Source organism: Malania oleifera, chromosome 7 (genome assembly GCF_029873635.1).
Source record: "Malania oleifera isolate guangnan ecotype guangnan chromosome 7, ASM2987363v1, whole genome shotgun sequence".
In the NCBI taxonomy this organism is placed as follows: Eukaryota; Viridiplantae; Streptophyta; class Magnoliopsida; order Santalales; family Ximeniaceae; genus Malania; species Malania oleifera.
In genome coordinates this window covers 12,994,538-13,056,742 of record NC_080423.1, presented here as the reverse complement: position 1 = coordinate 13,056,742, position 62,205 = coordinate 12,994,538, and the positions used below count along the sequence as shown (strand labels likewise).

Sequence of the window (62,205 nt, the reverse complement as noted above, 5' to 3'; positions counted from 1 at the left end):
GAGTTCTTTTGTACACAGCTCAATTATAGCCAACTTCTTTGTATTTTTGACAGATTCAAGGATTTTGTTTTGGGATCGTTGTACGCCAAGTTTGAGGATTGGTTTCGCTTGGGAGAGGTGTCCTTCTTACCTAAAAGGGGGTAATTTTGGTAAAGCCTTGGCTCTTGCCCGATAAAATAACCATACTTTAGTGGAATCCTTTGGTGGAATTGAACCTAAGGCCGAGGACGAGACTGGGGATAAACAAACCGTTCATAATAAATCATCTCATCTCGGGTGTTCATCTTCTTCATATTACTTTCTCTTTTAACCTTTTCCACATTATATACCCCTGTGTGGATTCAAGTGCAGGTTTCAGAGGGCTATACCTCATATTCAACAGGAAATCTCTTGATTTAGAACGTTACGTTTTAAGGTTCAAAAAACCGTTTGGCGGAACCCCAAAGGGAGTACGTTGGTTAATTTGCAAAAATCTTGGGTTTAAAGAAGATAAGCAATGCAAATTCATATCATTCAATTCAAAACAGGTTTGCCCAAAACAGCTGCAAGACCTCCTATTAAAGGGAAATTATTCTTGAATGATTAGTTGAATGATTGGGTTTTAAATTTTAATATATGATTGGAATTGTATTCCTTAGTTTTGTTGTGTATTTGATAGTTTTTTTTTTTTGTCCTTTTTGTGCTTAAATTTAAACAATTAAAATTTAAAATATAATATTAAAAATCTAACTTTTCCAATTTCACCCCCTTCTTGGGTACGTATTCTAATTTCAATTGTATCAGAGCCTAATTATAGTAACTCTTAACAAGAAACTATAAAAGATCAATGGCTAATATAAAAGGAGGTAGCACCCGCTTCGGTTTGAGGGCCAATCCTCAGACCCGCCACCAACTTCTGTGGTACACAATTACAACTTTTTTTTGGAAAAAGAGAATGCAATTTATCTTCCAACCATGATGGAAAGCATGGGAAGTAGTTTATGTATTGAAAACCTTATTCCACAACCAAGATCGTTGATGGAAAACATATTCCAAAGAGAAAAAGATAATGACTGATTCATAACTATAAGAAATACTTCAAATCAACTCACGTGCTATAAATGCCTCTATAATTGTGCTTTTAGATGCTAAACGAATTTAATAGGGTTTATGGCCTGCAAAATGGCCAAAAAATTTAGGACAAACAAGCCAAACTAGAAAGTAACATCTTGAAGGAACAATTTCATGGGTTAAACAATAGAATATATTGTTGACAAACAGCGAATATTGAAGCATTCAGATGAATTCTGATGAAAACCATTATTAATTATGTACAACCAATTTTACCCACATAATAACATTCATGAAGTGCTTTAGGAAAACTTAGCTACCCCAAAAAAAAAACACAACAAAAATACAAAATGACTGAAAATTCTAAGAGGCCTTCCCTCCATTTTGGGGAACCAAAAAGCTACAACTATCCACTGAGGTAGAACCTTAAGAAGACCAACCCCCTTTAGATGAAACGATCATAGGGTTCACATCAGGTTTCACTCCCTTACCTATGAATGGCCCTTACAAAAGAATCTGAATTCCAAGCATAAAAGATTTCCATTTCACTCAAGCATCTAGTCCATAAGCTCTAGTGAAGAAGAAGTGAAACAAGTGACTTAGATAAAGATGAATTAGCATTCATCACTAAAAGACTAGGTAAATTTTATAGAAGAAAATAAAAGATTTCCTAAAAAGTTCAATAAAAAGAAACCTGAAAAAGAGGAGAGACAAGTAGAAAAGAAAATAAAAGTAAGAGATGAATCTCCAATATGCTATCATTGCAAGAAACCAGGGCATATCAAACCGATTGTCCATTGCTCAGAAAGAAAATAAGAAAAAGAAGGAAGCTTGGAGGCTACTTGGGATGATTCAAGCCCAAGCAAAATAGAAACAAATCAGACGGACAAGAGATGACAAATATATGCTTCATAGTGAATGAAAGAAGAGGTAAAACTCCTACTTACTCCTCTACAGAATCTTACAATGAGTCGGTGATGAGTCATGTGACAGCATGTCATCCTTTAAGAAATTGCAAGCTGAGTTGTTTTCTTTGCATAAGAGATTCATAAAAAATTTCCAAAAAAAATATAACTTTGAAAAATCAAAATAAAGAAATATTAAACAACTTGAATCATTCAAAATCATTGAAAAAGAAAAAGACACTTGTATTTATGAAGTTAGAAGAAGAAGTAAATAAGTAAATCAAGAATTAAGCAAAATCATAAAGATAGTTTAAATAAAAGGATTTAGAAGTAAATAAACTCAAAAAAATCAGTAGAAGATAAGGAGAAAATTATATATAAACTTTACCAAAGGTAAAGAAAATTTTGAAAAGATGGTTGGAGAGCGAAAGGCTTCATGGAATAAAGAAGAAAATAGGATATAATGTCAAAACAAATAAAAAGTAATAAGAAATTATACATGGGATACTTCATCAAGGAGCCAAGTACTATGCTAGCACCTCGTCAAACAACAAACATGAACACACTACTTACTATATGTGCAAAACTAAAGGACTACATAATGTTTGATTGCCCACTAAAAAGAAAGTATGTTAAAGTACAAGTGACTCACTCGAAAAATGAGGCACTCGGAAGTTATCCCAAGTATAGGAGTTCTGTCGTGTAATATAGGCCCAAGGGGTTAGATCGTCTCCTAGGGAATGCGTTTTAATCTCTAACTTTATGTTTGTCCAATCGAAATAAAAGTGTATTGAACTCAGGTTCAGATTCAGATTTTCAAGATTGTTCAATTTCACTTTTGACAAATTAAATGACACACAATTTAAACCCTAAAACTAACATCACTAAATTAAAAAGCAAGAATGGAAACCCTAATCTACTCAAGGAAACTTCGGAACACGCGCTAATTAAAGATGGCACTTAAACTATGGAATTAAACACGCGATGGAAACACAGATAAAATTCAAACACAGACTAAAAGATCGAAACTATAATACAAATTAGGAACTCGAAACCAAAATTAAACCTTTAATAATTAAACCATGAATGAAGACGGGGTAAAAATCCAAATTCCAATTAAACTAAGATTAAAACAATCAAAACCCTACAAAACAATAAATAAATTAAACCTACTAACAATAACCCAAGAGGAATTCAAAGCTCATCTTTAATAAAAAAAACAACTCCAAATTACAATACTTAATAATTACTTGTTTGCAAAAAGAAATAAGGAAGTAAAACAAAAAAAAAAAAAACTTTAAAATAAACCCTACAAAAACATTGTTACTTAAATAATAATATAAAACAAATATGAAAGTAGAGAGAGAGAGAGAGAGAGAGAGATAGAGAAAAAAAGAAAAAAAAAGATAGAGAGAGAGAGTGAGATTGAGAGACGAAGAGAAAGAGAGAGAGAGAGAGAGAGAGAGAGAGAGAGAGAGAGCAGGGGAGGCGGTTGTGGTGGTGGAACTCTCGGTTGCCTGTGATGTTCGTTGCAGGCAAGGCCTCATCGGCTGGTAGCGACTGCCATGGAATGACCTTGAGGAGCAAGGAAGACTCTGCAGAGGCTAGCTAGAGGTTGGAACAGGGACTTGCTGCGTGCTAGGACCTAATGTGGCTGTGGAGAGGCACAGCTGGTGCGGAGGAGCTTGTGGAGGAAGGCTCGGTGGAGCTGTTGTGCAGCAGCTGTTTGTGAAGTCTGGTGGCTTGCCGGAGTTTGTAGCATGGACTTGAAGAAAATAGAGGAGGACTAAGGGAGTTTAGGAAGAACAGAGAGAGAGGAAGAGAGAAAGAGGAGAGATATGCAAGGTAAAGGGAAGGAGAAAGAGAGTGAAGGAGAGAGTGAGAAGGAGAGAAAAGCTAAGGAAAGAGAATGGATAGGAGAAGAGAGAAGAAGAGAAGAGAAAACAGGGGAGCCCCGCGGGCTGCTTCCAGGAAAGAAGAGAACAAGAAAATATAAAGGGGAGGGGGATGCGCTGCCCTAAGACCCGGATGGAAATAACTCAACCCAATTGGATCTGACCCGGCTTGCATGGTCGGGTCACATCACATATCCTTATATATTTTTTTTTCATTTTTTTTGCTTCTCTGTTCATTGCCTAATTTTGACCCTTTTGGAGCCCGTTTCTTAACAAAACTCTTAAACACTGAAAAGTTGTAGATAATCCTTTCCTCTTATCTATAAATTTGAATCGTCTCGATCGAAGCTTGGACAGGAAAAGGTATACACTAAAATACGAACAGGTGTCAGTTTTGGTTCTCGAGACTTTTTCCTGTGACAAAAAATTACCAAAAATTCATAAATTGTGCAATAAAACTAAAGTATAATAAATTCAGCACTTTATTAAAATATTGGACGTAATTGGATATTTAATTAAAAATATAAGTCATAAGACCGGGTTAAAGTGCCCAATTACGCAGTTTTGACGCAGTAATCACACCCCCCAACTAACAGTTTGCTAGTCTCTAGCAAATGACGTGAATGAATTTAGGGTAGTGCCTTCAACTACAAAATCCAATGCTCATGAACTCAATGCACATGCGACACAAGCATACCTTTTCACATACAAGAACATAACTGAATATCACACAAGCTTGTTCATTTTCAGTACACACAACTCCAAAGCACGTCACTCATGCAAGTTTCATTGTTATATGTCATTTAAGAGGCAGTACTCACATGAAGTTAATCAGTGGCCACATTCAGAGTTAATGCATTCATATAAGTCCGAGTATAAACAGGTAAACTCTCGAGGTGTGTGTGATGTGTGTGACTCAGTACACCTAGGATACCACTGGACACCTACAGAATGGTTCGCTTTGACTTGGCCTAACTGGTATACCCTAAAAAACACTCAAAGAAAATGGGTTCACTCGTCATATGTGAGGAAGAGTGTCACGATCAAACATCTCACATACTAAAGGAACAAAAGCTAGGTATACGGAGTGGACTAGTCTGAGAAGGATCTAGCCTATCTATGAGGTGTCGGGTCCTTCACCCTAACATCTTCTCACCTACTCGCCATATCCAACCGAGAACCACCCTAGATCAACTTATTCACAAACTTATCATGAGTACATCTGAGGCATTAACCGTTAAAACATCTTCATACATGGAAAACATGTGTCGTATCCTTGACTTTTTTGTGATATGTATGTGGATCAAGCATTAGCATTTCATCTCATGCGCATAGTGTATTTCTTATTCTTTCTTTTGTCTTTCCTTGATCAGTTAGGACAATCTTAACACTTCTTTTGTAATCTTCAAACAATCAATGGGAATTGAGCTCGAATAGTGGTCCATGAACGAAGTCTATCTCTAGGGTGGCTCAACCTTCACATTTTGAGTAGGCTACAAGACCTAGGTTTCTATCTCCCCACTAGGTGTCACCTCTAGGCTAGCAAATCAAAACATAGACTAGTGTACGAAGGATATCCAGAAAAAAAAGAAAAGTTGAGTTTCATGAACTCTAAGCTGACGTCAAAAACTCAAAAGAACGATAACTGGCTCAACAATACCTCACAAGGTGTCATAGTCGTCACAGGTGTTTCTTTCAGTGCTCACAGGAAACCCTAAGTACAATGAATCATGTGAATGTGTTTATTCAGCCTCGTGAGATGCCATGTAAATACAGGAGGAAATTATATAGCCAAATTAACACGAGTGTACTACCAATCAATTCTTCAAGGAGTTATAAGATCGTATAAAAGAGAAACTATGCATAATTGACTCAAGTGTGTTATTCTTAAGTTATACGCGAGTATGTGAAGGGTATACACAGTGTTAAGCATGGCATAGTGCAACGTAATTCTTCAATGCTCCTCTTTCCTTCTCTCTTTCTTTTTGATTTTTTTTTTTGATTTTTGATTTTTTAATTTTTTTTTAATAATATAAACCATATAAAACCTGGTACGTGTACGTGCAGAATGTCACATGCGAATGCTCATCCCCCCCCCCCCAACTAAAGTGGAACATTGTCCTCAATGTGAAAGCATAGGCGAAATAGAAAAAGACCGTGCATGGGAAAAGTAAGGCGTACCTGAGTGGCGAAATAATGGAAAACAAAATTGAACTATGAGAAAATGGACCTGAAAACTAACTAAAAATAAGTTAAAATAAAAGGAAAATAAAGGAAAGAAAAAATATCACAATTGTCTGGAGGAGGCTCAAGAGGAATTTCGTCTGGTGGCCACAGGTCTATAAATTACACCGGCGGTTCTTCAAATTTGAGCCGCCACAGTGGATTAGTCTTCATACCTGCACGAAAAGCAGCCTCAAATGAATTAATACTTGTTAAAATACCAAACAATATGTGTGCAGATCGACCCTCTTGTGTTCACAAGAAAGGGTCTTTATTCAATATCATGTCCAAGAAATATGCTTCTTTACGAACTAACGTTTGAGAGAAAGTGATTGAAACAATTACCTGTAGTTCTCCAGAAGCATTAACATTAAAGGTTTTATCTGGTTCCTTGAAAATGAGATTCTCACCAGACTGGTCACCCTCTTTATTGGGTGTACATATCGTCATACCACTGCAAGGGTCTGTGTCCACATTAGGCTCCTTAACATCTGATTTAGGCGGGAGTGACAGTTCCACGGTTTCTAGACTCTGACAGTGAGGTACCGCAGGTTGGTACTCTGTATTAATATCAGCCTCCTCATTAACTAACTGCTCCACTTTTGGGCCTATTTCCTCTGATTTTTCTTTGAAGTTATCTATTTTAGTCATAACTTCCGGTGCTAGGACAACTGGTTGCTCGGCAATGAGCATCGCAGGTTGGGGAACTTCTTTCTCGCTTCTCAAAGTGATGGCGGCCTCTGCTGCCTTAAAGAGAACATCGTGCATTTGTTGTTGTGGTTGCTGGTACTCTTGAGGACTAGGCTGAGGTTCCGCGAGCAATTCTTTATTTTCTAAGATGTCCAACTGCGTACTCATCGCATTAATGATATCCCGCAATTCATTATTATGATTAACTTGAGTTTGCATGAACTGTTGGAGCATGTTCGTCATCTGTGTTATGCTATCCTCGAAAAGGTCTGATGGCGTACAGCTCGGAGGGATCTGTTGTGGCTGATATTGAGGCGAAGGGTTGTTTGGGCAGTTTGGTGGCTCGTATACATCTCCACCACTGATTGTGCCGATAGGGTGTGCAGTCATGGGTGCCTGAGTGTATCATGTGTTCCACTATGGGACATTGTCAGCTAAGTAATCAAATAATGATAATACCTTATTTGGATCCTCGTTGATGGGCTCTCCATTAGACATGATCTGGATAAAATACTTGCAATTAGGGGTAAGAGCAGTATAAAAACAATCAGCTAACCTCCATGAGTCAAACCCGTGATGTGGACAAGTACTTAGCAGATCCTTAAATCGCTCCCAGCAAGCCCAAAATGTCTCTTCATCCTACTGCACAAAATTAAGAATTTGTTCCTGCAAAAATTGAGTTTTTTGTGAGGGACAAAATGCATGCAGAAATTCACGCTCCATTTTAGTCCAATTAGTGACAGAGTGAGGTCTCAAGGAATGAAACCATATCAGTGCCCTATCCTGTAAAGTAGCAAGATATAAATTCAGTCGAATAGATCCATGAGTTTTAGCATGAGAGAAAGACATGTTGCGGGTTAACTCAAACTCTACTAAGTGCTAATAGGGGCACTCAGATTCCGACCCGTAGAACTCGGGCAGCAGTGACGTCCTCCCACGCTGCATCATGAAATTAAGCTCGTCATAAGGCAAAACAGTGGGAGAGGATGCAATGGCATATTCAAGCTGCAAAAAGTCCATTACCGTGCGCGGTGCAGGTGCAGCACGGTAACCTATAAGAAAGAAAAATGTGTTATTTAAAATGCTAAGGAAAGTAAAACCTTATTTATAACTCATAGGGTAAATAATTTTTATTGTATAAATATTGAGAATCTAGTGAATCAAGACGTAACTTTTTTGGCAGCAATAAATGAAATAAGTTGGTTATGGCATAGGAAATTAGGACATGCTAGCATGGACCTTTTATCAAAATTATCGAAGAAAAATCTTGTAAAAGGATTGCCAAATACAAAATTCTTAAAAGACAAGATGTGTGACACATGCCAAAAAGGAAAGCAAGTTAAAACAAGTTTCAAAAAGAAAAAAATATATATCTACCAAAAGACCCCTAGAACTATTACACCTAGACTTATTTGGTCCAACTAGAATATCAAGCCTAGGAGGAAAACAATATGCTTTTGTAATAGTGGATGATTATTTTAGATTCATTTGGGTTTTATTTTTAGCAAGCAAAGATGAAGCTTGTGGTATACTAATCACCTTGTGCAAGAAATTACAAAATGAAAAAGGCTATAAGATAACAAGTTTTAGAAGTGATCAAGGTAGGGAATTTAAAAACAAAGACATTGATAAATTCTGTAATGAACAAGGAATAAATCATAATTTTTCAGCTCCTAGGACTCCACAACAAAATGGAGTTGTAGAAAGAAAAAATAGAACTTTACAAGAAATGGCAAGAACAATGTTAAATGAAAATAATCTACCTAAATATTTTTTGGCAGAAGCTGTAAATACAGCATGCTACATTATAAATAGGGTATCTATAAGAACAAGTGTAGACAAAACACCATATGAATTTTAGAAAGGTAGGAAACCTAATATCTTTTACTTTCATGTATTCGGATGCAAATGCTTTATTCTTAATACTAAAGATGATCTAGGAAAGTTCGATGCAGAATTTGATGAAGGTATCTTTTTAGGTTATCCTACAAATAGTAAAGCTTATAGGGTTTATAATAAAAGAACTCTAACAATTATTGAATCAATACACATAATATTTGATGAGTCAAACAACTATGATAATAAGGCTAAGATTGATGAGAAAGAAGACAACTCACATAAAGAAAAAATCATTGAAATAAAAGAAGAAAACAATAAAGAAGCTTCAAATGAAAACATTTTAGAAAATTCAAAACTACCTAAAGAATGGAGATATGCTAAAAGTCACCCAAAAGAACAAATTCTTGGTGAAACATCAAAAGGAATAACTACTAGAGCCTCATTGAAAAATATTTGCAACCATTATGCCTTTTTTGTCTCAAGAGGAACCTAAAAACATTGAAAAAGCATTAAAAGATGATTTTTGGATTATAGCTATGCAGGAAGAACTATATCAATTTGAAAGAAGTCAAGTGTGGGAGCTTATGCCTAAACCCAAAGATAAATCAATCATAGGAACTAAATGGGTGTTCAGAAATAAAAAGGATGAAAATGGAGTAGTTGTAAGAATAGCTAGACTAGTAGCACAAGGATATAATCAAGAAAAAGGAATTGATTACGATGAAACCTTTGCTCCAGTAGTTAGAATGGAAGCAATTAGGATTCTATTAGCCTATGTAGCCCATAAGGATTTTAAATTATATCAAATGGATGTAAAGAGTGCATTCCTAAATGGTTATATAAATGAAGAAGTATATGTTAAACAACCCCTAGGTTTTGAAGATGTAAAAAGTCCAAATCATGTATATAAGTTGACAAAAGCTTTATATGGTTTGAAACAAGCTTGTAGAGCTTGGTATGATAGGCTAAGTAAATTTTTACTTAAAAATGAATTCTCAAAAGGAAAGATTGATAGCACCTTATTCATTAAAAATAGAAATAAAGACATGCTAATTGTCCAAATATATGTGGATGATATCATATTTGGGGCTACAAATGAAGTTCTATGTAAAGACTTTGCCACATGTATGCAAAAGGAATTTGAAATGAGTATGATGGGGGAGTTAAATTATTTTCTAGGACTTCAAATTAAACAAGCTAAACATGAGACTTTTATAAATCAAACTAAATACATCAAAGATATGCTTAAAAAGTTTGATATGGAACAAAGTAAACCCATAGGAACTCCGATGAGTACATCCACAAGTCTTGGTAGAGATGAAAAAGGAAAACAAGTAGACATAACACACTATAGAGAAATTATTGGTAGTTTACTATATCTAACTGCTAGTAGACCCGATATTATGTTTAGTGTGTGTATGTGTGCTAGGTTCCAATCAGCACCTAAGGAATCTCATCTAACAGTCGTTAAAAGGATACTTAGGTACTTACTAGGAACACTTGACCTAGGTTTATGGTACCCAAAAGATATTGATTTTAACGTGATAAGTTATTCTGATGCTGATTATGTTGGATGTAAGTTTGATAGAAAGAGTACAAGTGGCACATGTCACTTCTTAGGACAATCCTTAGTGTCATGGTTCTCGAAGAAACAAAATTCAATAGCTTTATCAACCGTCGAAGCTGAATATGTAGTAGCTGGAAGTTGTTGTGCACAAATACTATACATGAAACAACAATTAAAAGACTTCAATCTAGATTACAAAACAATTCCTATAAAGTGTGATAATACAGGTGCTATTAATATATCAGAAAATCCTATCTCACATTCAAGAACCAAGCATATAGATATAAGACATTACTTTTTAAGAGATCATGTTCAAAAAGGAGACATAATTCTCGAATTTATAAATACACAGGATCAATGGGCAGATATATTTACTAAACCTCTCATAGAAGATAGATTTATAAATATTAGGAGGGAGTTAGGTCTATTGCACAATAGAGAAATTGAGTGAAGAATAAATCAAACAAGATGAAGTCAGCCGACTGGCTCCAGACCCAGCCGACTGACTGAATGATTAAATGTTCGAAACAGAGAGCAGTCAGCCGACTTGCTCCAGACCCAGCCTACTGACTGATGAAAAAACCCTAACTTTAGTTATAAAAATACGAGACTTTTGAGTGGTCAATCAACTGACCTAGGGTTTTCTCTCCCCTTAGTCTCCGTCTCTAACTCTCCTCTGTTCTCCTTCCTCCAAATATCATAATAGATCATCCTCCAAACCCATAAAGTTGTCAATCCCTTTCATTCCTACATCACAATGCCGAGAACCAAAACAGTTGGGAACAAGAAGGCTTCCACCTCTTCGAAGCAGCACACCGAAGACTCGACCATTGAAAAATGGCTCGTAGCTCCTCATGCCAAAACTTTCTACCACAATCAAATCAGCATGACAGAATCTCTTCTTGGTAAAATTCTTGGCACATCTTTCTTTTCATCTGATTTTCCACATATCCTCTCATTATTCGAAACTCTTGGATGGAAAAACTTCATACTATTTCAAGCCCAAGGTCACTTTCCAAATCTTGTCAAAATTTTTATGCAAATCTTGTTCGGGAAGCAAATGGTTTTTCAACAAATGTCATAGGAAAGTCCATATCTCTTACTCCAGAATCTCTTGCAAAAATATTTCGTATTTCCAGTGGTGAGTTTAGATGTCCTACTTTTGGCACGTCTTGGATCTATGAGCAAGATTTCACTTTAAAGAATTTATTCCTTTGGTATTGAATCATGCTCCTATTTCATTTGACGGTCCTCCCTTATATAAACACCTAAATCTTCAGGCGCAAATACTGCAAAAAATCATCACATATAACATCCTTCCTCAATAGGATCTCATGCCTATATTTCTTATGCTGTTTGCTTCATTCTCTGGTGCCTGCTTAAAGGCAAGAAGCTGGACTTACCAAGTCTTATTCTTCAATGGATGATCACACGTGTAGAGGCACGACGAGTTACCCTGCCTTATGGAGGACTCTAAATATGTTTTTTGCCAAATTACATATATCCTCATCATCCAATCTTTTTGTCAAACGTACTCACTATGATATTTTTAACTCTACTACTCTTAAGATAATAGGATATGAAAAAAGCCATGATGAATGGATTCTTAAAGGAAGTGGAGGTCAAGCACCTCCTCCTCCTCCTATTGTTGGACCTCTTGCTTGGTTAAATCCATTTTATTAGTAGTTTACCAGTTTTAGTCAAAACATGCAAACCAGACTTCACTCTCTTCAAACCAACTTCTCCGCTCTTCAAGCAAACTATTCCTCACTCAATAAACATGTTAGTCGCATTGAAAAATACCTTGGTAGTTCATATCGTCCTTCATATCCTATGGATATTAGTTCAGCTCCTGCAAGTGATGATGGTAGTGATGAAGAGGATTCTCAAAATGGCAATGATGATGATGAGACAAACACAGAAGAAGAACATGAGGAAGGTGAAGCTGTTAAATCAGGTGAAGAAACAGAAGAAGAAGAGGAAGATGAAGATGAAGCTGATGATAATTGATTTTCTTGAAAAAATTTTGCTATGTACTATAATTTTGGATGGTAGCTTTGTTTACTTATTTCTCATACTTTTTGATTGATATCCGAAGGGAGAGAGTTTTTGTGACAAGCAAAGATGGAAGTTATGAACCTTATGATATGACTTATGTTATGGCTTATGCATTTTTTTTTTTTTTTGCAAAGATGGAAGTTATAAACCTTATGTTGGCTTATGCATTTTTTTGCAAAGATGGAAGTTATGAACCTTATGTTATGGCTTATACATTTTTTCCCCTATGAATGGAATATTATGAACCTTGTATTATGAATGTATTATGCACCTTGTATCTGATGTTTATGTGGATGTATGGATGAGTATGTGCATGAAAACTATGAGTTTTGATACTGGATACATATACATAAAGTAAGGGGGAGCATATAGTAAAGGGGAGTTTATTTTTATTCTTATCTTTGCTTCTCATTTGTCATCATCAAAAAGGGGGAGATTGTTGGCCAAACAAGGCTTTTCAATCTTATATTGATGATAACAAATGACGCTAGTATAACTTGCTTGTTGAGTGATTTTGATTCAGAAATATATATCTCAACACAAGACAAAGAACCTATGAATTAAAGTATCATCAAGAGAACAAGCTGTGGATGCATTTTTTTTCATGTCAAAAGAACAAGTTATGAATATCAAGAGAAAGCTTTAACACATCTATTCAAGCAGTAAAGAAGAAGTCTTAAAGCCTCAGTACTTAAAAGCTTAAAGATAAAAAGGGACTTGAAGTCAAGAGGCTTATCAAAGACTCAAAACATCATGTTTAAGAAAAGCTTGATGTAAGTACTTCGTATCAAGTAACAATTTAGAAAATATGAATCTCTTTAAGGGACTAATATAAACTTAAGAAACTCATTTTTAAATCCCTGAAATATTTTATGAAAATCAAATCATAAGTGTAAAGCTGAAATGAAAAAATCAAAAAGAAAAACCAGTCTTTTGTCTGTCCAGTCGACTGACTTAACCAATGCAAACTTACCCAGCCGACTGACTCAAAATGAACTGTGTTCTGCCAGCCGACTGACAATTTCTTGAAATAATTTTTAAGAGACAGAATGGTGTTAGTCGCCTGTCCAGCCGACTGACCCGATGTTTTTTGAACTACCCAATCGCCTATCCAGTCGACTGACTCCACGAGTTTTTGTTTTTTAAACTCGAACGGGCAAATTTAAAAAATTAGTTTTTCAAAACATGAACATTGTAAAAACTTGGAAACCACTCAAAGATACTTGAGGAACAACGAAACTAAGCCAAGAATACCTATAAATACTCTTTTAAACTCAAGAATTCTATCATCCAAGAAATCACCTAGCTCTCTTGAAATTAAAGCATTCAATCTCTCAAAGTTTTCTATTGCTCACACTCCATCTGGAAGAAAAGTTCTGAAACTTTGCTAAAATACCAAAACCAAGATTCATACTCTAAATTTGATTATTCAAAACAAACTCTTGGTGATCTCTAAATACTTGAGTTTCATAGTTTCTTTATTGATTATTTGATTGAAGTATTGATTATGCTCTAACTTGTACAAACCTGCTCTGTTTTGAGAGTTTCTTTTGTACACGGAACATTATAGCAACTTCTTTGTATTGTTGACGATTTAAGGATTGTTTGGATTGTTGTACCAAATGAGGAATGTTCGCTTGGAGAGGTGTCTCTACCTAAAAGGAGGGAATTTTGTAAAGGCTTGCTCTGCCCGGTAAAATAGCATACTTAGTGGAATCCTTTATTGGAATTGACCAAAGGCGAGGACATAGGCTAGGGATAAGCCGAACCTCGTAAATCTTGGTGTTCATCTTCTTCCTTACTCTCTTTACTTTCCACATTATATACTGTGTGAATCAAGTGCAGGTTGTAGGGCTTATACATCATATTCAAGGAAATCTCTTGATTTAAAAAAGTACGTTTTAGTTAACTGTTTGCGGAAACCCACAAGGGAGTACGTTGGTTAATTTGCGGAAATCTTGGTTAAGAGATAAAGTAATGCAAATTCATTCAAAACAGGTTTTGCAAAATAGCTGCTAGACTTCTATTAAAGGGAAATATTATTCTTGAATGATTGGTTAAGTTTTATAAGATTGAATTGTATTTTTAAGTTTTGTGGTGTAATTTGATTGGTTGTTTTGTCCTTTTAGTGTTTGAATTAAAACAATTAAAATTTAAAATAATAATATTAAAAATCTAAAAACTTATAATTCACCCCCTTCTTGGTAGCTATTCTAAATATCAATGGAGAATGTCTAACAAGTAGTTTTCCTTGAGCACAAGAAATACAAAAATAATCACCAGATAAAAGAACTTTTTGATCCTTTAATGGATGTTCATGTGAATTTTCGATGATTCCTCGCATCATAGTTGAACTAGGATGGCTAAGACGATCATGCCAAAGTATAAAACTTCCAGGGTCGGAGCACTTCCGATGCATAAAATTTGATTCAATCATCTTTATTTTTGTGAAATATAGGCCAGATAAAAAACTTGAAAATTTTTTCAATATAATCTTCTAGTTTGAAACTATAGATGTAATTTAAAGATCTTCCATATCTCGTTTATTTTTGGTTTCAACATAATATCCATTGGGAGGTATATCTTTAAAACTTAGTAGATTTCTTCATGATCTACTAGAATACAACACATCATCAATATACAATTTTGTCCCATTTGGAAACATAATATAAACTCTTCCAGAGCCCTCTATTACATTTGCAGAGCCAGATATTGTATTAACATTAATTTCAACTAATGTTAATTGTAAGAAATATTTTTTAATACGAAGAATTGTGTGAGTCGTGCCATTGTCCACCAAACATATATGTCATCCTCCATTTTATCAAGTTTATTTTGTATGATCTAGTAAATAAAAAATAAAATTTAAGAGTTAAGAAAAAAACAAAATATTACCAAGCATATTATATGTAGAACTTTTAAAAAATTGCATAAATTAATTTTTCAAAATAACATAAGCATGAAGATAATTTATTAGTAGACATTTTCATCCTCAATCAAATGATTAATTTTGCCACTAGAATCCTTTAAAAAATCAGAAACATCAAAATCAACATCCAAAGGAGACTCATACTTAGTATCAATGGGTTTAGACAAATTTACTTTAGCATTTTTTCCTTTTCCTTTTAACGATGTCTTGTAAAGATCAACTAGGTGTTTAGGAGTGTGACATATTCGAGACCAATGACATTTTGTTCCACACCTATAGCAAATATTGTCATTATTTTATTTTTTGTTATTTTGTTCATAACTTTCTTTATTCTTTGTCAATTTCCTTTGAGTCTTTTTAGTACCTTTGCTTTAAAAGATGATCATCACGGGTTCAACAATTTTTCCTACCACGACCCCTTTTACCACCACAACCTCGTCCACGACTTTGAAAAAAAGTCACATTCACTTCAAGGAAAAGTGTTGAACCAGTTGGACGAGATTGATGATTTTTCAATAAAAACACATTATTTTGTTTAGCCACTAATAAATAAGAAATTAGTTCAGAATATTTTGTATATCTACACTCTCGATATTGCTGCTGCAAGAGCACATTCGAGGCATGAAAAGTTAAATATATTTTTTCTAACATATCATTATCAGTAATTTTTTTTGCACATAACTTCAATTGAGAGCTAATTTTGAATAAGATTGAATTATATTCACTTACAGTTTTAAAATCTTGCAATCGTAAGTGTATCCAATCATATCGAGCTTTTGGAAGAATTACCGTTTTTTGGTGTTCATATCTCTCATTCAAGTTGTTCTAAAGGACTAATCGATCCTTAATAGTAAAATACTCAATTTCCCATTCTTCGTGAAAATGGTGTCGAAAAAAAATTATTACCTTTGCGTGATCCTGCAGAGATGCTTGATTTCCTTCTTCAATTGTACTATCAAGATTCATAGCATTAAAGTGAATCTTAGTATCAAGTATACATGGTAGATCATTTCTTTTAAAAATATCAAGGGCAATGAATTCAAGTTTTGCGAGATTTGACATCATAAAATCACTTTGAAAAATAAATAAAAATTCAAAGTTAGGTAAATATTAAAATAAAAATGTTATTTCCACATATATTTCAACATAAAAATATTTAATGACACATATTCAAGATAAGAGATATAACTAACACATAAATATAGTTTGATAAAAAAAAAAAACTAAAGTTATATCGATAACAAATGTTAAAAAAAAAGAAGAGATTCTTATCTTGAAATAATACTAACGAAACTTAAAAAATTCTATTATACTATTAGAAATTTGATCGTGTTGTTAACGTCTTGTAAATGAAATAAGAAGAGAATTATAAAAAAAATAAAATAGACAATTTGCAACAAGTTTGTTTTTTTTTTTTTTTGACAGTTCCGAGCAAATCCTTGGTCCCCCGGAGCCTTTTTTTTTTTTGTTTTACAGAATTTATACTTTGCTCATTAGGGCAGTGCAGGGCAGGGCAGAGCAGCACGGGCTCTAGGGTTTCTACTTGACAACCTCTCGGGTCTCGCAAACCCTAATAGAGGTAAGCTCTTGCCGTTAGCCAAGCATGCTTTATCTCAAAACATGAACTTCATTTCGAAGCATTAGTTTCTTCTCCGTCTCTGATTTCTCCTAGAATTTTCCAGGAAAGTAAACCCTAGGTACAGGAAAGATGGTGTCTGCCAAGAAAACTGTACGATCTATTCCCCTAACTTTCTGTAGGCGTTTATAGTGACAGCTTGTGTATTTAGGTTTGTTTTCTGTTTTGTGATGATTGCAGAAGAAGACGCATGAGAGCATCAACAACAGGCTTGCTCTCGTTATGAAGAGTGGCAAGTACACGCTAGGCTACAAAACAGTTCTTCGTTCTCTCAGAAGCTCCAAAGGTTTGCCTTCTAGTTATTTTCTCCTCGCGTTTGTGAGTTCTCATTTTCTTTCCCTACGATTTCTGGGCGAAGTAACTCCTTTTATTTGTAACAAGATCAGATTTCAATGGTTTTCATTTTATATGCTGCAATATTTCTCTTATATTTTGTTGTTTGAAATGGCAGGGAAACTTATAATTATTTCGAACAATTGCCCCCCGCTGAGGAAATCTGAGATTGAGTATTATGCGATGCTTGGAAAGATTGGTGTTCACCATTATAATGGAAGTAAGTTGTTTGCATTTCTATTTTTATGTTTGCAGATTTTAAAGTTCTTCTTTTTATTCATGAAGGGTTTGTTTTGGGCCTCTTGGCTATTGTGTGTTGATTCATTTTATTTTAAAATCTTTTTTTTTGGGGCCTGATGTGTTGTGATTTAGTACTTGGACTATGTTAGTAATGAAGGGCCTTATCAATAATTGACCATATACCTTTGGGATACCTAGCACTGCAACCACAAATACTAGTATCCACTTAAATGCAAAGTTTATCTGCAAGAAGATGAACCCTTCTGACCTGACCTCTATTCCTAGAGATTGCCCTTACCACTAGGCTACCTTTTGGGGGGTATTTGAAATAGTAATTTATGGTTTTTGGTGGAACTTGCTTGTATAATGGGATTGATAGTAATGGTAATTGGTTACACAATGATCTTAGGATATATTGCTAAATAATTTTTATAAATTAGTTTGTAGGAGGATTGAGCCCCCCGTTTGGGAGCACTTTAAAAAAAAGTGCTTATAGCTCTTATCACTTAAAAATAAGATCACGTACAAAAAAGTGACATTTGTCTTGTATTTCAACGAACACTTATTGTAAAAAATGCTTTTCCAGAACCACTTTTTTGAGAATTATTTAATCGAATTTTGAGAAGCAATCTAAGATTGTTTTTTGCCCACTTATAAGTGGCATTGTTAATGGGTGGGGTTAATTTTGTAAATATAAAAAAATTTAGTGAGTATTTTATAATTAAAAAAATACATTCGAAGATAGTAATATATTATTTTATTATGTATTATAATATATTAATTATTAATGAAATATAATTCAATTTTGGAATGAAGAAGAAGAATCATCTATAAGTTGAAACTAATATTAAAATTAAAAATACTAATTTAATTAACAATATTATTTTAACATAAAGTATTATGATAATCATATGTTATAAATATAAATTTAGAATTAAGAATTAAGAACAAGATTATTGTTAATCAAAAAATAATAGTATATTATTTTTATTTAATAAAAATGTTTAAATGTTAATAAAAATAACAGTTAACATAATCATTAATTAAATTGTTAATTAAAAATTAATCATATGTTATTCTATTATGCATTATAACCTATTAATTATTAATAAAATATAATTAAATTCTAGAATGAATAGAAAGAACCATCTATGAATCTAAATTAACATTAAATAAACAAAAAATTTAATTTAGTTATTAATACTATTTCGGGTGAAAAGACACTCGCCTCCCTTGAGGTTTGTGAAAAGACAAAGACCACCTTCTTCCCGTAAATCGCATACAGCTTTTACCCACAATCCTCCAGTTGCTGTTGAAGCTATCCACTAGCTCCAGCTGTCCCTGCATTCTATGCCCCCTGTCCTCATCCTTCTTTTGGATGTCCTTAAATTTCTAATATTTAACAAAAATTTAGAAGAATTAATAAAGTTTTCTTCTCACACTATGGGTGCCGTTGCTGGCGGCGGCCTTGTTGGTGCAATGGAGGTTGAAGAGAGGAGCAAAGAAGTGGTTGCCAGAGTGGGCTGTTTAGGACTTGCAACACTCCTCACTGAGGGAGAGTCCAAAAGGCAGAAAAGATTGCATGGGTGCAGAGGCCTCCGATTTGCAGTGGAGGGTCATCTGCATTTTTCAAAAATGACGTCATTTAGGGCCTCACAATATTTGTCCCACACACAGGCCTCTGGCTTACAGCCAAGGTTGTCAGAATCGGAATTCTAAGTGGGATCGTTGGAGGGGTCTGCATGTTCGAATCGTAGAATCAGATTGAGAATCGTAAGATTCTACTTTCAATGTAAAATAAATATTAAAAAATTATATGTGGAACTTTACGACCAGTCTTAAGCCTCAAAGCTTGGTTAGTAACTAAGTGTAAGAAGTTAAAAATACAATAAAAAGTTTGAACAATAAAATGAAGAAAAATAAGAAGAGCAAGAAAAGGAGGAGGAGAAAAACAGTGTTCGCTATTGAGTCTTTTCAAGAAGCAAAAAATTTGTTTCAAAGCATACCTCTGCAGCTCTGCTGAGCCTGCTGGATTGGATCTTTCCTTGGCTGCTGCTGATCAAACAAGAACTATGTGTTGAAGAGGACTGATGTGTTCTTGTTGACCACCAAAGATGGAAGACTGAGGGCTGAGTTTTTGTCAAACCCCAGGAACTCTGGTTGTTGAACACCAAAGAACTGTAGATCAAACAGCAAGACTGCTAGCTGCTGCTTGATCAAACGCTAGTCACCAGATGGGGGGCTCTCTGGTTGTCGAACAGGAGAGAAATTCAGGTACTGGGTTGCTGAATTTCAATGAGTAGAGGACTGAGGTGTCGAACTCCAGGGAAGTCAAGTGCAGATTCTGCTGAATCTGTTCATTGATGGGAGGCTGGGAGCCAGTTTGCCCCTGTTCTAGAAGACTTTGGACCAAACATAAACCCATTTTCAGGCCTTTGGGTGAATAAGAATATGTATTGGGCCACATTATTGAAGTCCAGAAAAGGGAAAAAATCCCAATCCAGGTAAAAAAAATAGGATTTGTATGATTCTACTTATACAATTCTATGATTTTGATTCTATGATTCTACCGATTTGTTTACGGCTCTACTTGATTTCGATTTTTTTTGCAACTTGGATCATTTGGGTTACGAAATTGTAGAATCATATGATCGTACAATCTACATCACGATTTTAATAACCATGCTTACAGTGGAGGACCACCCAACAAACTCATGCAGAAAATGTCATGAATGACAACACCACTAGGGGACACTAGTGCGACTCCGACAATAGATGCTTCTAACAAGTGATTGGCTACTCTCTCAACTCCCACGACCTTGACCTGTTGAAATATGGGCTCCCTTATCATATGAGACTTCCTCAAAGTGTGAAGCTTGGTGGATCCATCTAAAGAGGGTAGGATAAATTTTGATGGCTAGAAATGAAACGACAAGTTTCGAAGTGCAAATTTGTCCAAATATTTCTTTTTTGATGGTGTTATTTATCTATTACTCATAGGGGAGGTATGTGGGATTTTAAGAACCTCAAGGGAGGTCCTTGTTTTTTGGACAAACCTCGGGGAAGGTGAATGCCTTTTACCTTACTATTTTTAACATAATTTAATGCCTTAATCATATATTATAAATATACATTAATTACAAGATTATTGTTAGTTAAAATTTAAATTATAAAATTAATATAATTAAGATTTAAATTTTTAATTGTAAAAATATTAATAATTTTATTTAAAATATATTTTAAAATAAATATTAGTTATTTTAAATCAATTCTGGATTGAACAAGAAGTATTTATTAATTAAATTAATAATAATATTTTTTTATCATAATTTAATATGACAGTAATATGTTATAAATATACATTAATTACAAGGTTATTATTAATTAAAATTTTAAAATAATAATCTTATATTATTTATTTAATAGAAAATATTTAAATTTTCATTATAAATAATTAAAATAATTATAATGAAATTGTTAATTAAAAAATAATAGTATTTTAAATTTAAAATATGTTTACAAATAATTATATTGTACCCTATATTAAAAGTAAGTTTCCAAATTTCACTTATTTTAAATACAACCGAACACCACTTTTAACTTTCAACACTTTTTTTTAAAAGCACTTCTGCATAAGTGGTTATAAATGATCCTTGATTGACCCAAAATTGTATTATTGATAAGTTTGATTTCAAAATTTGTTGTCTTTGATGTGGTTCTTATTTTGGTTTAAATGTTTTGTATATATAGCACTAGACATTTTAAGTTCAAGGATTGCTAATCAAGATTGAAAAAAAAAAAGGGAGGAAACATAATAAGCACATTCAAAAACTATCGAATGAATTCCTAAAAAATCCCTATTAGAAGATAAAAGGTCTATTTACAGTTCAAAAAAACTTTCTTTTGGAGGACTATTGGGTTAAAGTCTTGTGCTTCGCATTTAGAAAGGGGTGGGATTAACATTTGTATGTGACCTTTACCATCTGTATATTGTATATTTGTGTGTAACACTTCGAGTGGTCCTTGATAATGATTCTGAAATAATTTTGCCTTGGAAGGGCTCCTTCTATTTTCAATAGCATTTAAGATTTTTTTCTGATGCAGGTGAGCATAGTAACATAATTTCTTTATTCTTAAAAATATGCAAAAGATACAGCTCTGTCATCACTATTGTGAAAGAAAATGAAATAAGCATTTTATATGGACAAAAGATTTATGTGATTTGAATTTCTGCAGCACAACCTTTTGAGGCATTTTGAAATTTGATGGATCAGCGCTCTGTTTCAAATTTGTTTCAAAAATCTCCCCCCCTCATATTTGCATTTGCAAATAGAATGGCATCCCAAGCTTATGCTATTTCTATCAGTGCTTGTTCTTCTCTATTGTGATAACTTGGGCATTGGTTGGTAAAATTAAACATTAACTTTCAAGTACTAGTTTGAACTTTGAAACAGCTGGATTTGGAGCTAGTTTGAATCATTGAACATTGAATAGGTTAAGTTATTTGGTAATTTTTCTTTTTAGACATTTGAAATGAACATTTTTACTATTTTGGCCCTTTAAACATTGTGAGCTCATTTGGATATCAGAAATCCTAAATATATAGAAAAATGAAATACATTATGAAAAATTCTCCAATTTGACAAATAACAGGACAAAAATTTGCAGCACAGAAGTTAGTGATGAGCCAAGTTGAATGTTATGAGTTTGATACCTTGCAGGATCGGACTTGGTGTGCCTGAAGTCACCATCATGATATCATGATTGGTGCCTCTGTTATAAAAGGTTTTTCTTTGAGAGCACTAAAATTTTATGGAAAAAATTTGATCATTATAGGAGAAGGTTTTTACAGAAGCATCTCAAATTTTTTATTTAAAAAAAAATGGATCCAAATGATTTAAAAGAAGAGAATTATTGCATCACGGAAAACATAAAATGAAAAAAATTACAGAAAAAAATATGAAGAAAACTACAAATTTTTTTTCCCTGTACACATGAAATTATATGAATGAGTGATCCTTGATAAAATCAATACTAATGATTTTCCAGAAACAGAAACGTAACAAGACATTCCTGCTTGATGTTTGTGTCCTTTTTTTAGGGGGCCGGGCGGGGGGGGGGGGGGTGGGAGAAGCTCTTTCGAATAGATAGTTGTTATTGAGGAGCATTGGGTTTCTCCTCCTCTTGATGCTTCCTGTATTTTTTTTTTTGAGGGCATGGTATTGGAAAGGAGAGGAAAGCTTTGTTGCGCAATGCTTTACATGATATTACCTGGTGTATTTGGCTAGAGAGGAATGTCAATTTTTTAAGGGGGTTAATATTTCATACTCAGTATGGGGAGAGTGGTTTCCCTTGTGTCTTTGTGGCATGCTGCTCATGGTTTTTTAACAAATGTTTCTTTGGCAGACTTGCAAAGAGTTTTGACTGTCATCCTCTATTAGTGTTTTACTGTGGTTTTCTTTTTCTTTTTTCTGCTTCTTTCGTATTCTCAGAGGATTCCTTGTTCTCCGTTGTTTTTCCTTTTTTCTTTTTGTTTTTTATTGTATTTATTTCCCTTTCTAGTGCAAGCCTTGGATTAATAGTAAGGTTGCTCCTTTGTGAACGGCTGGTCACAGGTTTGAGTCCAAGGAAACAGCCTCTCTGCATAAGAGCAGGGGTAAGGCTGCATACACTGCGACAACCCTCCCCCTACCCTCTCAAAGCAGGGGGCCTTGTGGTCTGGGGACGCCCTATTTTTTATATATGTTCTCTTTCATAAAATTGTTTCCATTTCGATTTTCATGTTTGCAGATTTTAAAGTTCCTCAGTATATTGATGAAGGGTATTTTTTTTGGGCCTTTTGGCTATTGTGTCTATTTGTTTTATTTTTAATTTTTTTGAGGCTTGGTGTATTGTGATTTAGTATTTGAACTGTTTTGATAATGAGGGGCCTTACTGTTAATTGACCCATCTACCTTTGGGATACATAGCACCACAACAAGTATTCATTTATATACAAAGTTGATCTGTGAGAAGTTGAACCCTTCTGAGTTTATGTCTATCCCTAAAGATCACCCTTACCATTAGGGTACCTTGTGAGGGGTATTTGAAATATTAATTCATGTTTTCTGGTGGAACTTATTAATACCATGGAATTGGTAAGCATGGCAATTGGTTATGCAATGATTTTCGTAATTATTGATATATATATATATATATATATATATGTATATATGTCTATATGCTTTTTGATAGAAGAAGATAATATATTAGGAGAGGACAAGAATTCCTAAATATATAAAAAATAAATAAATAAATAAACTACACACATTGCCTCAGGGAACCCCTCGTCAAACCCTTCCCATCATAATTTACTGAATAGTTCAAATTTGTTAATTCCCTCTTGACCCTTCTTAACCTTAAATGTACCAGCATCCATCCAATTTCTTTTCCTTTGCAGTCTGACATGCATTAGCCCAATTCATCCAACAAATGTTAAGTTTGAAGATTTTCCTTAGAAACCTCCTGTATAGGGAAGGGCGAAATTCCATCTTTTCCCAATTGCTTTTCTTTCTGACAGTCATTTTCAAAAATACTAATTCCCTCTGATCCTTCCAATAGAGGAGGTGGCCCTCATATGTTAAATCACCAAGTTTATCAGATGAATCAGAAACATAACCACACTGTTCCTGAATTTCATCTAAAAACAAACCCTCATCACAATCAAAATCACTGATGTCCCACTGTCATTATCTGAAAAATCTCCCTTTTTTTTTCCCTTGCAGCGACTCAACCCCTCACTGGTCCAACCCTTCTAGTTAAGTGATTCTTCCAGTATACTAATATTACCTCCTGCATCTCTCCTTAAAACATTTCTTGTTATCTCAGAAGAAGTAGCTCTCGTTTCTTCAAACTTTTTCCTCATTTTTTCTTTCCAACGAGCATAAACCCTGAATGCACTCCCAAACTGACAATGTTTCCCTGACTCTGGACCTCACAAGAATCATGATTTTTTATAAGACCTCATCCTTTGTTACCACACTAGAAAACCGACTTGAGGTCTTTTCTACTACTGGAATCTTGTCCCGCTAAAAGAATAGAATCATCAACAAAAGTTCCAGAATTGCTTGGAATAAGACTTTCCTTTACCATCACTTCCCTTCAAATCCTTTTGGTACTCTTGCATCTTTCTTAGGAAAATTGAGGACCCTATTAATCATCATGAGTTTGCTTAGGAAATTAGCATTGCAAGACAGGGTTTGTGCCTGGGTTCTGATTCAAAGACAAGTCCCTTGGCTGTCTACACCCGTTAATAGGAGAAAACTGGGTTTGAAATGCAGGGTGCTCGTCAACTCCCACCCTTTGTGCTCCAACTTCTGTTAGCTGTTGCTCCAGCTGAGGATTTTCTTAAATTACATCTTGCCAGTGATGCTTTTAAATCCCTCAGTCTCCCGGACGAACAATCTTGTTTACTAAAAATACCAGCGTAAGAGTCCTCTTGTGCCTTATTTGAAAATTGAACATATAGAATATTTGTATCAGCCTGTTGGGCTCTATCAGCAATATTCAAACAATGGACCTGTTCAAAAGAATGGCCCAACTGAGACTGACTCATGAAAAGAAGCCTCCTTTGTTTCCGGAAAATGGCTCGAATCCTTTTTACCAAGACTATGGGCCTCTTCAATTAATTGGCCCAGCTTGGTTAAAAAAGAAGCTCCTCCTTTTTGAATTACCTGGCCCAGGTCCAAAAAAAGAAAACCAAACATCCCGGCCTAAAATTCTTCTCCTTATCTTTGCCAAGCACAACCGTAGCTGCCTATGCTATCTTTGTAGTTTCTTTCAAAACCCTAGATGCACTGACTGGACATTCTCCAATCAATCAGCTGTGATTTCCAGCAACGAAACTACAGGTTCCTTCAATTGCAACTCACCCCCACACCGAAAACAAATTGTGCCTTCCCCATACTCCACCCTATGCTTCCATGTTTGGATACAACTTCTACAACCATCGCCTTTGCCTCTCTTCCCTTCCGACACCAATTGACGGACTCCATGATCTGGGAGCCTAAGGGCCTGCTTCACCTTTACCTTCAGATTTTGCAAAACTTCGCCATTATCACATTTAGTGCCGCCAGGGACGAAGACCAAATACTGCTTACCTTTCCACCCCTGTCCTAACTTCAGAAATTTTCCCACCTTTGTCCATCAAATCAACAGCTAGTACTGTATGTTTCCAAGACGAACCCTTTGAGAACCTCTTTCCATACTACCAAAAATTGATATAGCATCAGTAAACCAACTTACAGCCTTTTGGAGAATCTTACCCATCTATTACAAGAAATATTGTTCTCGTGAACTAACGAGGGATCTCTCATTGATTCTCAGATCGATGGTCTTTCCTTCAATTTGAATCAAACAATTTTTCATCGCCTTCTACTGTTGAAGCCATATCTCAGCCCATGAGAGAGAGAGAGAGAGAGAGAGAGAGAGAGAGAGAGAGAGAGAGAGCAAGAGGAGGGTTTCACAGAGAGCCATCTCGCAACATTCACCTTGAGGAGTGTTAAAGTGGCATAGGTTATTTTGTGCTTTCGTAAATATTGATGTTAATTTTAATAAATTAGTTTGTAGAAAGATTGACGATCCTTTGATCATTTAGATTCCAAAATTTGTTAACTCTATTATTATTATTATTATTATTATTATTATTATTATTTTCTGGTCTAAATGATTTCTATACAAAGCACTGCATATTTTAAGTTCAGGGATTGCTAATCAAAAAAAGAAAAATAAAGAACACATTATGAGAAGAGCTATTGGGTTAAAGTCTTGGAGCTCACATTTAGGAAAGGTGGTGCAGCATTGGTGTGTGCCAGTAAACCTTTTACTACCTGCTGTTTGCACTGAGGTTCCTTCTATTTTCAATTGCATTTTGGAATTCTTCCCTATGCGAGCAAGTGTAGTAATATGCGCAATGCACTGTTCTCTATGACATAATTAAACCTCATCACTATTATGAATAATAAATAAATAAGCATGTTGTATGAACAAAAAGAATGTGATTTTCTACAACACAGCCTTTTGAGGCATTTTGAAATTTTACTAATCAGCCCTCCACTTAGAATTTTTTTGGGCAAAGACACTCACCTCCCTTGAAATTTGTCAAAAATACAAGGACCTCCCCTGAAGTTATTAAAATCTCACATACCTCCCTTGTGAGTGGCAAATAATTAACACTGTAAAAAAAAAATTATTTCCGCAAATTTGCCGTTCGAAACCTGTGGAGTCGTTCTTTGCTCAACATCCACCGTATCCTGCACGTATGGATCCACCAATTCCACCCAAATCAATCCTTCATAGATGACACCTCCAAGACCAACTCCTACTAATTCTTAATTCTCCCATTGCCTCACCACCATAGATGATGCCTCTAAGAAAATCTCCCTCCTAATCAGTGGCACCACCTCCATCACCCTGAAATCCTCCAAATTGGCCATCACCAACCCTCTTTTCATTCTACTACCTGGGCCTAGAGGGCATCACGATGGGATGATCCTGACTAGACATCACGAAGTCCATGTTGAAAGACGGCACCAGCGGGCTCTGATCATCTACTCTGCCACCACCATAACTTACCTGTACGAGAGCACATTCGATGAGGTGAAGAAGGTGTTCATGTGCAAACAAAGTTGGTGGTGGACAAGTCTGGGGCCAACAGGATTGGACCTCTGCTTCACGCTGCCTCTGGAGACAACGGAGGCGTCCACCGCGTGAATGCAATGAAATGAATGCTTATCTCTTTGTGCATTGCAAGGTGGCAACTGGCAACACAGCCTTGGAGTGCCCTCAATTCTTATGTAGGCAAAGAGTGGGTGTGGTGCAGAAGGTGCTTTTACTGGTTTAGTGTGGAGGCGTTGGTAGAGCTCTTTGGAGTGCAGCAGTTTTTGCCATTCTTTGGACCTTGTCAATCATAGGGCGCAAGAATTGTTAGAGCTACTCAACCTGCTCACGGCTATAATGGCATGGTGTGATCTTCTTTGCTTTCTTTTGGGTGCACTCTCAGTTTTTTTGGGAGGTTTGTTGCATTCTGATCTAAGAAAGAATTGGAAGGTAGCACTTTTGTAATTAAATTCATATGCTTTTTATGTTTGGATCTTTGGTGATGACTCCATGTCCTGGTGTATTTGGCTAGAGAGGAATGCCATTTTAAGTAGGGGTTGATGCCTGTTGGTATGGAGCAAAGTGGTTTCCCTGGTGTCCTTGTTTTGGGCTGCTCATGGCTATTCCTTTGTTTTTCCTTTCTCTTTCATTGTATTTATTTTCCTTTCTCTTTCCTAAAATTATTTGTTTATCATGCATGCATGCATGCATGGAGTATATAAATAGGAATGGCACAGGAGAATCATGATCTGGTTCCTGCTAGTGATTCTCTTCATCTTCACTGACTGCCAGCAATCTCTTTGGAGAAATATGATTGACCTTGCATCAATGAAGATGAGAATTGATGGTGCTATACATGGCAGAGGAGAGGATGAGAGAGAGTGGGATCCAGGGGGGGAGGGAAGGACATTCTCACATCTCAGAGAGGAAAAGACATTTGTTACTCATTTTTGTATTCAAGATTAGGCCAGCTAAGCAAAATTTTTATTTTGCCATGCCTAGCAAGAATTTATGAAATGAACATTCAAACTGCAGAAGTTAAATTTGATTGATATTTTTATGGCAATTACTCGGCTAATTTTTGTGCAAATACTTTTCTAATGATGTGAAAATGACTCTGCGTTTATTTTCCAGACAATGTTGATTTGGGAACAGCTTGTGGGAAGTATTTCCGGGTCTCTTGCCTCAGCATTATTGATCCCGGTATTCAAATTATATATATATACTTCTGGTTAAACTAGCATCATCCTGTTCTAAAACTAAAAACCAACTGATGATGGCACCAGGAATTAACATTGTTTATAAAAATTTTGCAGGTGATTCTGATATCATCAAATCACTTCCGGGCGATCATTGAGCAAAGCGAGTTGGACGTATGCCTCTTGGGAATCTTCCAAGTTTCATGTGACATTAGGGTTTTTAATTCCCCAAGTCTTTCTGAGAGACATTATACCTTCTCAATTTCATTTTCCATTTTGGTTTGTTATTACCTTGTTTGGTGTTCATTCATGATGGCACCCGTGTCTGTTTTATTCACTGCTAGATTTGTGGGAATCAGAGAAAAACCTATCCCTTGCTTACTGTGAGCATAGACCTGCGGGGAAAAATAGGAGGTGAAGGGGAGGGAAGGGAATGTCCGAACAGATGGATTTAGGATAGCCCCTTTAGGAAATGCCTTTTAAGTTGCTACTAGATAGTGTTTGGAAAGATGAATTTTAGGGTTTGAATTTGAATTTATGTGGAATAATTTAACATTTATATCACTCCCTTTTAGTGACAAATTCAAGTCCAAAATAAGGTATCTAATAGGATGCTCCTGTTAATAATAATAATAATAATAGGGTTTTTTTTGTCATTTCACAGAAGAAAATTCCATATAATATACACAACTAAAATAAGGTAACTAATAGGTTGCTCCATGCACTCAACTGATGTCTGATGCTAATAGTGACCATCTATACGATATATGAATCTATTAACATAGTGCAAATCTAGTGCTACACGTTGCACAGAGTTTTGTATCCGTGCAAATGTAAACCTTACGGAAAATGCAACTCCAAATTTGCCTGAAATTTTTTTCTACAAAGTACTATTGCTTATCATATAGGCTATGAGAAATCAATCCTTGAAAGCTTTTCAAATATCTTATTTTAAGCATTGAAGATATATATTCTAGGACCTCCCAAGCTCATTCTTTCTTTAGATAAAATAATACGTGATGTGACAAATTGTAAAAGCAAAATTATTGTAGCTTATGGTACTTGCAAAATATTGAATTTTATTATAGTAGAGGAAGGATCCAAGAGCAAAATTATTGTAGCTTATGCACAACTCATGAGTTGTGCTCATCACATGGGCCATTATGGGTGAGTCATGCTCACTCCTTTGTTGCCTCATGAGTTGTTCTCATCAAGTGGTCAAGTTTTTCAGAGCCTCATGAGCTATGCTCATCAGATGGATCATTATGGGTGAGTCGCGTCCACTCTTTTGTGTCTTATGAGTTATGTTCATCAGATGGGTCATTATGGATGAGTCGTGTTTACTCATTTGTTGCCTAATGAGTTGTGCTCATCAAATGAGCCATTATTGGTGAGTCGTGCTCATTCCTTTGTTGCCTCATCAGCTATGCTCATCAAATGGGCATGTCTTTAAGGCTACATAAGCAGTGCTCATTATATGGGTCGTTGTTGGTTTAGGCATTTTGATCCACGCCATTGGGATTCTCATTATTGGGATTTGCGCCATTGGGGTTCTCGTCACTTGGGTTCGCACTCTATGAGCCTATAAATTGCTTCCTACCCTTCCTTAGCCGCTTCACCCAAGTTCTCTAGACTCTTCCTATTCAGATTAGTCTAACTCCTTCTTGTGGTCATGGTCAAGGATAGAAAACCTCCCAAGGGTTCTCACAAACGGCTCCACCTGTTGTTACAAAAAATCAAATAGCTTTTATTGAACTGTCCTTCGACTGTGGCCACTTGAAAGGAATAAAATAATAACAGTTTGGAACACCCAGGGTGTACTCCAGGGGATCACTCTGATACCTAAGTAAGGGATTAATGAGAGGTTATGAATTGCAACAATAGAAAGAGCGAGTATGAGTGAGAATAAGATGCTTATCTCCTCCTATGATCCCTTTTTATAGTGGTGGAGGCAAAACTTCCTTCAACTTGACATTTATGAGTGTGTCATTATGTTTTTTTTTTTTTTTTGGGGGGGGGGGGTATAGGTAACTTAAGGGAGGTAATACAAGACATCAATAGTAGCTATCTTATAACCGTACGATTAAGCTTAGGGGGGTTATAGGTAACTTTAAAGCAGTTATGCGCGATATCAAATGTTGGTCTTATAACTGTACAACCCTATCAGCGTCCCTATCAATTTCAGGTGTATCATACATAGATGAAATCATAATATTACAACTCTTAAAATCTTATTGAAATTCATATATATAGTGTATATATATTTCAAAACAAACTATATATTATCACAATTTACTTTGCAAATATTAAAGTATTAATGCTCAAAGTTTTTTTTATAAAATTTATATTTTATTCAAAATATGGAAATATAAACATAGATATGAGATACTACTATGACACCACTTAAATAACTTTGTAAAATATATGAAATCATATGATAGGAAAATTAAAATTATGTGAAATATTAATTTTAATATTTACATAAAAGTATAGATAAAATTTTAATAAATACATACATTTTTCATTGTTTTTATATTTTTTTATGATAAATCTTAATATATGACTTCTTCCAATGAAAGTGTTAATAAATTTATTACTATTGACTTTTTTGAGTCCGATCCCTATTTTGATACTAACAAAGCACAAGAATCTTATGTATGTTTTAAGTGCTTGAACAAGTTTACATTTTGGCACGTACATAAGAGTAAAGGGACATGGAAGCCAAGAGAAACATGAAGTCTGCATTATCTGGTGTATTCCATGAAGGTAGTGGAGTAAAGAAGAAACATGAAGAGAATGTTTATCTCAATTGTAATTGCATTTAGTTTCTTTATTTGGATTATAATATTTGCATCTCATGCATGATAAGAATTAAATGCTCAAACTCAAAGATCATGGAACTGACCGTAGGATCCACAACCCTTTAAAGGAAAATGCCATAAACGGTTGACAAAGTTTAAGGACAAAACATGGCAAAGCATCCATTTTTAAAGAGTCTCGGTCAACCGAACTATACATACTCAATATTACCTCGGCCGACTAACTTCTTTTATCTATTTTAAATTGCTCGGTCGACTGTCCTTGTTAACACATAATTGCTCGGCCTCTTGACCTCATTTATGGCCTAATTCTTAAAGCCTCAGCCGACCAGCCTCTGAGCTTTAAAAATGGCTCAGCGAACCGGCCTTGTCCTTTCGGCAAACCAACCATAGTCTCGGCTGATCGAACCTACGAAGGTTCGGCAAAATGCCTTGGCCAGCCGATTGGTCGCCTCCTATAGCTAATCGAACCCAAGAATTGACTTCAAAATTCTATGTGTGTTCGGTCGACTGGCCCTTGCATCGGCCGACCAACCTCTCAAGTTCTCAATTTTTTACAACGCTAATCAGGGGTTAATTTTAATTAAACTTTTTTCCAAAATACCCTCTATGTCCCCAACTGTAATAACCTAAGAAAATATTAAAGGCTTTGTCGACGAATACAGGGGATTCGTCGACGAGGGCACGTCTCATCGACGAGCAGATACCGAGAGGGGTTTTTGGCAGTCTGAAATTCGTCCACGAGGAAGGAAGGTTCATCGAAAAAATTCGTTAAGGATTCGTCGACAAGATGACATGTCTCGTCGATGAATTCGGGGCTGTAAATAGCTAAAAACCCAAATTTTCACGCGAAAATCTGCGCAAGAAACCCTCTGTTTCTCTCTTTACGCCCCTCTCCCCTTCTCTTTTTGTTTCTGGCCCCGTTTCTTGTCGGATCGACGATCTGAAGCTACCATGACACTCCTAAGGAAGTTTTCTACAAGTCGGTCGGAGCGGATCATTGGTGGAGGTGATTTGAAATTCATCTCAATCTTAGGGTAAGACATTTTATTCAGAATTTGCTTTCCCTAAAATTATAGGAAATGTAGTATGCGAAGAAATAACAATATTTTGTTCTAGGGGATGTGATTTTCAAGTTGTTGAGTGGAAAACCCTGTGGGTATAGGGTCAGAGTACAGTAAAGACTTTTCATAGATCAGGTAAGGGAAATATGCTATGCTACGAGTTTTTATTATATTATCAGAGATTTTATGTATATGCATGTATTTCAGTTATTATTCAGTTTTACAGAATAAGAGTTTTAATGTATGTGTGGCCTAAATAGATATTTTATCTGATATAGAATTTATACAGTTTTTTTTTTTAGTACGTCATGTTATACAGTATATAAAGATTTAGATATATATTTAACAGACAGATATAAATATATATACAGATTTCATTCAGTTTAGTATGTTACAATATTTTATAGAATGTTATGTTCTCCTAATGTCATAACACTCAGTTATACAGACAGTTTATACAGATAGATTATACAGACATATTATACAGTTCTAGCATCATGATGTTACAGTTATGTTATACAGTTATTACAGTATTTACTACACATAATTATGGTGTTATGGTTATTTTGGAAACATGATGAAAACAGTAAAGATAATTATAGTATATATATTTATACAATATTAGATCCCATATACAGATACAGAGCACGGTACCGTTGCTATATATAGAATAGAGTGCAACCATATATCTCAGATAGTGTGTGGGTGCCGTCAAACCCTGCTCGAAGAGGATGACACTCCCTAGTTTGGGCTGAGGGGGCCGGTTTGACGAGGTAGCAACCAGTCCCGTGCTTAGGAGAGGATGCAGTTTGGTCGGGCTGAGATAGTGTAAAGTACAGTGACTTACCTAGTAGGCCAACCAGAGTTAAGTCTCGCCTATGGGCTGCACAACCCTGTCATGAGGGCTCAAATCGTGTCATATAGATTTCCAGGTAAAATGCAAAGTAATATATATATATATATATATATATATATATATATATATAAAATACAGTTTTACAGCATTTGATCAATGTAGTATGATAATAGCACGGGATTCGTCGATGAGAGTACAAGAGGGCCTCGTTGACGAGAAGATACTGAGAGATTGTGTTCAAGTTTTGAATTTCGTCGACGAGGAGATAGTGTTCATCGACAATCCTTCTTCGTAACCTCGTCGACGAGATGACGTGACTCGTCAACAAAGGCCGCAGTATAAACAGTGCAAAGCCTCGGTTAAATGCAGAAATTCAACGTCATTGTCCCTCTTTCTCTCTCCTATGGTTCCTCTCCTTTCTTTCTTCAATTTCGGCCCCGTCAGACGTCGAATTGACGATCTGTGGCCACCACGACGCTCTTGGTGGAGTTCTCTTCAAGTCTGCTGGGGCGGATCGTTGGTGGGATCGAGTCGAATTTTTCCCCAGAATCAGGGTAAGGTCTTTTATTCAGTTTTTGGCCTTCTGACAGTTGTAGGAAATGATGGAGACAAAGAAATAATGATATTATGTTCTAGCGAAGGTATTTTTCAGGGTGTTGAGTAGGAAGCCCTGCAGGTGTTGGACCAGTATACAATAAGGGTTTTTCAATAGTCAGGTAAGGGAAACATACTATGCTAGACAACTATATATGATTTCAGTACAAATTATATGCTTGTATTAATTTATTATTTAAACTAAATAGACAGTTTTCAGAGCCTAATAATATTAATATTTATTAGTGTGGCATGAGTTATTCATATAATAGTACTGTACTAATATGTATTATGAACACTATGTTTACAGTTTGCTAACAGAAATACCATGGAAATATCATTCTCAGTGGTTCCAGAATATTATGTTTTATAGTACCATAATGCCTTGGAATTTAGTTATTTAGACAGTAGTTCAGATATATATATATTAAATCGAAATATCTGACAGTTTATTTAGATTTTCAGATACACTTTATAGGGTTATGGTTATTTTAGAAACCATAATAAAAGTAGTATATTACAGATATTAGCTACCTATATAGTATCAGACCCTGATGGATTAGACAGCAGAGTATGGTACCGTAGCTATAGACATTCAGTTCAGAGTGCAACCACTTTACTCAGATAGTAAGTGGTATGAGGTCGATCGTGCCCACATCGGGACAGACTCTCCATCAGATATGGATTGAGGGGGCCGATCAAACTGTCGAAGTTCAGTTGACTTACCTTGATAGGCCAGTTAGGATAGCTCACGCCTTCGGGCCGCACAACCTTGTCATGAGGGGTTAAATCATGACATACAGTCACCCAGGGAAATTTCTCAGATATTATGAGTACTATCAGACTTTCAGGAATAGTAGTATTAATATGAAAAGTAATTTCGTACAGATTGTCATGTTAAGTTATGTAGTTAATGGTTTTATTATACGTTATGTAATATTAGCATTTTCAGGTTTAGTTATTCGTACTATTCTTAAATCAGATTATTTTTACCAAACTATAGCTCAGTGGCCATACACTAGTAATAACATCTTTTGTCTTACTAAGCGTTGGCTCATCCCAGTGTTGAATTGTTTTCAGGTGAACCACCTGGGCGAGCGGAGTAGACTCGCAGGTAGAGGGGTTATTGTACTGCCCTTTTTGAGGGTGAGTATTTTTGGGTGGCATTTTTTTTGTAACCCTTGGTATCAGTAAGGATAGTTTCGAGAGAACAGTGGTGTTTGTATATCATGTGTTGATTTGACACTCTGGTATTGTATTACGTGTGAGTTTATTTTATATGTTTGGCTTTTTGCTATTTAGGTTAATGTTTGGATTTAAAATTAGGGAAAAATATTTTATTTTATTGTCAGGTTGTTACAATACTGGTATATGTAAATATAACATGGAAAATTACTAGATTCTCGTACTGTATGTATATTTGTGGTTATGTGATTTATGTTTTTCTACTGCATAAATGTGCCCACTATCTACAGAAATACTTTAGTGCCTATCTGAGGCCTGTGAGATTGTAGCAAGGATATTAAAATAATATATCTATATATATATATATATATATATATAAATATGGAGTAATTTTGGGTCGTTACATTGTGGTATCAGAGCCTAGGTTGTTAGGTTTTGCAGACTCTAGAGTGTAGCGGAAAACAATATCAGAATATAAGAAGAAGGATTTAAGGTTTTGTTCTGTGATGTGGATACAAAATTTTCGTGATAGTTTCTGTGTTTTTTCTGAAGTGACGATTTTAGGAAAGTCATAATAAACGATCAACAAGTCATGTGTTCAGGTTGTAGGATTTGATTTGGGGTCAGGAACAGGAGGGATTGTTAATAGAGAATCTGAAGTTTTAGTTGAATAGAATAAGTTATGATTGTATGGGAAATAGGATTCTCAAATGGTGTTCTATATATTTGCAGGATGAACCCAAGAGGTAGTAGCGCTCACGCTAGTGGGGACGATGGTGTTGGGCCTTCTGATGTAGGAGGTGCGGATTCAGATGCTATGCTACGCAGTGTGGCTCAGCAAGTTATAGCTGAGATAGCTCGAAGCTCTAGAGAGTAGGGAGGACCATCTCCAGCTCAGGGATGTACCATAGAGAAATTTATGAATATGAACCCGCCAGCGTTCTCTGGAGCAGCTAACCCTACAATAGCAGAGAATTGGATGCAAGAAATGGAGAAGATCTTGACAGTACTTCGCTGCACGGATGAGTAAAGAGTTCTGTATGTTACGTATAGACTGGAAGGGGAGGCTGAGAGATGGTGGACGACCACTAGACTATTGGAGGAGTAGAGGACGACTCTAGTGCCAATGACCTGGGCCCGTTTCAGGGATATATTCTTCAATAGATACTATCCTACCTCAGTTAAAGAGGCTCGAGTGTAGGAGTTTCTTAGCTTTTCCCAGGGATCATTGACCGTTTAGTAGTATGCGGCGAAATTCATTGAGCTTTCGCGTTTCTGCCCTTACATCGTCCCAAAAGAAGTTAAGAAGGCGAGAATGTTCGAGAGAAACCTGAGGCATGATATTTACAGACAGGTAGCCGTGTTGAGGGTACAAGATTTTTCAGAGCTGGTGGATAGGGCTATTATAGTAGAGGAGAGTTTGTCGAGAGAGACGGAGATACATAGCCAAAAGAAGAGGATCGCACCCTTAAACTTTCAGGAGGGTCCTAGTCGAGGCCCTTGGAGAGGAGGTAGATCTGGTGGGGGTCAGAGGTTGATGGTAGAGCATGGTGGATCTCAAGGAGGACAGTCTTTTTCTACTTGTCTTAGATGAGAACAGAGACACCCATTTTCTACTTATTAAAGTTAGCTACCCTATGAACAAGTTAGCAAAGATTTACATATAGGAGATTGTTCGACCCCATGGAGTGCTGGTATCTATAGTCTCGGACCATGATCCACGTTTTACATCGCGATTCTGGAGGAGCTTCAGGAGGCATTGGGGACTCAGCTAGCATTCTGCACCGCTTTCCATCCTCAGACAGAGAGAATGATTCACGTACTTGAGGATATGCTGCGGGCGTGTATATTGGATTTTGGGGGTAACTGGACTCAAGGTCATTGGTGGAATTTGCCTACAACAACAACTATCAGGCTAGAATAGACATCGCTCCTTATGAAGCACTTTATGGTAGGAAGTGTCATTCCCCCTTATACTGGAGTGAGCTGGGTGAGAGGCGAGTTTTAGGGCCAAAGATAGTCCAGCAGGCGTATGATAAAGTTCGACTTATTTGAGATAGAATCAGTGCAGCACAAAGTCAGTAGAAAAGCTATGCGGATACTCATCGCCGGGAACTAGAATTTGAAGTGGGTGATCATGTATTTTTGAACATAGCGCCACTGAAGGGTATCATAAGATTTGGAAAGAAGGGTAAGTTGAGCCCTAGGTTCATTGACCCTTTTGAGATACTTGAGAAAATTGGGTTAATGGCCGATTGGCTAGCTCTACCACCATCTTTATTCAGGATTCACAACATTTTTCTTGTCTCTATGTTAAGGAAATACGTCCCAAATCCTTCCCATATCATTAGCTATGCAGAATTGGAACTCAGTGGTGATCTAGCATATGAGGAAGCTCCAGTGCGGATCCTAGATAGAAAATAATAGGTATTGCGCAATAACAGAATATCGTTAGTGAAAGTCTGGTGGATGAATCACGCAATAGAAGAAGCCTCATGGGAGCTTGAAGATGAGATCAGACAGAAATATCCCCACTTATTTAGTGAACATAGCGGTGATGTATAGATTAGGATAGTGGTAATTTTATTTTGTTTAGTATAGTGTAATTGTAATATAGTGTATAGGATAAGTAATATTTTAGTTTTGGGGAAATTTTCTTTTATAGTTGTAATATCCCAAAACTACCTATGTAACCACGGTATTCTTCCGCCATAAGTGAAGGCAGGTAATAAAATAAGTAGACTGTTTTGCCTTTAAAGGATGATGAGTTATATGAATAGTAAATTTTGAGGACAAAATTTTATAAGGAAGGGAAAATGTAACGACCCGAAGAATAATGGTATTTAAATAATAAAGAGGGAGGGAAATGGAAACAGAAATAGAAGGAGGCAGAAGACGTTGTCGATGAACTTTTGAATGTAATAATCCAAGGAATTTTCTCATGACTTCGTCGACGAACACAGGGGATTCGTCGATGAGGGTACAAGAGGGTTTCATCGACAAGGGCATGTTTCATCGACGAAAAGATACTGAGAGGATGTTTTGAGCGATTCTGAATTTCGTCGATGAAGGGGAGAGTTCGTCGACGAATTGCTTCTTAGACTCATCGATGAGATGACGTGACTCGTCTATGAAGGCTGCAGTATAAATAGTGAAACTCTCGGATTTTTCCATAGGCTTTTCAACAGAAACTCTCTCTTTTCTCTCTCTACGGTCTCCCCTCCATCTCTCTTTGATTTCGGCCCTATCAGTTACCGAATCGACGATCTGAGACCACCACGACGCTCCTAGTGAAGTTCTCTCCAAGTTTACTGGGGCGGATTGTCGATGGGATCGAGTTGAATTTCTCCCCAAGTTTATGGTAAAGTCTTTTATTCGAAATTAGGCTTTCCAACAATTGTAGGAAATGAAGTAGACAGAAAAATAATGATGTTTTGTTCTAGTGAATGTTGTTTTCAGGGAGTTGAGTGGGAAACCTTGCGGATGTAGGACCGATATTCAGTAGGGGCTTTCCAGTAGTCAGGTAAGGAAAACATGCTATACTAGGCAACCATATGTGATTTCAGTACAAATTATATGCTTGTATTAACTTATGATTCAAACTATAGATACAGTTTTCATAGCCTGGTAATATTAATATCTATTAGTGTGGCATAAGTTATCCATATAATAGTACTATACTAATAGGTATTATGAACACTATGTCTACAATTTATGAATAGAAATACCATGATATTTACATGCTTATAGAATAAAGGACTTTCAGTATACAGTATACTGAGAAAAATTTATTTCCAATAATTTCAGAATAATCAGTGTTTTAGTACCATAACGCTTAGATATTCAGTTATACAGATAACAGTTCAGTTATACAAAAATCAAATTTTCAGTCAGTTAATTTAGAATTCTAGATAAATTTTATAGGGTTATGGTTATTTCAGAAATCATGGTAAAACAGTATGTTAAAGATATCAGTTACCTATATAGTATCAGACCCTAATGGATCAGATTCAGTAGAGCACAGTACCGTAGCTACAGATATTCAGTTTAGAGTGCAACCACTTTACTCAGATAGTAAGTGATATGAGGTCGATCATGCCCACGTCGGGACAAGCTCTCCATCAAATATGGATTGAGGGGGCCAATCAAACTGTTGGAGTTCAGTTGACTTACCTTGGTCGGCCAGCCAGGATAAGTCCCGCCTTCGGGCCGCAGAACCCTGTCATAAGGGGTTTAATCATGACATACAGCCATCTAGAGAAATTTTCTCAGATATTATAAGTATGAGTAGATTTCCAGAAATATTAGTAGTATTATGAAAAGTAAGTTTATATAGTTTTAATATATGTTATTTATACCAGCATTTACAATTTCAGTTATCTAAGATATTATTTTTAAATCAGATTATTTATAACTCAGTGGCCACACACTAGTAATAGCATGTTTCGTCTTACTGAGCATTGGCTCATCCCAGTGTTGAATTGTTTTTCACGTGAACCAGCTGGGCGAGTGGATCAGGCTCGCAAGTAAAGGGGCTGTTAGTCTGCCCTGTTAAGGGTGAGTAGTATTTTTGGGTAGTATTTTTGTATGCCTTGACTTCAGTAGGGAATAGTTTTGAGGAGAACAGTGATTTATGTATAATTTATGAGATATTTAGATGCTCTGGTATTGTAATTTATATGGTTATGTTTATGTATGTGGCTTTCCGCAATTTAGGTTAATGTTTGATATTAAAATAGGGAAAATGATTTTATTTTATTAGCAGGTTGTTACAATTTGGTATCTGAGCAGTGGAATTTCACAGTAATTATTATTAAAAAAAAAAAAAAAAGTAAGGGAAATCTCAATTAATTTAGCAAGATGTTACAGTATACCTAGATTCTCACTTGGTATCAGAGCCTTAGGTTGTATTAAATCCTAATCTAGAAGATACATAAAGGTCCCTATGGCACACCTTGGTGTATCTCCCTTTGCTAAGTGTCAATCCTCATCTTGACCACTTATCTTCTGCGGTGTTAACTACACCTTTTGAAAACAACGAATGAGAATATACTTGCAAACTATGGATTGGAAGGCTTGGAAAGTAGTCACACCTGGTGACCTCATCCCCACTAAAATTGTGGATAATAAAGAAATACTTAAGGAAGAAAAAGAGATGACTGGTAACGATCTAAAGACACTGCAAGTAAATTCTAGTGCTATGAACGCACTATATTGTGCTCTAGATGTGAATGTGTTCAATAGGATTATTTGATGCAAATCAACTAAAGAAATATGGGATAAACTTGTAGTAACCTATGATGGAACGATTGATGTAAGAGATAGTAGAAGTGACATGCTCACTAGCGAGTATAAGGCATTTATGATGAACCCTGATGAAACCATCATTAGTATGTATAATAGGTTCACCCACATAATAAATTCCCTCAATACCTTAGGGAAAAACTACTCTACATATGAGATGATTCGAAAAATCCTTAGAGAACTTCCACCAATTTGGGAACCTATAGCCATTGCAATTACAGAAGGAAGAAACTTGAAAAACATATCCCTTGATGAATTGATAGGATCACTCCTCATATATGAGATGGCGATAAATGAAAGAAATTCTGAAAATAACAAACATAAGAAATCAATAGCCTTTAAAGCGGAAAAAGAAAGTTCTAATGAAGAAGAAGACAATGAATTAGACGACTATGATATAGCCTTCATTACTAGAAGACTTCGAAAATTCTTCAAAAAGAATAAGAAGTTCACTTGAAAATTTAAAGGCTCAAAATCTGATAAAGGGGAAACAAGCAAAAAGGAAACAAGGAATGAAACCCCTACATGTTATAACTGTAAAAAAATAGGACATATTAAACTTGATTGTCCACAACTTAAGAAAGATACCAAGAAGAAGAAAAAGAAGGTAATGAAAGCTACTACGTGGGATGACTCAAGCTCAAGTGAATCAGAAAACAAATCAAGCGATCAAAATGCGGCAAACCTCTGCTTCATGGCAAAAGATAATGAGGTAAATTCCTACTCTAGCTCACAAGAAGATGAATCTAGTGATGAATCATGTAGTGACTCAGGTGAAAGCATGCCCTCATATAGAGAAATGCAAGTTGAATTATTCTCTTTGCATAATAGATTTATAAAAGTAACCAAAAGAAATATAGCATTGGAAGAACAAAATGAATTGCTAAAGAAACAGCTAGAAACTTCAACATCAGCTGAAAAAGAAAAGGACTCACACATTGATGATCTTATGAGTAAAATAAATAAAATATCTCAAGACTTGGTAAAACTTCAAGTAAATGGTGAATGTAAAAAGGACTCAGAGATAAGTGATCTTAAGAGCAAAATTGAAGACAAAGATAGAATCATCTACAACTTTACTAGAGGAAAAGAAAATTTTGATAAACTGATTGGATCACAAAGAATGTCTTTGGATAAAGAAGGAATAGGATTCAATGGAATAGAAAACAAGAAGAAAAAGAATCTCTACATGGGGTATTTTGTAAAGGCATCAAAAAACTATGCTAGTACATCTTCCACCAATGCATATGAACATACTACTTGCTTCTTTTGTAAGAAAAAGGGACACATAAAGTTTGATTGTCCATTTAAAATAAAGAATGTTAAAATCAAGAAAGTATGGAGAATCAAAACAGAAGTCAAAATTGGTTCTAAAAGACCTAGGAAGGCTTGGGTACAAAAAGTATCACCTTGAACCTTTCTTGTAGGTGTGTTTTAGAACCACTCCATCATAAGACAAATGGTACTTGGATAGTGGATGTTCAAGACACATGACCGGAGACCATTCAAAATTCGCCACATTAATGCAAAAGGATTGTGGACATGTCACCTTCGGGGACAATGCCAAATGTAGAATAATCGGTATTGGAAAAGTAGGTAAAGAACCCTCCTTAACTGTTGATGATGTCTTATTGGTAGACGAGTTAAAACATAATTTACTTAGCATCAGTCAATTAAGTGATAAAGGCTTTGACATAATATTTAAACAAGACAATGTGTTGTTGAAAATTGAGAAAAGCATGATGTCTTATTCATTGCAAATCGGGTGGATAATGTGTATTGTATAAACTTTGAAAATCTAATATCTCAAGACGTCACATGCTTAATGAAGCTAGTTGGTTGTGGCATAGAAGATTAGGATACGCTAGTATGGATTTATTATTTAAATTAGCTAAAAAGAACTTAGTAAAAGGTCTACCTAGTACAAAGTTCGTACAAGACAAAATTTTTTATGTTTGCCAACTTGGGAAGCAAACCAAAACAAGTTTTAAAAAGAAGAAACATATTTCCACTAGTAAGCACTTGGAACTTATCCACTTAGATTTATTTGGCCCTACTAGAACACAAAGTATATATTTGAATTGGTGTATTCCCAAGAGGGGGGGGGGGGTGAATTGGAATTTTAAAAATTTATTCCTAGGTTTAACTAGATATCAGTAATACACAGCCTAGGATCTTTTTAATCATATACCGATTGCGCAGATAACAATATGTGGAAATTAAATTATGCGTGGCATTCACAATATATTAAATATAACATAAATGTGCAGGAATATAAAGTTCTGGAAATTAAAGTAGACACATGATATGTTATCGGGGTTCGGCCAATACTACCTCGTCCCCGCCTCAACTCGCAAGCCCAAGAATTGCCATTATTGCTCACTTAACTAGTGGAGCGGCATCGGTTACAACCAGGTCAAATTACCAGGGCTGACCTCAACCTTTACACACTCTCCTTACGGGGCGAAGAAGGCCCTACGTCACATTCACAAGGCTGACCCCAACCTTTACAACCAGATCCTTATAGGCTAGATCAACACCCCCTCAAGCTATGCCTGGAATACAACAATGAATATAAATTTGTGTACAATTCAAATACTTCTCAACTAAGCAAATATGTACCTATACACACAAGCAATAACTAATGCACTTCAAAATGATAAGAACTATAAGCTCGGTGCAGACAATATCACAGCTCTTAAGATAATGTCAATATGCAATCAAAGTGTGAGAGTGTATGTATTAGTGATCTTTGAATCAAATAACAATTTCAATCACAATGTGCAATATCAAATATCAGAACCACACAATCAAAAATCTCGAAAATGATTTTCAAAAACCAAGCACACAAGATATTTTGAAAACAAAACTAGTCAAAGATATTTTCTTCAAAACCACAAGACAAGCTCAAGAGTCTTACAATGAAGATGTAAAGATTCACAACCTTAGGAAGTTTTCCCCACAAAATGAATATATCGATTAAATCACGGGGGAAAAACTCTTGGGCTTAACTCTAAACAAAATCAACAAACAATCACAAACTAGAGGGCATAAGCTCGTAAGGCAGTGTAGGATCTTTCAAAGGACTCACACCAAATATGATTTTTCAAGGCAATGAGAATGGGTGGAGTATTTGGGTTTAAATGGGAGTGAAAATACAAAGAAATTTCAGAGAGAAAATTTTCTAATCAAAAATTCATAGGGGATTATTAAAAATATTTAATGAATTTTTAATTCAATTTACCTTTAATTGATCCCAACTACTCGTGGTAAAAATTGAGCAACTCGAGAGTTTTGGTCGCCTGGACCATAAGTTCGGTCGCCTGAATAAACATATACAGAAAAGGTAAGTTTTGGGTTCGGGTGCTTAGTGGAAGGGTCGGTTGGCTCAACCAAGGCAATTTTCCAAAAGCTCAAGGTTCGGTCGCTTGGTCAAAAGTTCGGTCTGCCGAACTTGCCACTTCGGTCACCCAAGGTCAAAGTGACCGTGAAGTTCGAGCGCTCGAGTTGTTGGAAAAGTCTTTATTTTGAGTTCGATTAACCGTGAACACTCAGTTCATTTCGGTTCGATCGCTGGAAGTCAAGTCAACTATTTGACTTTCCCTACGTTCGATTGACCGAGGCGTTTTCAACGCCAAGGTTTGGTCGCCTGAAACCAGGTCAAATTAAAACCTAATTCATATTTTTAGACCATAAATACTCTTGATTGCATATATGGTAGTGGGGATAATCCTAAGTGCTTGTACAAGGACCTAGGGTCAGTCAATGGTCTAAGCTTTTCAAGTACGCCTAAAAACCTAGCATCAGTCGACCTAAGTCTTGTCTAAGGTCATTTGAGATTTATAGTCCCTACCATGCATGACATGCATAAGTTATCACAGACCTTTGGAATTATAATTAAAGACCCGAAAGAATAAAATATAGATTACAACAATTTAAACATTTTGTCTTCATCATTTTTTTTGAGTCACCATACGCACCATATGATCTTGCCCATTTAAGTAAGACTGATCATGCACACAAACTCATGGAAAACGTTAAATTCTAAGGTATTTGTCATAATCAAAACGGGATATGACTAATAAGGTCAACAATCTCCCCTTTTTTGATAATGACAAATACTTTATGCAAAATTGGGTACATCTAAGAAAGGCTCCCCCTGAGAATATGCATAAAGAGATTTTTAAAGCTCAAATATGTAATGATTACCTAGTTTTGCCTACTTCTCCCCCTTTTGGTAACAACAAAAAGGGCATAAAAACAAATATAACTGTTTTTGAAAAATATGACAATTAAGCACACAAACAGTATAACTGGTCATATACATGATTTAAATGACATGAAAACTAAATTAAACTATAAATATGCACAAACCATTGTAATTGAAACATATCATAAGACCCGCAAAAAATTGGAATTTAAAGATATGTGGCATATAAAAAATAGGTTTGAGCATAAACATGATCTAACTAGTTCGTATGCATTTTCATGAGTAGTTACTAAACCAGTTATGCAATTAAAAAAAAACATATATATATATATATATATATATATATATATGACTAATAATAAGGCAAGACATAAAAGATTTTTGATTTGAAAGAATTTATTGCCAAATAATAAAAATGTATGTAAATAGATATGTGTGTGTGTATACCCCCACCCCCCTTTGATATTTGCAAAAACTACTAGGGGTGCTTACTGAAAAAGAAACTTTAATTTAAAACAAGCAAGCAACATTCATTTGGTTAAGCATTTAAGCACATCCTTAATATAACCAAACAAAAAGCAATCATATAAATCCTAAATATTTTAGAAATTTAAAACAAGGATCATATGACAAACAGATGAAAGTGGCAAAATAACAGATTTCAACTCAAGATTTTCAATAAAGTCGCTACATTTTACCACATGCCACAATGATTTCAAAAACAGATCTAAGCCACAAACTGGTGAGCATAGCAAGATAGAATTGTATTTTTAGATGCTCCCCCTTTGAATTTGAATAATAGCCTAGATGCTGTGAACTACTTATACTAGCCAAAGATTAAATTCATTTAACATGCCAATCAGTATAAGCTTTCATTTTTAAGACTTTTAAAACGAATATAGTGAATTAAGATTTATTCATTTTACCATTTGACTAGTATAATTATCCCTATAGGTCACACATGCATAAGAAAATAAATATTAAGGCATGAAATAAAGCACATAATCGAGAATAATCCATATCAAAACATAGAGTTTTAAAAGAGGGATATGATGTTCAGGGTTCTTAGAAGAGCCTCAATAACAAGTAAAGCATGATGCATATGAGTTCTTCATGCTCTTTCTCTAGGGATGGAGCTTAGCTCCTCTAAATGTTTGATGATTATGTGAGGATGTAATTTATTATTCAATTGATTTGCACTCATCATTTCAAAAACATTTTAACGTTTATCTTTAACATAATCATCTTTGTGTAAGGTTTTACTTTAGGAAAATCTTGGCGAAATTTTGGCAGCATGTCGTTTGTATATATGACATTTTCCTATAAAACCTGTACCTGAAATGTGATTACTTTCGGCAGATAAATCATATTAAGCATGCAACAACCTAAAAAAAACTACCAACATGCTGTTCACATCCGCCATGCAGGAGGCATTTAACACAATCAAGCAATCAGGTAACAATCAACAAATCATAATATATAATCTATCCATCAAAGAATATAAATAGTAGATAATAAAGGATAGTTATAAATTCATTACATTATTCACATGAACATTTAGGCATAAAATAAAAAAATATGAGAATATTTTAATTTATATAACCATGAAAGAATATATGCTCCCCTGAGTTATGCACTCGACTCATTTTATGTCTTTCTTTGATCTTCAAGTTCAATAACCAAGAATTATAATATTTTCAGTGATTTTAGCTTGACTTTGAGTTCTTGGGCTTATCGGACCAAAAAGTCATAAACAATACTTCTTTATGGTCATAAGCCAACACATGCCTCTTTTCTTTTATGAATTTCAATGCGTGAGAGGCACAAGAGAGAATGACTTTCAATTTAAACTACATGTGCATAGGTCTACTTGATTTTGTGCACTCATCGAGATTGAGACCTGCTGCAACCAACTTAACCATTCAGCTCATCACGAAGGATATGAAGCTCTAATGGATTTGATTTAATGTTTGAGAGCTTATGAAGCAAAGAAGAATAAAAACTTTTAACAATTAAATTATCATTAAGTTTAGAAGAGTATTAATTACAAGTGAACATGAATCAAAGTATTTTTGTGGAAGGAATCATATCCGGGTTTGAGCAAAGAGCATCTAGGAGTGTATGAATTTATGAATACAACTCTTTGGAGAATGGAATGTATCCTTTAGATATGATTATAATTATGAGTAAGGATACGAACTAAGGAATAGGTAAAATATTTACCGAATATGATTGTGGTTTGGTAAAGAATTCCAATGAAGGAAATAAACCCAAATTAAGGATTTGATACAATTTAAGCACAAGGGAAATATTTAGATTTAACTAGATGAGAAACCTGATTCCCTTAGTAGATACCCCCTAACTTGATTCTGATGGATGTCTTTTAATAAGCACTCATAGAATAAGGATATTTGAAAATCAGTGCTTATGACCTAAGTGATGACTTAGATTTTGATTTAGGCTTTTCGTATTCAAAAATGAGTTTAGGGTATAATGATAAATGATATAAGATGGATCCCTAAAACTTAATCTTGTGCAATGGACAACAGTGGCTTACCTTAAGGTGTTATATTTAAGCATGAGTTAAGCATTTGAAATTAATTACCTGGCAAAGATGTCATGTTCATTTGGAAATGGATGCAGATACTAGGTTTATATATATATATATATCTTAACCCCGAACCACTCCCTAAGCCTACAGTCATCACAACCTCTAAACCTAGGAACTAAGGGAAGATTGAAATATTTATGTAATTTCTATTAGAATCTGATCTTCCTTGTATCCTACAGAGTTTGCCTTACTGATTATCCATTTCATTTCCTTTTCTAAGCCTCTGGTACTTCTGAGTAAACAATTAAATCATACGTTCCACATAGTTTTGCAACATAAGCAGGTATTGAATATACATAAAAGATTATGCTTATTTATTTTGTTTTTTCTCAGTGAGACATGACAATAAGATTTATAAGATAAACCCTTTTGAAAATATTTATTTCTTTTACCTCCTAAGGGTTTATTTGAACTATACTTCTTATTTTTGGATTTAAAAATCATTTCAGAACAACTTTCAATTTTTCTTTCTAAGAAAATGATTTTCAACACTTTCACAATCTTCTTCTTCTCTGAGGTGACATGATATTTTCTTAGATTTGTTTTGCCAACCTTCTATTTTCATTTTTCAAAAATATTTTCTATTTAGACACCCTAGCTAGAAGCTTATTGATTTTCAAAAAAATACATTCTAGTTCCTTGTTAAGGGTATGCCATTATCATTAGATTTATTACATGATTCAACATCGGATATATGATAATAACACTCAAATAAATGAATACATGCATCATAAACAGTATTATTATAAAAAACAATAGATGATTCATCATATAGTTTATCACATGTTTTGACACAAGAATCATCACAGTAAACATCACATGAGTTAATACATGCATTATCGTCAAAACAGTCATTAGAGGCAATTGATGATTCAACATATGATATATCACATGATTCAACATAAGAATCATCACATGCTTCATTACACGAATCAGTAAATGAGGTAGGGTAAGATTCATATACCTCATCATCTACTAATGCAACCTACTCATAATTAGCCACTACCTGATCATTTAGGCTTAGAGCATTTGGAGTGGTAATCTCCTTTTCCTAGGTCTCTCCATATCTCTTTTCTAGCTCAACCTAGATATCCTTTGCACTTTTACATGCCATAATTTCATGAAAAATATTAGTCTTTAAAGCACAATATAATAAATCCATGGCATATGATTCGCATGCATTAGCTTAAAATCATTTTCATCCAGAGGCACACGAATTTCATTAACAATCACCCTCCAGGCCATTCAATCCATTGATTTTATAAATACGCTCATTCTAATTTTCCAAGTGATGTAATCGACACCATAAAATACAGGAGGCCTAGAAGGTGACTGTCCCTCTCCAAATGGGGATACACCAATGTGAGTCATCTTGATCTTTAGCAAAAATATTTAAGTCAATGCCATGAGGCTCTAATACCAATTGTCGTAATTGGTGTATTCCCAAGAGGGGGTGAATTGGAATTTTAAAAACTTATTGCTAGGTTTAACCAGATATCAGTAATACACAACCTAGGTTCTTTCTAATCATATACCGATTGCGCAGATAACGATATGCAGAAATTAAATCATGCGCAACATTCATAATATATTAAATATAACATACATGTGTAGGAATATAAAGTGTTGAAAATTAAAGTAGACATATGATATGTTATCAGAGTTCGGCCAATACTGCCTACGTCCTTGCCTCAGCTTGCAAGCTCAAGGATTACCACTATTGCTCACTTAACGGGTGGAGCGGCACCAATTACAACTAGGTCAAATTATCAAGGCTGACCTCAACCTTTACACACTCTCGTTACAGGGTGGAGAAGGTCCTAGGTCACATTCACAGGGCTAACCTCAACCTTTACAACCAGATCCTTACGGGCTAGATCAACACCCCCTCAGGCCACGCCTAGAATACAATAATTGTTAGTTTTGGTGCAATCCCAAGAGGGGGAGTGAATTGGGTATTTAAAAGTTATCGCTTAGGTCAATCAGTTTAACAACAATATTACACAACCTAGGGTCAGTCTATGCAATCAATAAATAAACAAACACGTGCAGTAAAGTAAAGTGCAAAAAAAGTAAACAATACATGCAATATGTTATCGAGGTTCGGCCAAAGTGCCCATGTCCCTGCCTTGGCTACACCAGTACAAGGATTTCACTATGGCTCACTTAAATGGGTGGAGTGGCACCTAATACAACATGCTTTACTAGGGTGGTGCACCTAGCTTTCCTAACCGGGTCTAAACCAGTCCGAGACTATTCCACAGGGTTAGTCTCCCTCTTCAGGCCCACGCCTGGAATACAACAAATGATATAAAAATTTTTTTGTATATGGAAATGCGCTTCTTCACAAGCAAATATGTACACCAGTATAGCTCAATATCACTAATCAATGCGCATTACCAAATGATAAGATATGATAAGCTCAATGTAATCTTAATGTTTACTCTCAAAGATTAATGCAAATATGACAATCAGTTCATGAGTGTATGTGAAAGGATCTTTGTGTCAAAATAATAGTATCTATCACAATGCAGCAACAAAGATCTCAAACATGCTTCAAATATCCTCAACAAATATTTTTCTCACAATAAATCACAAGAGATTTTTGAAGTTGATTTGTAAAATAGTGTTTATCTTCAAGCACACTTTCAAATACCTTCAACAATATTTTTCTCAAAATAAACCATACAAGATACTTGAAATCGGTTTGTAAAAATTATTCGATCTTTGTGTCAAGATGATATTATCAATAAAAAGATACAACGACAAAGATCTTGACAAGAAAATATCCCAAAAGTGTTTTTCTCAAAAATAAGCACACGGGATATTTGAAAATGGTTTGTAAAAATGTATTTCACAAACAAAAAGCAATATGAACTTTTGAGTATTGCACTGATGATGCAAAACTTACAAGCTCTACAATGTTTTCCTACGGAAGACTTATTAATGAAGTCTCCTAGAAAAACTCAAGCTTACTCTTGGATAAAAATGTATCTCAATCAACTAGAACTAACGAGAATGTAAGCTAAACCAGAAACTCACAATAATACTCTTACTTAGCAAGATTTGCAATGAGGATGAGTAAGAATAAAAGAATAAAGGCTAAATATGAGAAATAAAGTTTTTGAAAATCCGAGAAAATTTGCTAATTGTTTTGCTAATCTTAATTTTTGCAAATGAGGGGGTATATATAGAGTTCCCCAAAATTATAACCATTTAGGACATGTAGGGTATTATTAAGATTGTTTTAAAAACATTTTAGCAAAGTTAACCCTACTTAAAAAATTTAACCTTGGTAAAAAAAATGTCCAACCTAAGAGCACCAGTCGATCGGACTTAAGATTCGGTTGACCAAGTGACAAAGTTCGGTTGACCGTGCAAAGAATGAACTGGGAGTTCAGTCGACCAAACTAAGGGTCTTAAGGGCGATTTTTCAATTCAGCACGGTTCGGTCGACCAGGTGATTTCAATTTAGGTAGTTCGGTCGACCGGGAGGTTGGGCTTCTCCAGAGAATGTTCGATCGACCAGACCATTAGAGTTCATTTTCTAGTCGGTCAACCAAAGAGTCAACTGTTGACCCTAGGGAGGTTCGGTCGACCAAGGTATTGGAGAACATTTCTGGTCGATCGATCGAGTGGTCAACATGTTGACCCGGTTGAGGTTCGGTTGATTGAAGAGTTCTTCTTATAGAAGTTCGATCGACTGAACATGCCCTTTTGTGCATTTCGGTCTTTTCTGCTTATAAAGTTACCTCTATTCATATGATAATCAACACTAAGATTATAAGGGTCATTTTCATGCAATTTTGTAGGTCCTATGGTCGATCTATGGTCTTTGAATATATACCCTAAAAATCTGGCATCGATCGACTAATCCCTAAGGTCCATCTATGGTCTTGAGCTTATCTATCCTACCATACAGGTATGACATTAATTATTACAGACCCTTGAATTTAAATAATTACAGACCTAAATAAAACTCAATTAAATTACAACAAATAAAAGGTCTACGTCTTTATCTTCTTCAAGCTCATGTGCGTGCACTATATGATACTTTTGATTGGTCCTACACACAAACTCATCAACCATTAAATATCAAAGTATTTGTCATAATCAAAACAGGATATGACCTATAAGGTCGACAATAATGAATATAAATTTGCACACAATTCATATGTTTCTAAACTAAGCAAATATGTACCTATACGCACAAGTAATAACTAATGCACTTCAAAATGATAAGATAAGCTCAGTGCAGACAATATCACAACTCTCAAGATAATCTCAATGTCACGCCCCGATCCTCGAAATGGGACCCAAGGGTGAAAATATAATTTAACCTGTCCCTGTATCTGATAAAACATCCAAAGATACAGTACAATGGATGAGGGTCCGACCCCGTAGGGTTCTCAGGCACCCTAAACACATCCAATCACAATCATATACATAGCAGAAAAAGGTCATTCTATAACAACATATACAGTATCATACCAGAGTCTATACAAGGGCAGAACATTGATCCATCAAAATGTACAACCGGGTGCCCAAATACATCTCAAAACGACAACCCACCAAAATTACAGTCCTAGCACTTACGCAAGCGCTAATCGTAGTACACCGGCCACTACACTCCCTACACCAAGACGCTAGTTCCGATTACCCGAAGGACCTGTAAAAATGTACGTACAACAAGGGTGAGACACCTCTCAGTAAGGAAGAACACAGGTTACATCGGTGTGTGGCATTTGAGTGTTATCATGATACAACATACACACAGTTAAATGCATTCTAGTACTAATTTCCACAGTGCATTCACGCACCCATACACAAGTTTCCACAGTGCATACACGCACCTATAGACATACACATGATCAGTAATCCTGGTGCCTTCACACCCTTCGGCCCGAAGTCGGCCCGCGACATACGGCGTTGGCCTATAGCCAACCCGCGAACATGGCGCCATCAGCACATGGCTACTCCCCGACTCCTATGGCATCGTATCGGTGCAAAACTGGTGGATCCACACCCTTCGGCATGATCTACCAGAATAGGCTCACGCCCTCGGATATAGAGCCAAACACTCTTTCCCACATGGTAGGCAGTAAAATACACGCCCTCGGATATAGAGCCGGACACTCTCAGTACCTGGAACAATTTCGGAATCGCGTTCCTACTAGCATTTCAACATATCACACACACATGCATGCTTATATAACCAAACAAACCACACCCATTTGGTAATCTAAATCATGGTTTTTCAAACAAATACAGTTTAAACAAGTCAAGGCACGACCATCCCAATAACACAGTATAAATCAACATATACATAGGTTTTCGTCAAAACCCGGGATGCAGCCTGTCGCCCCCATTTCCCAAAACTATAATAATGAAAAACCCATAGTTTTCCTTGTTAGATCCCCCCAAATGAGTAGCCAATACACAGGACCGTTGACCACAGTTCCACCGAGTCTGATTTCAAAAATAACCAATATAAACATAGTTCCCCTTACCTTTTCCCCGAATACCAAATCCCAAACTCCAAGGCCCCTAAACAGCAAACCGAGTTCCCAAAACTTGCAAATCACAGTACAGAATATGCTCACAAGACAGTTACCTACAAAACTACCGGATCAGAATTGAAAATCGAACCTTACCTCAATTTTTCGCCAAAACCCGAAAATCTCCGAAATGAAATTCCAATCCATAGAAATTGTAGAGAATCCTTCCATGATCCTCATAGTAACTTCAGATTTCCGTTTCCATCAACGATCGGCGAAGAAATCTAGAGAGAGAGAGTGTAAGGAGAGTTCTAGTGAGAAAGAGATATATGTTTGAAGTTTCTTAGTGAGGAAGTAATGAAAATCCCTATTTATAGCCTTTTGACCCAGGCAACTTCTTCGACGAATCTGGGATCTCTGGTTTTTTTGAGACTCCTCGGCTTCTCCTCATCGACGAGTCTCTGAATTTCGTTGACGAAATCTGGCTTCATCGAAGAAATATGCCAAATTCCCAATTTGCCCCTCTCTTATTTATTTAAACCCATTTATCACGATTCGAGTTCTTACAGTCAATATGCAATCAAAGCGTGAGAGTGTATGTGTTAGTCATCTTTGAATCAAATAACAATTTCAATCACAACGTGCAATATCAAAGATTAGAACCACACAATCAAAAATCTTGAAAATGATTTTCAAAAACCAAGCACACGAGATATTTTGAAAACAAAGCTTGTCAAAAATATTTTCTTCAAAACCACAAGACAAGCTCAAAAGTCTTGTAATGAAGATGCAAAGACTCACAAGCTTAGAAAGTTTTACCCACAACATGAATTTATTAATTAAATCACGGGGGAAAACCCATAGGCTTAACTCTCAACAAAATCAACAAACAATCACAAACCAGAGAGTATAGACTTGTAAGGCAGTGTAGGATCTTTCAAAGCACTCACACCAAATATGATTTTTCAAGGGAATGAGAATGGGTGGAGTATTTGGGTTTGAATGGGAGTGAAAAACACAGAGAAATTTCAGAGAGAAAATTTTCTAATAAAAACTCTAATCTCTCATTAATTTTTTCAAATGAAGACATATATAGCCTTCAACAAACATATAACTGTTAGGACACATAGGGGATTATTAAAAATGTTTAATGAAATTTTAATTCAATTTACCTTTAATTAATCCCAATTTCCAGTGTTAAAAATTCAGCAACCCGAGAGTTTCGGTCGCTCGGACCTTAGGTTCGGTCGCTCGAACAGATACATACAGAACAGGTAAGTTTTGGGTTTGGGTGCCCAGTGGAAGGGTTGGTTGGCTGAACCAAGGCGATTTCCAAACACTCAAGGTACGGTCGCCTGGTCAAAAGTTTGGTCTGCCGAACTTGCCACTTTGGTCACCCGAGGTCAAAGTAACCATGAAGTTTAGGTGCCCAGGTTGTTAGAAAAGTATTTATTTTGAGTTCGGTCGACCGTGAACACTCAGTTCATTTCAATTCGATTGCCCGAAGTCAAGTCAACTATTTGACTTTCCCTACGTTCGGTCAACCGAGGGGTTTTCAACGCCAAGGTTTGGTCGCCCGAAGCCAGGTCAAATTAAAACCTAAGTCATATTTTTAGACCATAACATACACCTAATTGCATGTATGATAGTGGGAATAGTCCTAAGTGCTTGTACAAGGACCTAGGGTCAGTCAATGGTCTAGGCTTTTCAAGTACGCCTAAAAACCTGGCATCGGTCGACCTTTTTTCTAAGGTTAGTTGAGCTTTATAGTCCCTACCATGCATGACATGCGTAAGTTATTACAGACCTTTGGAATTATAATTACAGACCCAACATAATGAAATATAAATTACAACAATTTAAACAATTTGTCTTCATCATTTTCTTCGAGTCACCATACGCACCATATGATCTTGCCCATTTAAGTAAGACTGATCCTGCACAAAAACTTAGGGCAAACGTTAAATACCAAGATATTTGTCATAATCAAAACTAGATATAACCAATAAGGCCAACAATATAGGAGGAAAGCAATATGCTTTCGTCATAGTTGATGACTACTCCAGGTTTACCTGAGTACTTTTCTTGAACTCCAAAGATGAAACTTGTAATATGTTAATTAATCTATGCAAGAAGCTTCAAAATGAAAAAAGGATATGGAGTTCTAAATATTAGGAGTGATCAAAGAAGAGAATTTAAAAATAAAGAAGTTAATAAATTTTGTAATGAACATGGAATAAATCACAATTTTTTAGCACCTTAAACTCTTCAACAAAATGGAGTTGTTGAAAGAAAGAATAGATCTCTTCAAGAAATGTCTAGGACCATGCTAAATGAGCATAATTTACCAAAGTACTTCTGAGCTAAGGCGGTAAATATTGCATGTTATGTGATGAATAGAGTTTCCATAAGATCAAGCATAGACAAGACCCCCTATGAACTATGAAAAGAAGGCCTAAGAAATCTTATTTTCACGTACTTGGATGTAAGTGTTTTATTGAATGATAAAGAAGAATAAGGAAAATTTGATGCAAAATTAGATGAATGAATCTTTTTAGGGTATGCATTAAATAGTAAAGCATTCAGAATCTACAATAAAAGAGCCCTCACAATTATAGAATCAATACATGTAGCCTTTGATGAGGCGAATCCATTTTCGAAACCACCGGAGATTGAAGAAATTGAAATTAAGGAAAATCAAGATGACTTAAAAAATCAAGAAGTAAAGGATGAGAACAAAGAACTGAGTTCAACCTCAGATGACAGATCTCTAGAACAAATAGAACTACGCAAAGAATGAAGTTTGTGAGAAATCACCCAAAGGACCAAATTATTGGTGAACCTTCACGAGGAGTATCTACGAGATCTTCATTGAAAAAATTGTGTAATCAGTATGCATTTTTATCTCAAGAAGAACCCAAAAATATAAATGAAGTTTTAAACGATGACTCATGGATAGTAGCCATACAAGAAGAATTAAATCAATTTGAAAGAAATAAAGTTTGGAAACTAGCTCCTAGACCTGTTGATCATTCAGTAATTGGAACAAAATGGGTGTTTAGGAATAAAAAAGATGAAAATGGCATTGTAGTACGCAACAAAGCTAGACTCGTAGTTCAAGGATATAATCAAGAAGAAAGAATAGACTACGTTGAGACATTTGCTCCTGTAGCAAAAATGGAAGCCATAAGAATATTATTAGCTTATGCATCTCACAAAGATTTTAAACTCTATCAAATGGATGTGAAGAGTGCATTCTTAAATGGATTTATAAATGAAGAAGTTTATGTAGCACAACCTCCAGGATTAATTGAAGATGATCATTGTCTTGATCATGTGTTTAGATTAACAAAAGCATTATATGGACTAAAACAAGCCCCTAGAGCTTGGTATGAGCGGTTGAGTGGAGTTCTATTGGATAACGACTTTTCTAGAGGAAAAGTGAATAGCACATTGTTTATTAAATCTAAAAATGAAGATATGCTTATTATTCAAATCTATGTGGATGATATCATTTTTGGTGCTACAAACGAAGATCTATGTAAATATTTTGCAAAGTGTATGCAAGATGAATTTGAAATGAGTATGATGGGAGAGTTGACTTACTTCCTAGGACTTCAAATTAAGTAAGTTAAAAATGGAACTTTCATAAATCAATCAAAATACATAAGAGACACGATTAGGAAATTTGAGATGGAAGGTGGAAAACCTTTAGGGACTGACTCACTCAAAAAATGAGCAGCTCGGAAGCTATCCCAAGTATAGGAGTTCTGTCGTGTAATATTAAGCCCAAGGGCTAGATCGTCTCCTCAGGGAATGCGTTTAATCTCAGATTTTATGTTCTCCCAATCAAAATTAAATTGCACTGAACTCAGTTCAGATTCGGGTTTTCAAGATTGTTGAGTTCCACTTTGAATTAAATGACATGTAATTTAAAGTCCTAAACTAAAATGCACTAAATAAAAGAAAATAAGAATAGAAACCCTACGTCTACTTAAAGAAATATTGGGACACGCGTTAATAAAAACTAGAAACCTAAAACATGGAACTAAAACATGCAAGAATGGAAACTCTAATCTACCTAAGGAAACATCGAGACACGCACTAATTAAAAATGGCAACTTTGGACACGGAATTAAGAGCACACTATGGAAACTCAAACAGACACAAACATGCACTAAAAATCGAAACTTTAACAAAAATCGAGAATTCGAACCAAAATTTAGTATTTTGAAAACTTAAGAAATGCCCAGACAATATATAAAAACACGAACTTTAACAAGAAGAAACCTAAACTAAATCAAACTTTAATTAAAAATTAAATTTTTTTAAGAGAAGAGAACAACTAAATTAATCTACTACTAATTTATGGGAAGACAAAACAAAACAAAACACAAGAAAAAAAACACTATTAAATAACCATTACAAAATAAAACATTAAAACTCAAACTTGCAAATAACATAGATAAATAATAATAAACATAATAGTATCCATCAAAAGAAATAAATAAAGAAAGAAAGGAAAAAGAAGAAGAGAGAGAGGGAAATCCTTGAAGATGTGGCCGAGAGCTGGGGGTTCTTGGTGTGATCGGCCATGGCTGCTGCAGTTGCTGGTTTGGTGGAGGCTAGCCGGAGTCCTGGCTGTGGCAGTGATGCTCTCGGGCTGGAGTTTGGCTTCAGGGAGGCTGGAGCAGAGGGTGCTTCGGCCGGAGTTGCTGCTGGTGTGGATGCTGGTATGTGCAGAGGTTGAGGCAGAGAGAGGCCGCGGGTGCTGGTGGTTCGCAGCAGGAGAGTGCTGAGCTGGTATTGCATAGACCACTCTACTGTGTGCTGTGGGATGGGGAAGGTTGAGAGAGAAATAGAGACAAAGAAAGAACTGCCGGAATGAGAGAACAAGAGAGAATTTAGGGAGAGAAACAGAGGAATGAAAAGAGAGTAGTCAAGAGAAAAACTATGGAAGAGAAAAGAGAAAAGAGAAAAGAGAAAGGGAAAAGAGAGAGGGGAGAGGGGGAGCTTGGTGCGTAGGGCACACGCTGGGAAAGAGGGGAAGAGAAGAATAAATAGAGATTGGGGAAGAAAGCCCTAGACCCGGATTAGAGATTTGACCCATTTAGAGGACCCGAATTATTATATTTTTTTGTTCTATGTTCATTGCAAATTCTGCTCTTGTGGAGCCCGTATCTCACAAAACTCAAAACACAAAAGTTGTAGATGATCCTTTCCTCTTTCTCCAAAAATTTGAATCGTTTCAATCGAATCTCGGAAGGAAAAGTTACGCACGAAATACGAACAGGTATCGGTTTTGGTTCCCAGGAATTTTCCTACGACAAAAAATTACCAAAACTTCATAAATAGTGCAATAAAGTTCAAAAATGATGATTTTGGCACTTTATTAAAATATTGGACAATTTTAGACATTTAATTAAAAATATAAACGGTAAAGCCCGGGTTAAGCGTCCAATTACGTAGTTTTGACGCGTAATCAGGGACTCCTATGAGTACGTCCATAAATCTTGATAAAGATGAACAAGAAAAGTTAGTAGATATGAAAAACTACCGATGTATAATAGGAAGTTTGCTTTATTTGACAGCCAGTAGATCGGACATTATGTTTAGTGTATATATGTGCGTCCGGTTTCAAGCAGCCCCTACGGAATCACACCAGATGGTCCTTAAAAGCATCTTAAGTTATTTGATCGGTACTATTGACTTAGGACTATGATATCCTAAAGACACAGACTTTGAGATGATCATCTATTCAAATGCGGACTATGTTGGACGTAAAATTGATCGAAAAAAACACAAGTGGTACTTGCCACTTCTTAGGAAGATCTCTTGTATCTTGGTTCTCTAAAAAACAAAATTTAGTAGGACTATCTACTGCGAAAGCAGAGTATGTGGCAGTAGGTAGCTATTGTACACAAACTCTCTACATGAAGTAACAATTAAAAGATTTTAATCTAGAGTATTCGATTGTACCTATAAAATGTGATAATACCAGCGCCATCAATATCTCCAAAAATCCTATATCTCATTCAAGAACCAAGCATATAGACATTAGGCATCACTTCTTACGGGATCATATACAGAAATAAGATATAACCCTTGAGTTTGTTAATAAAAGTGATCAATGGGCAAATATATTTACCAAACCTCTTCCACAAGACAAATTTATATCTATAAGACGTGAATTAGGGTTGTTGCATAGTAGAGAAGTTGTTTAAAGATGAATTTGGATGAGTAACCAAGATAATATTAATAGGAAGTGTGTTGACTTTTTAAGTATGATCCCTGTTTTGTTGCTAACAAAGCACACGTTACTTATGTGTGTATTTAGTATGTGAACAAGCTTAAATTTCAACACACATAAAGAAAGGGAAAATGGAAGCCATAATAGAACTTAAAAGCTCACATCATGTGGTGTATTCCAAGAAGGCAGTAGAGCAAAGATGAAGAAAAAGACTTATGTTTTTAATTTGTAATGCATTTTGTTTTATATTTGGTTTATAATAATGCATGACATGCATTATGTGAATGATAAGCTCAAATGACCATAGATTGACCGTAGGGAATCAAACAAAGGCTATAGACTGACCTAAGGACACCATACCCTTAATTTAAAAGAGTATGACTTATTCACAAAGGTTTTAAAAAGAATTTAGGGTCAAAATTGGAGTAAGAATGAATTCGGTCGACCTGCTTGGCTTTTGGGCTTAATTGAAAGCCTCGGTCAGCCGACCATCGCAAGGTCATTTGTCCTTGGTCGACCGAACTAATAAAGTTGACCAAAGTCAAAGCTTTGGTTGACTGAACCCTTGGCAGTTTAAATGCCTCGATCGACCGAAGCGACCAGAAGTTAACATATTGACTTCGCTCGGTCAACCATTTTGAAATGAATGTGTTGTTCATGGTTGACCGAACTGACGCGTGTTTGATGCCCAACTACTTGGTTGACCGAACTCATAGTTCAAAATGACCATGGTTGACCGAACCATATGAATGGTCAACTAAACCTTAGCCATGGTGGACTGAACCTATGAAAAGTTCAAAATCGCCTTGGAACGGTCAACCATTCCCAAAGTTCAAAATTGTCACAGTCGACCGAACGTATTAATATGGTCGATCGAACCTCTCAGGTTGGTAAAATTTTTACCGCAAAAAAACAAGGTTATTTTTTCTTAAACATAATTAAATAATTTCCAAAATACCCTTGATGTCCCCAATGGTTATATTTTTAGCAATATCTATATATACCCCTTTATTTGTTTGAATTAGAAGAAGATTAACAAAAATCATTAAGAAAAATTCTCTTAAATTTTTATACTCATTTTTTATCCTCTCTTTATTATTACTTTGAAAAATATATTTTCAAGAGAGCATTATATTTATCTTGGGCATTTGTTTTTACAGATTATATTGTTTACTCTCACATCTTGTTTATCCTTTCAAATCTTATTTTTGAGAGTAAATCAAAGTTTTCTTCATATATATTCATTGATATATATCTTTGGGGAAAACTTGTTTATTGCTTGTGAATCTTGCACACATATTGCAAGACTTCAAAGGCTTATATATTCATCATTGCAAAATTATTTTTGAGCTAGAATCCTAGTTCCCCTAAGCTTTATTTGAAAAACTAGTTTTTTGGGAAAACTCTTGGGATATTGAAAAGAGTGCCTTGAGCATATTCTTATTTTAATGTCTTTGCTTGGAAGGTCTCTTACTCTTGTTAGTAAGAAAATTACTTTTCACACTCAATCTTTATTGAGAAATATTTTTGAGTGAAAAATACACATTCTCACATTTGACTTTAATTCATATCACTCACGAGTGCATTAATTACATTGTGCGTATAATGGTACATATTTGCTTAGTGTAAGAAGCATACTTGTTTGTACCAAAAATTGAATAACTATTGTATTCTCGACGTGTGGTCAGAAGAGGGAGACTTGTCCTGTGAAAAGTCTCGGACTTGCTCATACCCAGTTAGGAGAGCGCCGGACTAGTTCAGACCTGGTTAGGAGAACTAGGTGCACTAGCCTATAAGGTGTTGTAAACGGTGTCGCTCCACCCGTAAGTGAGAAACTACTGGAATCCTCTTGTGAGCTTGAGGCGCGGACGTAAGCAATATTGACCGAAACCCGATAACATATTGTGTGTCTACTATTAATTTCCAGCACTTTATATTCCTACACATGTATGTTATATTTGATATATTGTGAATGTTGCGCACGATTTAATTTTCGCATATTATTTTTATCTGCGCAATTGGTATATGCTTAGAAAGACCTTAGGTTGTGTATTACTGATATCTGTTTAACTTAGGAAGAATTTTTAAAATTCCAATTCACCCCCTCTTGGGAATACACCAATTCCAACAAAGTGAGGTCAGGCGACTGACAACTAAATCACAATCGACTGAATCCTTTCTGACTTACTTGATTTTTCAAAATCAGTAAGGTCAGGCGACTGACTCTCTGAGCCTCAGTCAATTGACTCGCTACTGTTTGGGAAAATTTAAACACGCTAAATTGTCAGGCTACTGACCCATTGATATCAGTCAACTGACTGACGGTGGTTTAAATACCGAAAGTGGATGAAACCCTAACTTTTCAAATCTTCAATCTCCTAACTTTGTTTCTCACATCTCCTACACCTATTCTCCTTCAATCCCAAGTGCTCCTTCACTCCAAATCCTCCGTTTAAACTCTAAAAACCATTATCCTACTTCATTTCCACTCGATTTAACAGGTTTTTACCGTTCTTTTTTGCTCAACTTTATAATGCCATGAACAAAAAACAAGAGGAAACAAAGGCTCTACTTCTGGAACAGATGACAACAACAATATAGAAAAATGGTTTGTCACTCCACATGCGAGGCAACTATACCAAAATCATCTTCACTCTACTGAGTCGATTCTTGGTAAGGTTTTAGATACGACTTTCTTTGAAAATGAGTTTCTAGTCATTTTACCAATGTTTCGAACATTATAATGGAAAAGGTTTATTACCTATCAAGCTAAAGGAGTGTATTCGAACTTGGTTAAATTATTTTATGCAAATTTGGTTAAAGGAAACATGGTAATCTCAACTGAAGTCATGGGGAAATCACTTGCTCTCACTCCACAAACATTGGCACAAATTTTTAACATCACACCAGGAGATTTTGAGTGTCCATCTTTTGGACAATCTTGGATTCTGGCTCAAGACTTCACGCTTGAAGAGTTTCTCCCATTAATTATGACTGAACCACATGTTCTATTTAGCTATCCTCCTTTTTACAACCAATTGAACCTGTAAGCTCAAATCCTCCAAAAGCTTATTATATACAACATTCTACCTCGAGTAGGATCACACGACTACGTTTCATATTTAGATTGTTTTGTAATGTGGTGTCTACTCAAAGGAAAGAAGTTGGATTTGCCGAGTTTAATTTTGAAATGGATTATCACTAGGAAAGAAGCTCGTCATGTAATTCTTCCTTATGGTGGTATTCTGAATCTTGTATTTGCTCATCTAAACATAACTTCTCCATTTGACCTCTTTATTAAGTGAACCCATTATGATCTATTTTCATCTACAACACTTAACCAAAGGGGATATGAAAAACATGAACAAGGTTGGTTTCTGAAAGGAAGATGTGTACATCAAGCACCTTCTTAAGTTCCTAAGCTAGCTTAGCAACCTGCTCCTCAAGAAGATGATGCACCTTCATGGTTCCTTACTTATCATTAGCAATTCACTGGTTTTGTGGTGAAATGAGATATGGCTTCACCTTACTTCAGCAAAATTATGCATCTCTATAGGATAATTATAATTCTCTTGATCAACGACTTAGTCGCATTAAACAGCATATGGTCGGTT

The 62,205-nt window shown here is 35.6% G+C and overlaps 1 protein-coding gene across 2 annotated transcripts; it reads left to right on the top strand.

Annotated features, from left to right (window-relative positions):
* Nucleotides 1-16,540: 16,540 nt before the first annotated feature.
* LOC131159774 (large ribosomal subunit protein eL30-like) lies at nt 16,541-28,782 on the top strand. Of its 2 annotated transcripts, none has more exons than XM_058114938.1 (6): nt 16,541-16,735; nt 16,839-16,885; nt 16,973-17,078; nt 17,244-17,345; nt 28,136-28,204; nt 28,318-28,782. In XM_058114938.1, the coding sequence occupies exons 2-6, from the start codon at nt 16,865-16,867 to the stop codon at nt 28,356-28,358; spliced, it is 339 nt and encodes a 112-aa protein (XP_057970921.1). In that variant the 5' UTR covers nt 16,541-16,735; nt 16,839-16,864; the 3' UTR covers nt 28,359-28,782. The 2 variants fall into 2 exon arrangements, with proteins under 2 accessions (XP_057970921.1, XP_057970922.1); XM_058114939.1 differs by having other exon boundaries at nt 16,603-16,735; nt 16,829-16,885.
* The last annotated feature ends 33,423 nt before the right edge of the window (nt 28,783-62,205 follow it).

What these genes read in the sequence shown, in the direction of transcription:
- LOC131159774 (XM_058114938.1), top strand. Translation starts at nt 16,865, where the DNA reads ATGGTGTCTGCCAAGAAAACT. An exon ending in TGTTCACCATTATAATGGAA is followed by an intron (nt 17,346 to 28,135) that starts GTAAGTTGTTTG and finishes TTTATTTTCCAG; the next exon opens with ACAATGTTGATTTGGGAACA. An exon ending in CCTCAGCATTATTGATCCCG is followed by an intron (nt 28,205 to 28,317) that starts GTATTCAAATTA and finishes AAAATTTTGCAG; the next exon opens with GTGATTCTGATATCATCAAA.